The sequence below is a fragment of the Akebia trifoliata genome, chromosome 10 (assembly GCF_017979445.1).
Source record: "Akebia trifoliata isolate Shusen 1 chromosome 10, ASM1797944v1, whole genome shotgun sequence".
NCBI lineage: Eukaryota > Viridiplantae > Streptophyta > Magnoliopsida > Ranunculales > Lardizabalaceae > Akebia > Akebia trifoliata.
In genome coordinates, this window is record NC_141384.1 from 19,414,537 (window position 1) to 19,486,625 (window position 72,089).

Consider the following 72,089-nt stretch of genomic DNA (forward strand, 5'->3'; position numbering starts at 1 on the left):
CACATACTCGAAAAATTCGATCACTATCAAAGGAACAAGCTGTGAGAGATTGGAACATCTCGTTCAAAAGCATCGGACCAACCGGCGTCCCTCCTAGACTTGTTGAATCACGTGAATAAGAGAAAGGTCCATGATATCTCCAATACCCGGAAATAAGAGTTGACTCATCACCATCAAAGTAAGGGTATTAAAATGAATCAACGGTTTCGAGGGATCCGTAAAATGCTCAACCAAGAAAGATCTAGACATCGTCTTCAAGACCAATCCGCCACTCGGAATCCTCAAAAACTTACGATACCCGGCATCTCAAGACCTAATAATATTTCAATTTCCTCAATAGTGAGAGTCATTTCATGCTCTCCAAATCGAAAAGGTTGAGTTCGGAAACCCCACACGTCAACATAGCCTCGATCAAGCCTCATTGCAGCGAGACCTTAGGCAAGGAAAGTGTGAACACCAGCTTGTTAAGATCCCATTAAACCTTCTAAAAAAAATCAAGAAATTAAAAAAAAATCAAAAATCAAAAATCAAAAATACGAAAAAATCAAAAATTCTAAAAAGGTATATATCAAAAGCCTATTTCGAGTTGCAATCAAGTTCGAGTTGTTAAAACACGACTGAGAAATACCCAAATTTCAAAAATCACTAAATCTGCATCAAATCCAAGGTCTCACATTAGTTCCGTGCCATCGAGACCAAGGAATCAATAAGGTAACTCTGTCAGACCCCGTGCTTGAATAACCACTTTTCTACAAAAGTCATCGATTAAATCAGTAATTCAAAATTGTGTTTTACAAATTTTTCGTCTGGCCCGTACAAATAGGGGTTTAGTCTATTCTTTGCAGTTCTTTGCATGCAATTCCTGTAAAGAAGGGCAGCTGTAGACACCCCAATTTGAACGAGCCCTCACTCGAAAGGGCCCAAAAATAGTAATTTTCAAATAAATTTGCCCACGGGCCTCGAAGGTCCGAAGCATTAAAATCTGAAATTTTTGACAAATCAAAGCGCCTAAAACCTCCCAATTAGGTTGTGAGCCCACCAAAAGGACTCGACATGCCCCCATCTACCCCGTTCCACTCAAAACGTCGATTTTTCGACAAAATTGGCCAACGGGCTTTAGGGGGCCCAAATCACTGAAAAATGACATTTTCATTGAACCGAGGCCCCTAAGACCTCCCAATGGTCTAAGGGACCTACAAAAGGGTTGTAACCCATCCCACACGTATTCAACCTCGCCGCTCCACCCTTATATCAAAGAATAACCAAACGTTCGATGAAATTCTCCAACGGGACTAAAAAGCCCGAATCGCCAACACGTGACATTTTAATCGATCTAATAATTTTTTTAAAAATCCTAAAAAGATAAAAAATGAAAAAAATGTGAGACTTGGAATAGTTACCCTTCATCTACCTTCCACCGTTTCATCGCCGAATCCGCAAACACCTTAAAACACTCCAAAGCCCACAAACCCTAAATCCTTTTCTAAATCAATTTCTCACCTTACGCCTAATCTAAAAATCAATCCCACGTCATCTAAAATCTAAAACTAACCTACCTTCTCAAAACTATTTCTAAAATAACCCCAAACAATTCTTAAAATCCAAAACCACTTCCAAAACCCAAGCCCAACTCCTCAAAACCCATAAAATCTTATCCATATCCAATTCAATATCCAACCCACAACCTTAACCCATTATCCATTACCCACATCAACCAATCACCTTCTCAAACATAAAAAGATGACACATGTCATCACCACCCTTCACCTCCCTCATCTAATCACCTACCCCCATCCCCATTCTCTAAACAATCCATCTAACCCATATCACTTCCCTCCAAAATCACCTCAACCCATATCCTACACACCCTAACCTATCATCATTCTCTAACATCATCAACCACCCACATCACAACTCATATCTCTACCTATCATCTTCCTTAAAACACTCCAATAAAATCACCTCAACCCATACTCCCCTCATCATCAACTAACTAACCCATACCTCTCTTTCTAATCAAACAACCACTATCAACCAATCAACCAATCTCATCACTACACTCTCTCATCACATATGTCACATGTCATTTTCCCCTTTATTCTCTCAAAATCCAACCAACCAATCTCTTACACTACCCATCCCTCCAAATCTAAACACCTTACCCCTTCCATCAATCCAATACTCAATCAAACATTAAACACCTAACACCTTACACATCCATTCTCTCTATCAATCATCACTCATCTCACCCCACCAAACATTCTACCCAAATAGATTTGGGTAAGAGACAAACCATTTGGGTTAAAATACAATCCACTTTTCTCATTACACAAATACCCTCAATTTCATTCTAAATTTGATACTTTTCACCCCTAAAACCTATGCCATTATCCCTCCTTTCAAACTTTCACCCCATTATACCTCTAAACCTCCTCCAAACATCTATAAATACCCCTCCCCTCTTTCCAAAAATATTTACCAAGTCTTACTAGAAAAAAAGACATATAATCTCTCAACTCATCTCTCCTACTCTCACTATAACCTTAAAAAATATGTACATACTCTCTCATAGTTTACTAAGGACTCAAGAAGACTAAGAAGAAAGAAAAAGGAGAAGAGAAGTTTCAAGGTGGGTTCAAAATGCATTCCCCCTCTCTCTCTCTCTACCCTCTCCTTCTCCTTCTTCTATTATCCCCCTCCTCTTCATTTTATGATTTAGGATGAATGGACCACAAGGCTAAAGGTCTATAAGGGTCATTTTCATCAATGAAATGACCCCTATGATCAAGCCGAAAATAAATCCCTACTTATGGTACAAATGCACGACACGTGACACTCTTTTTTTTCAATTTTTATTATCAAATGATCGAGTTCTTTGAGGTTACCGTCATTTGACGGGGAGAAAAGGGTGTCTAACACCTTCCCTTTTCTCCAATTGAGTCGCTTACTCGAATCCCAAGGCTTGATTTCCCCTTATCCATCGTGAGTCACTAAAATGTCAAAATGTCATTTTTTTGGAAAATGTACATCGGGTGACCATTCACACCCACTTACAACATGAATGGTGACGACTCCAAACCATAGTAGGTGTGGCCATCATAATGACGAAAACCATGTATCTATAAGGACATGTGACTGTATGGCTCACAATAGGTCAAAGGCTCAAATCGCTCCAACCTGGATGCATCGATATACCTTTCAGAGTCACCTGATCAGACGGTACTGATGTCCCAGTTTGATATACCCTAAAGTACATGATTGGAGTTGTGATTTTTATGAATGACGTCGCATCTTCGAAGAGATTGGGTCACATACTAGTGCCACGTTGACTATATTGAGACATGCAAGCATGCAAAATAGTAAACATGATTGTGATGTGGGGTGTGCCCGGAACCTTTTGCAAATAAATGAGCCTGTGGACCAGATCAGATCATTACTAGGCCACAATCATAGTGAATACAATCATCAAAAGATTATCAAGATCAAAGTCATGGCATGCAAATCAAGAGGAATTAAAATCAACCAATCTATCAAGACCAATCAATTAATTAAAACCAATCAAGATTTCAAAAGGGTATCATCATATCAATAGGGTATCAAAGGGAAATCATGCACCCTAATCTAGCATATAACCTATTCAAACATGAACTCATCGAGTTAACTCATCTTATAGCATTCAATCCTCATATAATATGAAAACAATATCATCATGACATATCAAGGGAATGTATAAGAACAAGCAACAAAATGCATGAAACCAATAAATTCAAATGAGTTGATTCGACTCATTATGTTCAAAATTGAGTATCATGGCAACACATTATGGTAAAATCATACAAAGAGAATTAAAATAAATAGCACAAAACTAGTTCCTCACGTGATATCAGATGAGTTCAACTGAGTTGACTCACCTAAAAAAAATACCCTAACTTTTTTATTAAAAAAAATGAACTAGAACAAAGACTTTTTTTTTATTATTATGGTCCAATCGAGGATCGCTTTGGATGACCCTAAATTAATCAAGATTTTCAAAGGATATGGAATTGAGGATAGAATATTGAATTGTTGAGATGAGGAATGATGAAATTCTTGTTTTAAAAAAAAAAAAAGTTATGATCCAAGGTTTTAAAAATGGGTGGCTGAGAAATTCCATCAAAGTCCCAAACTTAGAATCAAAATTTATGAAGTATATATATATGTTGGAAATTTTTATTTCAAAATTCACTCATTTGGGTGAAATTGTAGGTGCTACCTCTGAGATTCAAAATTGATATTAAAGGCTCCAAACCCGTAGTTTCCTTCAATAGTATCTGATTGGATGCACTTTTATGAAGCAGATTGTTCAGCAATTCAAGATAATCATGCACAACTACACCAACTCCAAACCATCTTTCCTCCTTAATAATGCGAAAGGTCTTGTCCAATGCATCGTCAAAGACCCCAATTTTTTGAATTTCCTACGTTTCACGAGTCAAATACGTAAAAAGTAACAAGGTCTCACCTCACGATCCATCAGTATATCCATAAGACAAGTTATTCTATGAAGCATGGTAAGAATTGCTTCCTATAACCTATTTGGGGAATGTGTATGAAGGGATGTCCAAAGTTGAAGTATATGGTATAAAAGTCTTCCTCTGCCAACAAACTTAAAAGAAGAGAAACGTTTTCTACTTCTCGAAAAAGTATATCAGAGTTCATTAAAGTTGGTTGGAGTTCATTCTTTGGTCCTCGTGCAGCATCAATGGGTGACGAGACATTCACAAGAGTTACCAAGGTAACTCTAACCAACTCTACATCATTACATTCTTCTTTCAAGACACCAACAACCTGAGCGACTGCATGGAAATCGATGCAACCCAACTTAAAATCCATTGGAATCATAGAACCTTCAAAGCTGACAGTAGAAATAGATTGGAAAAAAAACTCTTTAGATTTGATTTAAACTTAAATGTTTTATGGCTGAAATAAATAGAATGCTAGGAACTTTAATAGGTTGCAGAGCAAAGATTTCAAGATTAAACTCATGAACGTGTCATCTTACAGCAACAATGATCCATGCTTCGATTGAACCTTTATGAGAATTTGCCATGATTTTGTCTCTGTCTACATCAGTATTCTTTATATGCTTCATCAATGAGATCTCTGCCATGGTTCCTCTTCTTGCTTCTCTATTTCCATCAATTTCCTTCAATCTTCTTTTCAGCAATTAAACCTCCCCTGTCTTATCATCATTGTCATCAATTGCAACCTTTGTATCAGCTACAACAGAAGTTGCCACGGCATCTTCAGCAGCAAAGGCAAATCCCTCCATAGTGACACCTATTACCTTCTCCACGAACACCCACAATCCTTAAAAGTGCATTAATGTGATTATGTCACTTAGATATATTCACATATTCAGGTGATGGGGCAGTTGCAACGGTGGCATGGACGGTAATATCATCTTTTGAAGTTCGATACCCATTGATGTAACTCTTAGTCAGGAGCTGCTTATCGAGTTTCTTCAAGCCAGACTCAGTTTTTTTTTTATTGTTGTTTTTTTTTACATAGAATAAAATAGATAAAAAAAACAACGCTTTCTCTTTTTTTATAAGCTCCTTCGCCACACACAGTAGCTTTCTTTGAGAAAAAAAACTTGTTTTTTTTTTCTTTTTTTTTTATTAATTGCAAACACTTATTTTGCTGCCTAAAACAAACTCGTACACCCAATTTTTTATTTAACTTTGGAAAAAATCATCAATGAATTGAGAAGGGATCACCATTATATCCTCATTCCATTATTATTTTTTTTTTTTAAACTTGAATTGTTTTGAGTCATCAAAGTTGACCCTTGATTGGACCATAAAAGAAACATACCCAAAATCGAAACAAATGATCTACAATTAAGCTAAAATAATAAAAAATAGATAAAAATTAAAAAAAACCCAATAAATAAATAGAATAAATTAAAAATATAAAAAAACCAGGTCGATTTGGCAATGCGCAAAAAATTGGGATTTTTTCAAGTTTGATCTTCAATAATCCCCAGTGGAGTCGCCACTAAAAACCCCCTCGATCGGCGGGGTGCGCGGATCCGTTTTTGACCTTTGAGGTTTGGGAGTAGCCACCTAGTTATTACGATTTAGGAATCGATCATTGACTCGAAATGGATAAATCAACTAATCTACTAAAATATATTGAGTCCGGAGATCATATTACGAGGTTGGAAGGTGTTAGGCACCAATCCCGCCCTGCAAACGTCGGTCTCTACTAATTTTCAAATAAACTACATTGCTAAAAGACCTAAGTAATAAAAAAAATAATAAGAAATAGATACCTTTCTAAAGACAACGGTCTTGTTCCCTCAGATTTGATAAAATAACTCCTTGTACAGTACTCCTCACTTCGTTCTATCCCCGAATATGATTTTTGATCTCCGAGATAAGGTATCTTTTTCTAAGATTTGAATTCTTTGAATTTATTTATAGATTTCTAGGTGTTTTTAAAGGACTTCTAGGTATTTTTCGAGCTAAAGTTGAGGTATGGGTGTTAGGTAAGGAATTAGGACTTTAAAATTAGGATTTATGGGAGGCTAGGGAAGTTTTTTGACCTACTTTTTTTATGATTTATTTTTGGATACGAAAATAGGGTGTGGAGGCTCCTATTTATAGATTTTTTTAAGTGTTTGTTTAGATAGAATCAGTGTTTAATTATAATTCTTTTAGTTAGAGTTATATTTTAATTAGAATTATTTTAGGTAGAGTTATATTTTAGTTATAATTCTATTAAATAGAGTTATTATTTAATTAAGATTGTTAAATAGAATTATTATTTAATTAGAACTCTATTAGGATTTTGACTTTTGATCTTATTTGATTGACTTTAAGATTACTTGGTTGATTTTTAATATCTTGACTTTAGTCTTACTTGATTGACTTTAATTTTGACTTTAGTCTTACTTGATTGACTATAATATCTTAAATTTAGTCTTACTTGATTGACTTTAATTTTTTGGAGAACCCCTCTCTATTATATCTTTAATTCTTTGGGCCCCCAGATGGCGGTGTCTTTTAATAAATATCTCGACAACTATCAACAATTTTGCCAGAAAGCCTAATTGATCAATTTTTTGATTAAAATTTTTAAATTAATTTTATTAATGTTTCACTTTACATTATTTAATATTTTATTTATTAATTTTATAATTTTATAATTTTTAATTATTAAAATTGTAAAATTATCATTTTACCCTCGAAGAGGACTTTTTGCATTTTAAGTCGTTTTTCAATGTTCTAGGATATTTTGGAATCGGTTTTTCGTAAGGAATTCAATGAAAATATTGGTTTGTGTCATTTATGAAATTTTTTGTGTGGAATGGTCGTGAACTTTATGAGGGGTATTTTTATAATTTTGTCGAATTCTATGAAAATTGGTGAAATAATTTATTTGGTTTCGATTTGTTATTTTATGTGTTTGAATGGGTTTTCCTAAGCGTTACGTAAACTCTAAGATTATTTTGATGTTAGGGGTATTTTGATAATTTGATCATTTTTTAGTGATTTTTATCGTAAAGCTTCTTTTTGTATGCAAGATGATGATTTCTATGTTTCTAAGGTCATATTTTCCTAGCGTAACGTGATTTCTACAATTTTGTCAGTTCGAGATACCTCATCCAGATTTTTGAAACATATGTGGTAATAAAATAAAGTATTTGAATAAACATCTATCATTGGAAACCGTTGCAATTGGATTAACGAGTTGATTAATCAGGTGAATGCAAAAAATGGGGTGTTTACAAGTTCATACTCTCTTTTCTGAAGGTCCCATTGTAATGGAGCTTGATTGAGGTTATGTTGGGGTGTTGGATTCCCGAACTCAACCTCTTTTGATTTGGAGAGCATGAAATGACTCCCACTATCAAGGAGTTTAAAGTGTTGTTGGGTCTCGAGATGTCGAGTATGGTTGTCATTCCGCCCTTACGGGATGGTTATCGAGGTGAAGCTTCCAACTTGTTAGGGATAAACCATAAGTTTTTGAAGATCTCGGATGGTGGATTGATTTTGAAGATGATGTCAAGGTTTTTCTTGGTCGAGCGTCTTACAAATCCCTCAGGCTGTTGGTTAATTTTAATGCCCTCACTTTGATGGTGGTGAGTCAACTCTTATTTTCGGGTGGTGGGGACATTATGGACATTTCCCTTATTCACGTGATTCAGCAAGTCTGAGAGGGACACCGGTTAGCCCCTATGCTTTTGAGTGAGATATTCCAATCTCTCACAGCTTGTAAGTCCAGTCATGATCGAATTTTTCATGGATGCACTCCACTCCTGAAGGTAAATTTCAAACTTAGTATAAATTTACAACTTAAGTCTTTTAGCTTTCAAAAGTTTAGAATGCTCATGTTCTTGTAGCTTTAGTTTATGAACCACATGGCTTCAACCGAAGAGGTTAACCATCAATTTTGTGTTAATTCTGATATCATGCTCATGATGTCAAGGCGAGTTGCTTCCTTGGTCTCGGGTGGTAAAGAGGAATAGTATGCCTTTATTTGCAATCTTGATGAAGAGGAAGTGAGATCGGTTGGTGCATTCCAACCTCGGGGGTCTCCTATGATTGCTTTTGACGGGGTCAGTTTCCACGTCTTGATTGGTCTCCATGGGACGACTCACTATGTATCCCTCCGAGTTCTTTGACAATTTGGTTATGATCAGGGTGTGCTCATCCTTGAGAATTTTGACGAGCTAGTTGGTCCTTTATTAACCGTACTTCTAAGTCGACTCGTGAAAGACTGGAGTTGAGTTGAAGTTTTGAGTCGATCCATCTTTGCAGCACATTTGTTCCCGTCGTACTTGCATTGGATTCGAGAACTTATCTCTTGGAGGCAGTCTGTGTCGATAGTGCTCTGAGCACGTCCTGATCATCGTCAAATTCAGGTTAGTTGGCTCAAGTTCGAGAAGAAAATATAGAAGGAAATTGCTCGACTGACATCCGAACTTGCACGATCGGGGTCTGTGATAGTAGTGAAATGGCTAGGCTTCGAGCCGAAGTTGTTGAGTTGAGAAATAGGCTTGACGAGAGTCTTCATTTTGATGATTTTGCAACATATTTGATGAGTTGTGACGCTTCGGATGTAGAAAGAGTGATGATTAGCCAGGTTGCCTGAATCCGTACTTTGAAGGAACGTCTTGACTCCTTTTTTATTTCTTACTATGATGTTTGACAGGTTGTGTCTTGTATTCCCATTTTTTTGTATTTTCTTATCATTATCTGAATATTGAAAGATTTAATACAAAGAAAATAGATTTTGTACTTACTTAGCCTTAGGTAGATTTATCGTTCTTGAAAATACAAAGTTTTGAATAAGTCCTAAATTTATCGTTATTGGCCAAAATAGTAGTTTTTCTTTTGAAATTTTGTGAAATGTCTTTGTCAAATGAGTATGATAAGTTTAAATTTTGTAAAATCTTTGGTTGTGATGATCTCTGTGTTTTTGCCAATTACAGAGGATATAAGTGTCAATTACTTTTTCGATTCCTTTAGAGTCATCCCCAATGCCCTGGTATCAAAGGACTGTTATCTGTCCGGGCTAAGGGATTGTAAGAAAGATTTTGCCGTTCATAGCTTATACTCTTGCGGGCCAGGAGTTATCTTTTTTTGTCCTTATTGTCCCTAGCGCTAGTTATAGTTTTCACCTGACCTGGTTTCTACATTTTTGCTTATCGACGCTCTTTTTGGGATTTTCATTATCTTAGTGGCTTTGATCTTACCAAAGTCTGATTCTTTTTTTGCTTGATAGTGTCCTATCAAGTTTTCACCATGCTCTTTCAAACTATGCTTGTATTTTTTTGGATTTTACATTACAATTCTGGCTCGGAGTTTCTAGGTCTTTGTGGCTTGGTGACTCAAGTTGACCAGCGAGATCAGCAACTCTACTCTTATAGTAGTACTTTTTCTTGAGTAATCGATCTAGATTCTCCTCTCGAGTTTACTGACGACTTCTCGTGATTCGGTAACTCAAGCTGAGCGGTAAGATCAACTACACTACGCTTCAAGACACTTTTTTTTCGAATATCCGACTTGGATTCCTTTCTCGAGTCTTCCAACGACTAACAAGACTTTGAGGTTCGGACCAAGTTGCAAGGTCATTGGTGTTGTCATTGTGTTGTCCTAAAACATTCCCTTATCAGAAAAGGACTTTTAGTATGACGAAACGTTGGCTTAAGCCAATGGTAGTATTAGGATAAAAAATGTTAAAGTTAGGGGTCTTAGTTTATCTAAAGTGGGCTAGACATGGGGTTCGTCTATTTTTGTTTTGAAAAGGTGATTTATGTCTCCTCCCAACGTCATTTGAATTTGTTTAGGCTGGAGATTTGGGTCGAGCCAAGATCAAGTATTCGAGTTTTTTGACTTTTTTTATTTTTTTATATTTTTAGTCATTCACAGTTTATTCTCATGCGGGCTAGGAATATTTTGATACTTTTTCTTGATTTTCTTTTCTTTTCTTTTCGTTTCGTTTTGTAATTGTTGACTTACCCCAGTCTTAGTTTAAGAAATGAACGTAATAGCTTAAAAGGATTGACTAGGGTTGATAGTTAATTTAAGATAGTAAAGATAGCCTTTCATTATCTTAGGATTAGTTTTTAGGCGTAGTATTTCTTGACAATATCAACATTAATCGATTGAGGGAAGACTTGTCCATCAATTTTTGTAAGGATCAGAGATCCTCTTGTCTTTACCTTCTGCACAATGAATAGTCCCTCGTAGTTTGGTCTAAATTTTTCTCTGGCATCTTCTTGGATTGGTAGGATTTTTTTTCAAAATAATGTCTCTTAGTAAAAAATCTTTAGGTTTGACCTTTCTGTTGTAGGCACGAGCTATTCGTCGCTGATAGATCTATCCATGGAAAATGGCTGCAATGTACTTCTCCTCTATCAGATTCAGTTGATCGAACTGAGTTTGAACCCATTTCATTTCATCCAACTCTATTTCTTTCAAGATTCGGAGGGAGGAGATCTCAACTTTTACAGGCAAGAATACTTTCATTCCGTATATTAATGAGTATGGCGTTACCCCAATTGAAGTTCTGAATGAGGTTCGATAGGCGTGAAGTGTAAAAGACAACATATCGTGTCAATCTTTGTAAGTAACTGCTATCTTTTCGATAATTTTCTTGATATTTTTATTGGCTACTTCAACAACTCTATTCATCTTGGGTCTGTAAGGTACCAAGTTGTGCTGAGTGATTTGAAAGTCCTCGCACATCTTGATCATATCCTTATTTTTGAAGTTTTTTGCATTGTCAATTACTAATCTGCTGAGAAGCCCATACCAGCAGATGATATTGTTCTTGACAAACTTCAGGCTAATGCTTTTGGTGACGTTGGCGAAAGATGCAGCTTCTACCCATTTAGTGAAGTAGTCGATAACAACTAAGATGAAGCGATGCCCGTTTGCAGCTTTGAGCAAGATCTGTCCAATGACGTCCATGCCCCAAAGAGAAAAGGACCAAGGAGTGGTCATATTATGCAGTTCTGAAGGTGGAGCGTTGATCTTATTGGCATAAATCTGACATAGGTAGCATTTGCAAACATGTTGATAGCAATTATTCTCTATTGTTGCTAGTAGTACCCTATCCGCATAATCTTCTTAACTAGCATATGACCATTCATGTGGGGTTCGCAGACTCCGTCATGTACAATCTCTATCAATAGTTTTGCTTCTACTTCTGCCACGTATCGAAGCAAGATTTCATGATGTGATTTCTTATATAGAACCCCGTTGCTTAAGAAGAATTGGCCTGCCAAATTTTGAATGGTCCTTAAATCAATTGGCATTGCATCTGATGGACGGGTTCGATCTTCAAAATATACCTTGATGTCCGAGTACAATGGCTTTTCTTCAGGTTCTTCTACTTCGATGAGTTGACAATAAGTTAGCTCATCTTGAATTTTGATTTTAATAGGGTCGATGACTAGATCTTTTGAAATACTAATCATAGAAGCAAGCGTAACTAATGCATCTGCGAATTGATTCTTAGCTATCGGCATGTATATAAATGAAATCCTATCGAATCTTGAGCTTACTTCTTCGATAGACTCATGGTAAGGGATCAATCTCTGCTCTTGGGTCTTCTATTCTCCAATCGTCTAATAGACTACTAAGCTTGAATCTCTGAACACATCGATTTCATCTACCTTGAGATCTAGTGCTTCGTAGTCTGCCTCATTATTAGATTATTGAAACTTCAATCTTATGGCAATTGGCACATGGGATCCATTTGATTTGATCAAAACTGCCCCTATTCCATTCCCTTTTTTATTTGCTACTCCGTCAAAGTACATCTTCCGGTCTGGTCCTTCGTAATCGTCCTCAATCTTAATGAGTAATATGGTTTCATTGGGAAAATTTGTCTTTAATGGCTCGTAATCAGGCAATGGGTGCTCGGCTAAATGGTTTGCAATGGCTTGCCCTTTGATGGCCTTTTGAGTAACATAGGCGATATCAAACTCAAATAACAGTAATTGTTATTTCACTATGTGACCTGTTAGCATTGATTTCTCGAAAAAGTACTTCAGAGGGTCCATTCTGGCAATAAGCATAGTCGAGTAACTAAGCAAATAGTGACGTAACCTTTGAGATGCCTAAACTAGTATACAGCAAGTTTTCTCAAGCGTTGAATATTTTACTTTGTACTCGGTAAATTTCTTGTTGAGATAGTAGATGACTTGCTCTTTTCGCCCTAATTCATCATGTTACCTTAACACACATCCCATTGACATTTCTTGTACTGAGATATACATCAACAGAGGTCACCCTGGAGTAGAAGGGATTAAGACTGATAGATTGAGCAAATATTGATTGATCTTTTCGAAAGCTTCTTAACAGTCTTGGTTCCACTTCTTTAGCGTATCCTTTCTGAGTAGCTTGAAGACTGGCTCACAGATAGGCGTGAGTTGAGCAATGAACCGGTTAATATACTGTATTCTTCACAGAAAAGCCTGAACATTTCTCTCTGAAACAGGTGCTTTCATCTCGAGGATATATTTGGTTTTTGCCGGATCTATCTCAATACCTCTTCTGTTGACCATAAATCCTAGTAGCTTGCCCGATGTTGCCTCTAATACACATTTTTCTGGATTGAGCCTTAAGCTATACTTTTTTAGCCTGTCGAATAACTTCTTAAGATTTACCAGATGATTTTCTTCTATGCTAGACTTAGCGATCATGTCGTCTACGTGGACCTCCATTTCTTTATGAATCATATCGTAGAATAATGCAATCATTGCCCATTGATAAGTTGCCCCTACATTCTTTAACCCGAATGACATGATTTTGTAATAAAAGTGCCCCATGGTGTGATGAATGCGATTTTTTTCTGGTATTCTTCTGCCATTTTTATATGGTTATAGCTTGAGAAATAGTCCATAAATGAGAACATGTCATGCCCTATTGTACTATGAACTAGAGTGTCGATGTGTGATAGCAGAAAATCATCCTTCGGACTAGTTTTGTTCAGGTCCCGATAATCAACACACATGCGTACCTTTCCTTCTTTCTTGGGTACTAGGACGATGTTAGCTAGCCACTCGAGGTACGTAGAGACTGCAAGAAATCCTACTTCAAACTGCTTCATGACTTTATCCTTGACCTTGAGGGTCTATTTTGGCTTTAGTCTTATCAATTTTTGCTTGATCGACTTGCTCCCAAGAGCGATTGGCAGTTTGTGGACAACAAGATCAGTATCTAACACAGGCATCTGTATGATCATGCAAATACGTCTTGATAGTTCTATAAAAACTTGATGATTTCTTATTTTTGTTGCTGTGTCAATAAGGCTCTGATCTTGACGATTCGTGGGTCCTCTTCGGTATTAAGATTGATTGAATCTGTATCCTCAATGTTTGGTTGAACACATTTTTGTGATGTTCTACTAAGTCTTTGATTTCTTTAGGTGGGTACTCCATTTCGTCCTCAGACTCTTCTTTGATCCCCACGAGGTCAAAGTCGAGTTCAAGATTGAAATCATACTCTTTCCTTTCAAATTCTGTTCTATCTGGGTACTCATTTAATTGAGACAGATCTCTTGAAAACTCTTTTTTTTATTTTTGAAAAATATCTATTTTTTTGCAGTTTTGAATTTTTTTTATTTTTTTATCTTTTGAGATGTTTTTGATTTTTGAGAATTATTTTTTTTTTGTTATTTTTTGGATATTTGAAATAAGAAGAACAATCATGTTAATTTATTAGTAAAGATAGGGAAGCCTCAAAATAGTCTTTCCCTGAGGACAGGGGCTTGTTATGATCCTCGAACAAATTAAATTTGTCTAACGGTATTTTTTTAGGCCTCAGTATCCTCAAGGGTCAATGGGAATTCCTTCCAGTTATTAAAGACTTCCCCTTTTTTGATGGGGCGGATAAGGGAGGAAAGTGATTCTTTTGGTGGTTTGGAGATGACCATGATTTCTGGTTGAATGTTGTCAGAGTTGGGCATAGTCCCACCCAACCTTGATGGGATGATGACTGATGCCCAATCGATGTCAATGGGGAAAAGTGATTCATTTTCTTTGTTTACAGTGGATTCGGTGATTGCAGGTTCTCCCGTTGTTTCTTATAGACTTTCGTTGGAATCCCCATTGAATAAGGCATCAATGCCTTCCATGAGGGAGGATTGGGACTCGACAACTGAGTCTTCTTGAATGTGCTGGGGTTCGAAACTTACTGATCTCGACTTTCTAGCTGGCCTTGTTGGTAGTGGTTCTGATAGACTATCGGGTTTGACTTGTGATTTCGGGAAGCTGATACTGATGTAAAGAACCTTGTCCAGATTCTAAACGTTTGATTCACGATTTTACTTTCTTGCTAGTCAAAGTTCTCTTTTTTTGTCATTCATATCTGATATATCCTATTTCGTCGGTTTGAACCCCAAACCGAAATAAGGAGTGTGTTTCTTTGCTTCGACTAGCGTAATTTTCCCTTTTCCTCTTGGCCCTAGCCTTTGTCTAAGTCGGTAACCTACTTTCTTCAAGACCCAGCCAATCATTAGATTCGTCCTTGATAATTCTATTTTTACTTTCTCTTTCCCTTTCTCGACATGATTAACAATAGCAAATTTATAGGAGTGGTATAATACTTTGTCCTTTGTCATTTTTATGTCTATGAAAGGAACGTCCGGAGCTCTCCCAACATATATCATTCTCTGCCCTATGATAAACTTGACTCTTTGGTGCAAAGAAGATGGCAGTGCCCCCAACAATGTAGATACATGGCTTGTCCAGCAGTAAGTTAAAGGTTGTCAATATTTTCATGACCTCAAATGTTACCTCAAAGGTGCAGGTTCCTATAGGGATTGATAAATCTACCTCTCCCAAATAATCCTTTCTTGAACTATCAAAATCTTGGACAACTTTATTGTTGGGTTTAACATGCGATCAGTCAACGTTGAGTTTTCGAAAGATTTCGAGAGGACAAATTTTGAGAGCTGAGACATTATCAATTAATACCCGAACAACGATCATGCCCTTGCACATGACCATGATATTCAATGGCTCGACGTGCCCTCGCCCCTCTGGTATGAATTCACTCTCTATGAAGATAATAGGGTCGGGGGCTATGATCTAACCTACTGTCTATTCCAACTATGTTGGTGAGGTGGTTCTAGGTACATGCGACTTTCCCAAGACTCTCAACAGTACTTCTTGGTGTTCCTCTGATTTTTATAGGAGACCCAAAATGCTTATCTGAGCTGACTATTTGTTCAGTTGGTCCAATATATTATGTTCACTCTTGTAAATGAGTTTAACGAAGTCTACTGCCTTCTTATCGGACATATTTTCCTCTTTCTTGTCCCCCTCGTCCATCTTGTCATTTTATTTTGCTTTCGTTTTCTCTTCATCCACTGACCCTTTCATTTTTTTCTTCTTTTTTATTCTTATCCCTTTTACTGGTATCCTCTGACACCTCTCTACTTTTTTCATGTGGCCAATGTCAGTCACCATCGCTTTTTCCATCATCTCGACCCCTACTGATGTGGTGATAGTTGTCTCGTAGCTCTAGGAGACTACTTGGATAGAGTTATATGGAAATGGTTTTGGTGAGCGTATGGTTATCGGGGATAGATCGGGTTTTACATTGAGAATGAGAGATGGTGATTGTGATTTGGATATCGTGGTGATGGGAGGAGCTACTTGAGAAGTTGATAGAGTGTAAGGAATGACTAGTGGTGGTCGTGAGGATGAAGTGTAACGTTTATGAAGGGGGGTCAAGTCATATTCGAGGGACTTAGTGATGTATAGGGTATAATGAGAGGTGGTCGGGTAGTAGTATTTTGATAAGTGGGATGGATGGTGAGGTCAGCAAATCTGGGTGGTAGTCAAGGATTTTGAGGTAAGTTTATCATGTACTGGTCGATGGCGCTAACTGTTGTAACTATTGGTATTTTTGGCTTCTTTGTTAGGTGGATCCTAATTTTTGATCCGATAGGAGCTATCAAGGCTGACAGAGTAAAATCCAGTTCTTTGAAAATAACATTTACTACACGTCCATTTTCCCCTCCATTATGGGTAGTTAGAGGATTTTGATTGATGTTTTTCTGCTGAGTGGGATTCGTTGGTTCATCCAGTATGAGTACCTTCTTGTCTATCAAATTATGTACCTAGTGCTTGAGTTGCCAACACTGATCTGTAGAGTTCCCTGGAGCACCCATATGGAATTCACAAAACAAATTAGGATTGTACCCTGGTCCTTTCTCAGCTTTTGAATTTGGTAACCTTTTAGCAAGATACTCTCCCTTGAACAAGATCGGGAATAATTCTGATAATGCCATTGGCAATCTAGTAAATACCCTGTTAACTCTGTTAAGCTGTACTTGTTGACCCTGCCCGTACTATGGTGTATGTTGTGCGACTGGTGGATGGTTTGTTCGAAATGGTTTAAGGTGCGGGGGTCCAAATTGGGGAAGGCATCGGAGGCCAAGAGGTTGACAAAGCTTGTGGTCTCAATGTTGGTGCAAGGATAAAGAGGGGTCGGTTTGGTTGTACATTGTTAACCTATGTTTCTTTTCTCTTTTTTGTCACAGGCACCGATTTTCTCTGTGGAGGTATTCCTGCTAGTGCCCCTAGGCTTGTGAAGTTAAATATCAAACCGGTTCGGATCCCTTCTTCGACTCGATATGCCACTTGTACTAGATTCGAAAAGGTGCCCATAGTATGCCTCACCAGATGAGTATAGATAGCATGCCCTAGTGTTGAGATAAATATGGTGTTCATCTCTTACTCAGTCATCGTAGGCCTTACTTGTGAAGCAGATTCCTACCACCTCTAGGCGTACTCTTTCATCGTTTCTTTCTACTTTCGTGTCATCTTGGCCATGTCATTCCAGTCCAGACCCACATCTGTATTGACCCGATAATTGTGCCAGAACATTCAGCCAAGTCCTGCCAATTCTTGATAAGCGTATGGTCCAATCCCGATAACCATTTGAGGCCCGTCAGACTTCTCTAAAACAACTGCACTAGTAATCTGTCATCTTCACCGTACTGACACATTGACCCCACAATATAACTTAAGGTGTGATAGAGGATACCCCACTCCATTGTATTTTTCAAATTTTGAATATTTAAACTTGGCCAGCAATTGTGCATTAGGATAAAAACAGAGGTCCTTAAACCAAGTTCCATTCATGGTGTTGAAGCCTTTCATTCTTCTTATTTCCTCCTAAAGAGACTCGATTTGTTGTGCCATCTTTTCGTCCGTCGTACTTTTGGCCTTTGTGGCCCTATACTCACACTCGTCATCAAGAATGACCATAGGGGGTGGTCGATTTTGTAAAATATAGAACGGAAGCCCTTGGTATTCTAGAACTGTGGGTGGCATGGTGGTCTGTGGCCCTTATAGGGGTTGGTCGGGTAAATTTTGATTTGATTCTGACGCATTATTTTGCATTGTCTGGGCTTGTATGAAGTTGGCGTCAGTTAACACAGTACTCAACATTTTTTCTTGCCTCTCAGTAGTTTTCAATAAGGCTGTGATCCTCACATCAATATCTAATGTTTCGACCGTTTCAAGTTGTGGTGCTTCGAAGGTACTCATGGTAGCAGTTGAAAATCTGAGAAAATACGAAGGCACCTCTGGCTATTTGTGTTTTTTTCTTTTGACTACCTGTGAGTACAGAAGACCAAGCGTTACTATCTTGTTTATAAAAAGAAAATGCATGATATTTTTATTAAGTTGAATAAGGTTATTTAATATAAAGTAAATGAGTTTTTAAAAAAAATGAGTTTCTTGACGCAGAGCCGACATCAACACAGAGTTGGCATCAGCATGGAGTTGGATTATGTATTTTCAAAAATAATTACATCAGCACGGAGCTGGCATCAGTACGAAGTTGGCATCAACACGGAGTTGACATCAGCACGAAGCTTGCATCAACACGGAGTCGACATCAGCACGGAGCTAGCATCAACACAGATTTGACATAACATTTTGAAAAAAGAATTTCAGCAAGGAGCTGGCATCGATACAGAGTCGGTAAAATATTTTTTTAAAAAAATTTCATCAACACGGAGCTGGCATCGACACGGAACTAGTAAAACATTTGGTAAAAGAAATTACTTCAGTATGGAACTGGCATCGATACGGAGTCGGTATAACATTTAAAAAAAAAGAATTACATCAGCACGGAGCTGGTATCGATACGGAATCGGTAAAGCATTTTAAAAAGAAAATTTCATCAGCACGGAGCTAACATCGACACGGAGTCAGTAAAATATTTTGAAAAGGAAATTATTTTAACACAGAGTTGGCATCGACACAGAGTTGGTATAACATTTTGAAAAAAAAATTATATTAGCACGAAGCTAGCATCGACATGAAGTCGATAAAATATTTTTAAAAAAAGAGAGTTACATCAGCATGGAGCTAGCATCGAAATAGAGTTAGTAAATAATTTTGAAAAAAGAGAATTATATCATCACGGAGCTGGCATCAACACAGAGTTGATAAAATATTTTGAAAAAGTAGATTACTAAAATACATCGAGTTGGAAAAATATATTTTTTGTTAGCTCCCAATTCAGTTCTCTGAAATCAAGATCAGCTAGTCAGATCCCCAGGGAAGAGATGGCACACAGGACACTCTTAAATCACCTTATTTTCTTAAATATACATAGTCTATTCCCCTCGTATTAACAAGACAAGATCGTTTGTAGGCATCGACTTTGATTAAGAATTGCAATTGGTGATTATTTTTTAAACGTATTTTATTGGAAATGATTGAATTAATTTGAGTTGATCGATCGATTGTCGACTTTATTGGATCACATATGGTTCATGGACTTAGTTCGGGTTGAAATTGGATTGTGAACCCAGTTCAAAATGGATATGGGTCGTGGACCAAGTTTGAGTGGATACGGGTCGTGGACCTGGTTCGAGTGGATACGGGTCGTAGACCCGATTTGAGTGGATATGGGTTGTAGACCCGATTTGAGTAGATACGGGTCGTAGACCCAATTTGAGTGGATATGAGTTGTGGACTCGGTGATATAGGTCATGAACCCGGTTTGAATAGATATGGGTGGGGTTACAAAATCAGTTTTATTTGAGAAATTCCACACATTTAATTTTTTTTTAAAATAATTGGCGGGAGTCTTGGGGTATTAGACCCCACTTGCCCTCAGATCTCGATGCCAACTTGATTGGTCGGATGACCCCTCATGGTTGCACAAGGTGTCATTAGCCAGCTTGAGGCCTAAGGACTTAAATTTGATTTGATTTGGCTCATCAACTGGCAATTTGTTCTCTTTTTTTTTTCTTTGAAAACATTGATTAACAAAATTCATTTAGTTTTTTCAAAATTTTGGGATATTTCTTGAAGGTGCCATTAATGCTTGAGTGATGGTAAGGGGACTTCATCAAAAAATGGATTGTGCTCATTCTGTTGGTCTAGATTCATACTGGTCCTTGTTTGAAGCACGGATGGAATTGTCACTGTCTCATCTGTGTTTTGAACACGGTTAAAACGTCCATTATTTTATCCGTGTTTCCAAAACGGATGAGACACATTTTTGTCTATTCGTTTATGGGCACGGACCAGAAAGAAATCCAGTTCCTGGAATTTCACAGAAATTGATTCCTTGGTCCAGGTTGTGAATATCCTTCACTTAGTTGTTATTTTCTCTCATCCCTCACTATTTTTTTTAACATGATGCAACGGGTATTCCTCCATTTTTACCTAAGGGAAGATGAAAAGAAAGCGAAAATAACAACCTATGATCTAAGTGTGTCTCTTTGGGCTTATAACTTGGGCTTCAAGGCCCGACAATAACCTTAAGCAAATACAACTTTGTTTCAGGGATCGATGTGAACTTGAGAACTCATGTCCTAACTCATCTAATTGGGCACATGCATGCAGCTAATATGTGACTTTACGGTTACCCGATCTTCAAACCTTGATGCATACTGAAGTACACATGTCATTGGTTGGTGATCGGATTTGATGTGTTCATCCCTGACATTTGAAATAATGATCTTAAGGATAGAACTACAAAGCATCGGGGCTAGATATATTGAGGGTGGGGTGGCTTGTGTAATGGGCTATGCTCGCAATTGCTTTGTGCATACTTTTCATTCATTTTTTTTCATTGACCCCCTTATAAGTATGTAACGAATAAATAAATATTACAACATGACATTTAAATAAAAAGAAAGAAAACACAAACAACAAACAAACGATGTTAGCTAGTCAAAATAAAATATTTTGTATTATTATTTTTTTTTAAACAGTCGAGTTGACACGAGGGTAGAATCTTGGTCCCTAGTGGAGTCGCCAGCTGTAGATGCGTGACCCTCGATTACGAGTACCAGATATACTAAGGTTTGGAGTCATCACTATTCATATTGTAAGAGGGTGTGAATGGTCACCCGATGTATATTTTAGCAAAAGTGTCATTTTTGACGTTTTACTGACTCTCGATGGATAAAGTACCAATCAATCTTGAGATTGGGGTAAGCAATTTGATTGGAGAAAAGGGGAGGTGTTAGGCACCATTTTCTCCCCACCAAATGGTGGTAACCTCAACTCAACTCGATCATTTTGCTTAAAAATACAAAATAAAGTAAAGTACCACATGTCGATAACTTGTACTTTAAGTAGGGGTTTATTTTTGGCTCGATTATAGGATCATCCTATTGAAAGGGATGATCCTTACAAACCTTTAGCCTTGTGAACTACATGTGCTTTTGAAAAGTGTTGGTGATGGTTATGAATCCATTCTCATGAGTTAAGAAAGACCTAAAAATCAGTTGCCTCAAAACGATTTAAGAGGTTTAAAAATTAATTTTTATTTTGAAAATGGTTACAACCCCTATACTTTCAATCGAACCGAAGTTCGATCTACCAAAGATAGGGGAGGGGGAGCATTACATCTTAGAAGCTTCCTAAATAAAAATTAAAGAGAGGAGGAGGGATAGTAGAAGAGGGATATGGAGAGGGTAGAAAGAGAGGATTAGTGTATTTCTTTGACCCACCTTAAAGCTTCAACTTGTTTCTCTTTTTTCTTCTTCTTAAATTCTTCTTATTTGAGTCCTTAGTAAAATATGATTATGCATCTTACAGTAATGTGAGGAGGTTGAGAGTGAAGTTGAAGAGTGTAGAGAATAAAGATGAGTTGAGAGTAGATTCTTTTTTCTCTCTTTTTTGTGTGAGATTTTGGGGGGTTTGATTCAAGAGATGAGGGGGTATTTATAGGTGCTGGGAGGATACTTTAGGGATATAATGGGGTGAAGTGTTGGCAGAGTAGATAATGACTTATGTTTTGAAGGTGAAGGGTATGAAATTTTGAGTTGAGAGGAGGGTAATTGTGTAATGAAGGTAAATGAGTATTATTTTGATCCATATGATTTAAATCTTATCCAATCCATTTGGGTAGAGTATTTAGTGAAGTAAGATGATGGGTATTTGGTTTAAGAGAATAGGAGTGTAAGGGAGTGATTGTTGATTGAGTGTTAGGTTGGTTGAAGAGGTGAGGTGTTTAAGTTAGGCGAATGGATTGTGTAAGGGGTTGGTTGGTTGGATTTTGGGGAGGGTTAAGAAAATGATGACATGTGTTAAAAGGAGATTGGGGAGTGAGGTGATTAGATGAATTGATTGGTGAGAGTAGGTGTTTGATTGAAGAGGAGGGGTGTGGGTTAGTTTTGTGAGAATAATTTTGTAAGAAATGATAAGGAAAAATGTGGGTTGTGATGTGAGTTGGTAGAGTGTTTAGATAAAGGTGATGGATTAAGGTATAGGAGATATGGGTTGTGATGTGAGTGGTTGGTAGTGTTAGAGAAAGGTGAGGTGAGTAGGTTAGGGAAGGGTATGGGTTGAGGTGATTTGTGGAGAAAGGTGATGTGGGTAGATAGATTGTTAAAGAGAGGTGGTGTAGGTAGATAAATTGTTAAAGAAAGGTGATGTGGGTAGGTAGTTGGATGAGGGAGGTGAGAGGGGGTGATGACATGTGTCATATTTGGTGATCAAGATGATGATTGGTTGATGTGGATAGTGGATTACGGATATGGGTTATGGGTATGAATGTTGATATATGGATAATAATTTGTGGGCTTTAATGTATTAGGCTTGGGTTTTATGAAGGATTTTGAGTTATTTGGAATTGGTTAGGGTCATTTTGGCATGGGTTTTTTAGGGTGGGTAGGTTTTAGGGTCTAGGTGATGTGGGACTAAATTTAAGTTAGGGGGTAAGGTAAGAAAATGCACTTTTGAGAGTTGAGGGTTTGTGGGCTTTTGAGCAGGCTTGGGGTACTTTTAACTTGAGAATGGAGCAATGAAAGGTAGGGGAGGTAGGGGTATCCCAAGTCTCTTTTGAAGTTTATTCATCTTTTTAGTAGTTTTGGAAATCATCAAATTCATCAAAATGTCATGTTTTGATGCATTGGGCCATAGAGGCCTGTTGGTAAATTTTATTGAAAATTTGGCATTTTTTGTTTCGGGAACGGACCGATGTAGGTGGGGGTACACCAATTCTTTTTTGTGGGACCATTGAACCCTTAGGGGGTCTTAGGGATCTCGGTTCGATCAAAATGTCACTTTTCAATGATTTGGGCCTTTGACACCCGTTAACAAATTTTGTTGAAAATTTGTTTTTTTGGGTCCTTTCGAATGGGGGTCCCTTCAAATTTGGGTGTCTACACTACCATCGGTGGTCTAATAAAATCCATATAAATGAATTCTAAGGGTCTAAAAGTACTAATGAACTTATTCTTTTTATGAACTGATCTAATTTGCTATTTGACATGCCTTACAAATTAACTTTTGAGGTTTTCTTAACTTAGGTAATCCTTTAACCAATTCCTTATTGTTAAGTCTAAACAGATCTTTGAGATTTATGTGACTAAACCTTCTATGTCAAATTTCAACATTTTCAATTTTATTCACATTTAAACAAATATTAGAACTATTTTCTGTCACATAAGAATTATCAATAGTTTGAAGTCCTTTCATAATAACAATTCCAATATTAATATTTATAATTTCACATACATTGCTAAAAGACTTAACAACATGATCTTTATTACATATTTGATAAATATTTAAGAGATTATGTTTTAGCCCATCAACACATAGCATATCATCAATTTTAAACATATTTGGACCTTGAATAGTTTCTTTTCCAATAATTTTAGTACAACTACTATCACTAAAAGTTATACTACCATCATTACAATCATTCCAAACACAAAATTGAGATTTATCACCAGTCGTATGTTTAGAGCAACCACTATCAATATACCATTTTGAAGATTCAAAGGTTTTAAATGTAGTTTACACAACAAGACATTTTAAATTCTCTTTTTTAATCATTATTTTATTCATATTATGGTTCATATTTACTAAGAGACAATATTCTTGTATGATTTAATCTTTGAATTTCTTCTTTAATTAATCTTGATTTTCTATTCAATTCTTCTATTTTTCGAAGTAATTCTTTATTTTTTAGAAATTTTTCTCTTTGAATTCGAGATCACTACTTTTCTTTCTACACTCAAATTGCATATGACCTGTAATTCCACAATAATTACAAATAATAATAGTTTTAGATCTCATTACATGATGCGAATGATTAGATGATTTTTTATAAAAATTGATTTGTCTTAGTGGAGATTTTACTTTGACAAATATGATTTTGGATGTTGAACGTAAAGATTTATCTTGAAAATATCCTAAATTACTTTTATCTCTAAATGATTTTCTCATATTAAGTAATTTATCAAGAATTTTAGAACTTTAAGAAAAATTACCAACTTTTTCTTTATTAGCTTCAAGTTTTTTAATTTTAGTTTCAACTTGGATAATTTTTTTCATTCAGAATTTGGTTCCATTTTGAGAGTTCATTGATCTTGGTTTTCTTCTCTTAAAGTAATCTCGCAAAGTCTTAATTTTTCACTAAGTTTATTGCAATCGGATCTTAACTTTAAATTCTCTTTGGTCAAATTTTGAATGTCAGAATTTTCAATTAACAATTTTGAATTCTCATTCATTAATTTTTGTAAATCTAATTTAAGTTCAATTACAATTTTAACTTTCTTAATACTTTCTTTATATAACAAATCATAAGCTTCAAAAATGCAATCAACGTTTTCATCTTCTTCCTCTATTTCTTTTTCAACTAAATTTTGAACAGAATCATTACCAATTATCATTAAGGCTCTTAAAGAACTACATTCTTCATTTTCACTAGAATATTCAGACTCATTAGATGAATTATCAGAATCATTAGCCCAAGTGATTGTCATAACTTTGTTTTTATTTTTTTTACGAGTATTACCACATTCATTAGAGATATGACCAAAACTTTTACAAACATAATATTGAATAACTTTATTCGTCTTTCCTTTTTTATTATCTTTTTCTTAAACTTTTCAATTTTATAAGCAGATTTTGTAAAGACTTTTCTTTGCTTAAAATTTTTTTAACTTTATAAATTTTTTTGAATTGTTTAGTCATTAAGATAACTTCTTCTTTCAAATCTTTTTCAATTTCAAAATCATTTTGTTCTTTAGATAAATTGTTAAAGTTTTAAAAGCAATATTTTTCTTCTTATTAGTAGGATGATAATTTAATTCATAGGTTTGCATAAATCCTACCAATTTTTTTTATATTTATTTGATCATCATTCTTATTTTATTCTATTACAGTAATTTTAGGATAAAAACGTTCAGGAAGTGACCTAAATATTTTTCTAACAATTTTATTATTAAGAACCGATTCTCCTAAACCCCACATAGAAGCGATAATTTCATTTAGCGTAGTATAGAAATCCATAAAAGATTCATTTTCATCAATTTTCATGGTTTCAAATTTTGTAGTTAACATTAGAAGTTTTTTCATGAGTAAATTCTAAGAGATCCTAGACTTATATAGCAAATTCACAAGAAACAATATGATTAAATTCATCAAGATATAAAACACAATGTAAAGCACTTAGATCCTTATAGTTAGCCTTAAACATTTCACGTTCATCAATAGTCTACTCAAGTCTTCTTTTCTTAATAGGAATAGAAATATCATTGACTAAAGTAAGTGTTGTAGATTCACTCCATCCCTCCACCACCGCATTCCAAGCATTTTTATCAAGTGCATTGAGAAAGATTCTCATACGTACTTTCCAATACGCATAGTGAGTTTCATCAAAATATGATGGTCGAGAGAATGAGCCACCTTTCCTTCTCATAACCATACTCATAATACAAAAATCACACTAAGGATGTTAAGCCTTAAGAAAGTGTAACCTCGTTCTGATGCCAATTGAAATTACTAATAAAAACACCTAGAGGGGGGATGAATAGGTATTCTGTCAAATCAAACTTATTTAAAATTTTTAACTAAGCAATAATAATATTAAACAATCAGATTTGTAAAAACAACATAGAGTAATAGAGTTCAAAGAAATTCAAACCATACAAGAGGCACAGATGTATAGTGGTTCGGTGACCTCGGTCCCTACTCCACTCTCGAAAAGTTCAAAGTCTTGAGTTGATGTATTTTTATTCAATGCTTTTAGATTACAATCGCTTACGCAAAAAAAACAAGCACACCGCCATAATACTATGTTAGGAACTTTCACCCAAGCTGTTCTATGACTTCACAATGAGAAATCTCACTAGAAAATAACTAATAAAATAACTTTCTCTTTTTCTAACTCATAATATTACCAAGAAAAATATCAGAGAAAAAGAAAGAAAATATGAAAAAATTAGAGGTTATCTCTCATATTTGAAAATATTTTACTTTTGTTTTTTGCTTGATGAGAAACTCTGAGAGGTTTTTCTATTTATAGAAGAGAATGAGGGACATGGCTTGAATGAAAAACCTTAACAAAGTAAGATAAACTCTGAAGAAGTCAACAAGTTTAAATAAACTAAAAGATTAGATTTATCTCAAAAAATATATTTATTTGAAATAGATTTAAAGAGATCGCAAGACTGCTTCTTAGCACTCGACAGACCAAATAGGTCTAGGTCAACTGAGTGACCAAACTTAAGAGCTTTGAGACTTTAGGGTTCAGTTGATCGAACAATCTTGATTCGTCTGAGTGAACAAATAAAGATATTCTCAAGTTTCGGATTCGGTCGATCAAATATGTTCGGTCGTCCTAAATAGACAAGAATTAGGCTCACGAGTTTCGGGTTCAATCAACCAAATATGTTCGGTCATCCAAGAGAAAAGAAACGAAAGAAAATCAATTACAGGTTCAATCAACTGACTAAGAACACAAGCACACTAACCTAAATTTCTCAATACATTTTTTACAAGTGTTGAACTTGGTCTTGACATTCAGTCTTCTTGATCTTGAATTTGTCCTTCACTCTTCTTGATACCTCCTTTGAGCTTGATCTTCAATATAATTTTACTTGGACGATCTAAATTCAAGCGAAGTATAAAAATATCTTATACCTTGATCGATTATAATGAATAAAAATATACAAGAAAATCAATTTATAGTTTCGTCTTATGTGGTTTAAAAGTTTCGGATTGGGTTGATTATTTGTAAGGATGGTGTCTATGGTGGGGAGATCATCCTCACCAAAAATCAGCCGAATCTAAAACTTCTAAGTCCATCAAAAGTGGTTTACAAATTTTTGGTAAACAATCGATGGTTCACAATTCTAAAACCACTTTTGATGGACTTAGAAGTTTCATATTCGACTGATTTTTGGTGATGATGATCTTCTCACTATAGAAATCATCCTCACAAAAAATCAACTCAATCCAAAATTTCTAAGCCACAAAGGACAAACGTTTTAACAGCTTTTTGTGAACCTCAAATTGTGAGCCGAATGCCACCTTATATATATAAGAATAAATTGTGCTCTAGTTGGGACTATTTCAGATGCAATGCAGAAAAACTTAGGAAAAAACAACTTTAGACATCGGGTAAAAATTAATGTCTAAAAGTCCTAGACTAAAGACATTAGTGCCAGAGACATCAGTTTTTTAACCAATGTCTAAAGTTTTTTTTTTATATACTAGTGATGAAGATGTGTTCATATGGGACTATTTTTATTGGTTTAGGGAGTTAGATATGAATCTTAAAGAGACCCACACCTTAGTTCATAGCTTTTTTGAAAGAAAAGAAAAATACGGTATGCTTATTCTGTCTGCATGAATGTTCCCAATGGAACTTATTAATGGACCTATAAGGAGAAGATTAACTCATAAGAGGGATTACTCTCTTGCTCTTAAGCCATTAGAAAAAAAAAGGAACTAAACTAGGAATTGTATACTTGCTTGGAATTGAAATAACATTCTTAAAATCTAAATGCTCACAAAAAGCTTATTATGGACTTATAGGGGAGATTACCTCACATGGAGGGATTACTCTCTACCACCCAAGCCATTTGAACAAAGAGAAGTAAATGCTACATTGTTAAAACTAAAGTAAACCAAAAAGCAAAGAAAAAGGGAACATTAGAAGGGGGTTTGGTGTAGAAAAGTGCAAATAAAAAGAAAACTCTTCCCACCTTGGTTCCCTTTTCTTCTTTATTCTTTTTTGTTCTTTTTGTTCAAAAGGCCTTCTAAGAGGGGTGAGTAGTTATTTGGACAGAATTTTCGGGTGTGGGAAGGTTCTAAGAAGCAAAATTAACAAAGGTTTTGAATGCCTTGAGTTCTCCCCCAAATGCCTTATATGGGTATCCTATTTATAGGCTTTTGGGAGACTCTTGAGGATAAATTTATCCAAATTCCTTGAGTTACCAATATTCCCAAGAAAATCACAAAGAATGACTTCAATCGCCCTCCATGTCATTGTCCTTTGATTGTCTTTTACATCCCTATGCATCTTAGCAATCAAGATGATTAAGGGATAGGATTGTAAAAGACAACAAGATTCTAAAGAATTTTAGGGGAGGGCTAAAATTGTCCAAGACCTTAGATTTGACTTTGGATCTAGTTCTAGAGAATTAGGCCAAGTGGTATGTAATTTGATGCTTGGTTTTTTGACTTTTTAGTTACTTACCTTGAAAGAGTCTCCAACAACTTGAGGATAGGTCTTTGCACAGAAATTTTAGAGAATTCTCTTGGTTAGGCAAAAGGGTTATGGTCTCTTGAATTTGGTCAATTTACAAAGAATTGCATGAAAGATTTCTTGAATTATAAGCAAGGTTAGAGAGCATAAGAATAAATCACCCTAATTGAGTCTCAACAAGATGAGGTTAGGGAGGTAATTGACCTCATGTGGGACTATGAAGGACTTTGAGTCAAGATTAGGAGAATGGATAGATTACTAGAAAAACCTTGGTGGGGAAATTAGGTGAAAGCTAATGCATGAGTATTGTAGGAATTGTAGAGGATTTTCTTGAGCAATAAGACACTTAGGAAGGGGTTTAGAGGGTCATTTCCTTAAGTAAATCTCGTGCACACATGGGCTTGCAACTACCTAATTGAATTGACTATAGGTGAGTGAAGGTCAAAACAAAACAAACCTGCATGTAGGTAAGTGAAAATCAATGCAAAAATGGCCTATACAATAACCAAATAAAAGTCACTACAATAAATGGCTTGTCCTTTAGATGACCAACGGTCAAGCATACCTATGCTTGGTTGTTAGTAATCAAGGGTAGGCTAAAATTGATATTTTGATTAAGTCTGATGATTCACTTAATTATGCTTGAAGTGGGTCCTATTGAATTGATCAAAATTATCTCGAGTCGTCGTTCCTCACTAAATTCGATCAAGCTCTCGATCTTATTTGTTCAAATTGGGGTTGTCTAAAGTTAGGAAAATATATCTCATCTAGGAATCAAAACCTCATAATAATTTTATTAAGAAAACTTCTATTAACACACCACCTTTTACTACACACCAATCTATATGTAAACAAAGATTTAATTTAAAAAGAATTAGTGTTTTTAAAGTAAAAGTTGGTGTGGCAATAGAATCTCTTTTTATTAATGCACCGAATGCATGGGTGTTATATGTGAGATTTAGTCCTAAGAAGAATGCCTGAGTAAAGAAAAAAAAAATTGCACAGTTATACAAAGATCAAGATGTTTGCTAAGGTTCTGAAATTACATAGTAATCTTGATGAAAAGCATCTATAATTCTGACACACATCCACGTTAGAAATGTCACCTACGATGTACATTTTAATGTTACTTCAGCATTTATCCCAAATAAATAAAAAAAGTCTGATTTCATTAAGAACCATTAAGTGGTCACGAACCGACAATTTTATAAACCTATGGTTCAGCCATCTGAACCATCGATTGATTTTTTTTAATACACAAAAGAAAGGAACTGGTCCTGATGAAATCAAACAAAATCCATCCAATTGGGCAAATTTTTTGTTTAATCATCTGTATGGTTTTTAAAACAGTGATGCCCATTACCCAACTATGTTTTTTATTAAATTCTCAGTTATTTCAATGCAAAACAAAATGCTTATTATTCTTGCACCACAGCTGGCCATCTTCAACATTACATCAGTTGTAAACCAAATCCATATATTTATTTACTTCTGGATCAACAATGAAATTAAAATGGAGTAATAGACAAAATCAGCCAAGATCACAAAATTGTCAGATTAGATTATCCAACAGGAATATATAAGTACCAATTATCTCATATAACCTATCATTAATTACACTTTTATCAGTAGATTTCAACCCACTAATGAAGTAATGAGGGTTGGCCCCAAAGAATTTAAGACAAATATAGATAATACCTTAAAAAATATATATATATATATATATCTTATAGTGGTTAGGATCTCTACATTATCCTCAATACCTTCCTTCTTCATCATGACTCACAACAGACTTTTCCTTGCCTATCAAGAACCAGTAGCGTAGCTGTGGATTGTGCTATTCTACCTTCGCCTACGACCGCGCACGTGGGTTCTACGTATCTACAATCATGACAACTCAGCCATTAGAGCCATATTTAATGATTTTTTATTGCATGGTGAAGCCGTTATCAGTCGTGCATTCAATCCTTTTCAGCTCATTCCATATTAAATCTCGGAACCGGAATCATCCTCCAAGGGCAAATTTAGATCAGGTAGTGCAAAGAAATTCTCTTGAGTCGCAATGTCGTCCTTATTCTCTACTTCAAAGGAACGAGACTGTGAGGATGATAAGCATACTAAGTCAATTGATTGATTGATTGGCAAGATTTTACAAGTACGATCAGATTGATCGCAGAATGCTTCCTTTGACAATTCAATTGTGCTTTTTTGCTTTGCTGATTGGGATTGTAAATCGAACTGCAACACAAAATTCCTCATTAAATTAACTAACTTAATTAGTGGTACAGAACATCAACCAAAATATCAATATCTATGCATATTTTAAGACTACTTATATTCAATTCCCGGCCTCTCTATGTCATGGAGAAGACATTCATGGTTTTCCTGAAATTTCAAGTAATTTTCTAGTTATCAGTTTAATGCAGGAGGAGTTCACTTGTGCCCTTCAAGGTTCTAATCACCTAACTTAATTACTAACCACTCTGCTTGCCTACCAAATGTAAAAAAGAAAAGAGAAATACTAATGGTTTTTATAAGGTCATTCAACAAAACCCAATAGAATTTTTTAAAAGAATGAGGTAATTCAGGAGTTAGATAAATTTGGAAGTTAAAGAAGAAAAAAATCATGTTCTTGCTCATTCATTCATTCATCAAAAAGGACATCTTTTGTATGACTTCTTGCATTTCTTCCAAATTTTGAAAACAAAGGTACACAACAATATTGCATTATATTTTCTTCCAAAAATTATAGGGGACATTTGTCAACCAACAAATAACTCAATCTTACGTCATATATTTATATAGAATTATTTGACTTTTAAATATTTGTCCAAACTTTGACATTACTTTCTTATTTCTAATTCTTATATATACCATCAGTATATCTACTATTGTTATCTAAGAGTCGAAAAATGTTTCTACAATAATAACTGCAAGGATGCTTAAACTTATTTCATGGGTTACCATGTCTAACATATTGCATTCATGCCAAAGTTGATGGTCATATATAGCTATCTCTCTATGCGAGACATTAAAGAAAAAGAAAGAAGTGATCACCTTCATCCTCTTCAAGCTCTTGTTTCTAGCCCTCTGTTCCTCACACACGATACGTAGTGATGCTAATTCCTAATCAACAAATGCATAGAAGCCCCAATTCAGTGATTCCAAACCATCTCAATCTAGAAAAAAGAATTGTGACCAATATAATAGAATCTTACCTTGTTCAAATGCATCCTATCCTTCAAGAGCAAATTCTCTTCTTCTTTAAGTTCAGATAATGTCTGCCAAACAGGTAACAAATTTCCCTTTGTCAAACATATCCTACTCTTAATGATAAAATAAAATCCAAGGAACCAATCATATAGATCTTCTAAAATTGGCCCACCAGGTGATGTTCATAGAAGATGTCATAAGACCCACGAATCAATGGGTCTGTAATGAACAGGAACAGATGGATCATGGTTTCAAATCTCGTCTGAGACTCAGATGACTCATCTTAGTCATCTCAGTATCGTCCATTAACAAGACAGATAGACACAGTGTCTCAATTGTACGGAATCTCAAGAGATAAACAAGATGACTCGGACGATATTTTGAAAATCTCATCCAAGTCAACCAATGTTTTGTATATTTTAACTAAAATAATTATTTTTTTAGAATTTAAATGCATATTTTCTAAATAAAATATGATTGTATGACTAAACATCTTCTAATCTATCCCATTTTATAATAAAAAAATTTATAATTATTTTCATATAAATATAGAGTCGTGATAATCTTACTAAGGCACTTGGCATACTAATCAACTTACCCAACGTAACAAGCTCAGAAACCGTAGATATGCTCTCCTCGGGATACAAAACTGCACCTTTTTATGGGGAACCGTAGTTCTGTATCTTGAGGAGAGCACATCTACAGTTCTCGAGCCTATCACGTCAGATAAGTCGATTGAGTTGCCACGTGGCTAAGTCAGATTATCAATACTCGTATATATATAATTGTAAATCGAGTTAAATGGATTATCTCGTCCAAGACAACTCGGTTGAGATGCCAAACCAAGTTTTGAGACCATGCCATCATAACCATTCAATCTATTACATTCTTTTGAAAGATCAAAAAACAAGTGGCTATTAACATTCAATGGTATAAGTAGGGAACATCAAAATGATGGGTCCTACATTCTTATAAGCTTATTACCTTCTTCTTTCTAGACCTCCTTTTGGTAGTTTCACTTGTACCATTTACCTGAAAATACCATGACCAAATAGAGCATAAAATATAATAATTCAAGTAACCCAAAGTAAGAGTTGAAAGTTAAAAGAAAGAAGAAAACATAAAGAAAAAGAGAAACTACATTAAATTGCAGAAATTTAAGAATAACAATTGAAGGAGAAACTGAAAGTTTTTATTTTTTATTTTTTTTAAATTATCTTTAGAGTCCGACTAGCCTTATTACGTTAGTATGGATTTTCAACCTTATTAGGGGTCCTTGGAGGACTCACCGTGTAACTTCAAAAAACATGATCCCATGCTTCAGGGGTTGTAGAGGACAAATTCTATAACTTTGAAATTGAAAAAAAAAAAAATATATATATATATATATATATATATATATATATATATATATATATATATATATATTCTCCATTGAATTTTATTTTAAATTTTGGATCGAAGTAGAAAAGAATTTTTCTTTCTTGAAACTGAGTTTTTCGATGAAATGTAGAGGGCTGTGTTGTGGTATTGGATTGTTAATGCAGTATTTCATTTGAACAAAACGACGCTTAGTAAGACTCAAAATTAGTAAGGAAAATGTTTCTCTTTTATTTTTTTACATAACCGTACTGAAGGGACCCACAAAGAGACATGGTTCCACCTAATCGCATTTGATTAGATGGTACTTGGAGACATCTCTAATTTAACACCTGGACGTGCTGATATATAGCTAGCTGTTCTCTTCTCTATGGTCAATCACAGATTTACAGTTTTCCAAGCATCAAAAGTTGAAGCCTTTTGTCATCTTTGTTTAACGGTAGATGTCGTCCTACCCACCCTAGCTTCATTCGTACGAGACCCACCAATCCAATTTCTGGACCATTTCGTCCGACCCTTTTATTTATTTTTGAGAGCTGCTATTAGTACTCCAACTTTTACTTATTACACTCCACTTAGAAAAAGAAAAGAAAAAAACACACAAGTCAATGATTGAATTATTGGAAGATTGAAATAATAATTTTAATCAAACTTTTATAGTATTTCAATGGTTTGTTTTAATCTTCAATTAGAGTGTGATAAATAATTTAAGAAATTAAGGTGTAATAAGTAAAAATTGAGGTGTTCCAATAGCAAAACTCTTACTGTTAGAGACTTTTATGGATTGACACCTGTATTGTCAGGTGAGAAATAACGTTTCTCACGTCTTAGTAAGCATTACCTCGTGGTGCACGTGACCCTTCGTAAACTAGTGGTATATGATGGTGCCGTAATTTAGTTAACTAACTACAGTAAATAAGAGGTTCAGATGCTGCGGTGCATTAAATATCAATACACCATAACTGCACGGAATAATTTCCCACCACCAACAACACCACTGCCACCAAACAAAAAAGCGGACCAAACGCCACTCCACACCCGTCTTATAGGTGGGGACCACCAAACCACACACACACACATATACGACATCAAGCCACCAAGACAACAAAGCAAACCGAAAATATTCATCGACCAAAATACCCCTCCTCATGATCTAGGGTTTCCATAGACTGGATGGGTGTTTTGGTCATTTCAAACCTCGCAACCCTAAACCAAAAAAAAAATTAATGATGATGATGAGTTGATGACTTGACGCTTTTACGAGTTTTCCCAGCCATGAGAAAATCAATTGGAAGTTTGACAAGTGTGCCCTGTTTAAAGTACACTTTACGACATTGACAAGGGTATTATGGTCAATTCGATTAAAGATCATAGCTAAGAAACAAACCAGAGTGACAGGTGACCGAAAAAATAGTCGAGAAAAAACGTGACGAGACCTTTCATCTTCTGATCCGAATAATTTCTTTAGTTCACAAGGACATTATCGTAAATTAAAAATAGTGACACCGGAAACTTTGACATGGAAATTTATAAAGGAGAAAAAAAAAAAAAAAAAAGAGAAGACGAATGACCGATGACCAATTGACCAGCTTCCATGCCAGATCTGTTTGAAAGAAAAAGACAAAACAACCCCTGAGATTGACACGACGGCACATCCTTGCGAAAGTTCCTTCCTTTTTGAGGTAGAAGGATATTTCCGTCAACTTAAAAATGGAAAAATTAGTTTTTTTTTTTATAAAGGAAATATGACAGATTATCGGAAAACCGCTTAAGGAATCTGGTAAATACGTGTATTCAAGAGGGGTATTTCGGTAAAAAAAAGAGTCGCCTCCACAACAAGCACTAGCCCTAACCGTCGTTCGATAAAGCACACCACCAACCAACCAACCACTTGAAAACTCCAAATGACTCTCAGGGTAATAAAGTTCATCCACAAGGGTATTTTGGTCCAACCAAAAGAGTTTGACACTGTGACTGGAAACTCCAACAAACAGGAAAAGAAAAAAAAAAAAAAAAGTAACAGCGAGAAGAAGAAACCTTAGATCTCCGTATGCCGTTCGGTCGCTTAATCGGTTGGCTCAACTCCTCTTCTCCGCCGCCGCCGCCGCTCACAGAGGTTCCTCCACTCCACGACAACGGCGTCGTTGGACTCGCTCGTGTCAAATCATCTTCCTTCTTCACCTGAACGATATTGCACCGCAATACTTGTCTCGACCGCGGTTGACGTACCCCCCACTGGAGCCGCGCTTCCATCTTTACCGGCTCCGACTGGTTGAGCCGCATCAGCAGCTCCACCACCATCGAATCATCCGTCATGGCCGCTTGAGTCCACTCGTCTTCTCCCATGTTTCGAGACTAACAGACAAATAGAGAGAGAGAGAGAGTGGTGGCGAAGAAATCGTGTTGGTTTTTCTTTAAATATAAATAAATAATATTTATTTATATATATCCGGATTTCTGGTTTTCTGTGGCGTTGGAGTAGATGCCCACCCTCCTTTTCTCCTTCCATCTCTATGTCCCACCAATCGACACGTGGCACGTCTCATTCGTTCTTTTTTCGTACTTTGGGTTCATTGGCTCTCACTATTTATCCATTTAATTTTAATCTTAAAGTCGTGGAAAGAGCGTGGATGCCCTTCCGCACCGTCGCAATCTAGTACTCCCTTTTGTTACGTAGCTACTCAACTCCCGTGCATATTATACCACCACATCAAATTAGGGCCCACACCACATGTGCGATTTGTGTTTTATCCAAGATCATCTTGCGTGCAGGTGTGCAATTATGTGATGGTAGCTGATTCCATACCAAAATACCAATGATCCGACAGACTTAAATGAGATTTAGGTACATAATGCCTTGGATTAACTGATTAATTTACCGTTAAACTCACTTAATAAAAGGGTTGTTAATGGATTGGATCTCCAATCCAATCCCAAAACCCAATCAATCCTATCCAATCACTCCATATCAAGGATTTGATTGGACTAGACCAATTGGGTTTTGAATATAATTTGATTTGATAATATATTGGATCACTTGTGGACAAAACCCTTTTTTTTTTTTTTTTTTTGTTGGAAGGTATATGGACCAAACTTGTTTCGAAAGTGATAAAATCTAACAATGTGTTAAAAAATATTTTTAACCATGTATATTAATAAAATCATGATAATCTGACTACCTCACGTGGCAAACTCAATTGACTACCCTGACGTGACAAGTTCAGGAACCGTAGATACATGACTGCACTTCCCCATAAAAGGTGTATCTCAAGGGAAATATGTATCCCGAGGAGCACAAATCTACGATTTTCAAACTTGTCATATTAGGTAGTCGATTGAGTATGCCACATGGTGTAGTTAGATTATCACGACTCATATTAATATGGGAAAAGTTGCATGGACAGAAGGGTCTTGTAGAACATGTTAGATTTTAAACATATAAAATCTCATTCACATAACTATTATTCTATAATTCTTAATGGATCAAGAATCATTTATATATCTCAAGAACCTATTCATGTTGTTAAGAATGAAAGTTCGGGGTGCTTACTTTGTGTCATAACTCAAATCATTGATCCAAGATTGTTTTAGAGGTATGCCTTTCGCAATCCACATGCCAATGAATCAAAGTATGCAAATCCCCAATCGAGTTTTTCAATTTTCAAACTCACCATCTCTCTCCTCTCTATTTGGATCAGTTAGAATTTTAGTGATTGATACTACGTTCAGAACCTTAGGTGTATGTTTGTGCATCTCTCATTATTATTGCTATTATGGGTTGTCGATCCACTTAAATAGATTAAGATAGAAGACATAGACATCATCTTTTAGTAAGATTCATATCTATCAAAGTTTCCTACTAAAAATTAAATAGTGTATTTCTATTCTAATGATATTGGGAATCAACTTTTATTATTGGCTTCTTTAATATATAGAATCCTAGTGTAAGTAAAGTTACTAAAACCGTATAGGTCGATGGGCCACACGAAATGGGTTCTAACATTCTCTCACTTGACCCATTAAATCAATTGTGTTAAAGTGGATTTTCTTTTACAAAATAATTTTAAAAAGACTTAATTTAAGATTCTATAAACAAAACATTTTAAACGTGATCACAAATTTTAAAATCTTGTCAATAATCCCAATATTCAATTAGATTCTATAATATCATATTTCGATTAAATACTAATGTGAGTCATGGTGGTTATATATCATCTATAACATACTTCATTTCATGTACAACATTATTAATATCATTTCTAATATATGTCTTTAATTATACTCATGTTATTTGTCTTGTTAAGATATTTTCTGTATTACTTAAATTCAAAACAAAATATCATAACTTAAATGAAAATAGAAAATAATCATAAATAAAACTTTATTTAGTACTAATATTAATGTTAATTATGTAACCACTTCAAAATAATATATTTTAAATACATAAGTGATTTCTTCAAAAAATCCATCATGATAACATGTTTTTTGTAAGTCTTTAGTGATAATTCATTTGTCAATGGATTAATTATCATTTGAGTGGTACTAATATTTTTTACTAACACTAACTGTTTCTGGATTCTTTCTAACCACAAAGTATTTGACTTTCATGTATTTTGCATTGTTTAAATACTTTTCGTTCTTAGAGAAAAATATAATTGCGGTATTATCACAATGTATCTTTAGTAGTCTGACTATAGAGTCAACAACTTCAAGTCTTGAGATAAAATTTCGCAATTACAAAACGTGATCGTGGTACCAAAGCATGCCACAAATTTAGCCTATATAGTTAATGAAACAGTGATGCCCTACTTCACGTTCCTCCACGAGATAGCTCCACCTGCTAGTAGAAATACAAAATTTGATGTAGACTTTCTACTATTATAATATCTAACAAAATTTAAATCTGAGTACCCAATCACCTCTAGATGATTTTATCTCTAGTAAGTGAGTGTATAGTCATTCGTCCTTTGTAGATATCTCATAATCTTCTTTACAACTTTTCAATAGTCTATTCCTGGGTTACTTTGATATCTATCTAATATTCCAATTACAAAATTGATATCTGGTTTGGTATATGTTTGAGTGTATATCAAACTCCCACCAATTGAATGTATGGAATATCATTCATCTGCTCCCTTTCTAAAAATTCCACAAACATTGCATCAAGTTTAAATTATTTCCTTTCTCGATAGGTGTTTCACCGATAGAACAAGACTACATATTATCTCTCCAAGACTCGATTGATATATTCTTTATGAGACAACCTTAATAATCTTTTAGATCAATTTTTAAGGATTTTTATGACAATGGCATATGTTGTCTCACCCATATCAACCATCTTGAAATTCTTAGTAAGTGAGATAATTCTTGGTTTTATACAGCAAACTAAGATTACTACTAGTTAACGGAATATTATCTATGTACAAAACTAATATAATACCATTATGATTGAAGATTCATTGGTAGATATCTTTTCTTTGAGAAATCTTTTTAGAACTACCAATGAATCTTCAATCATAATGGTTAAGCTTTGATGCAGTGGTGAATTAATTTATTCTAATTGTTGTCTACTCTCCTCACTTTGTTGAGCAACATGAGAATCAATAGTTTCTTGAAGATTTTGAGATGGTAGGATATCCACTCTTATTTCCTCCAGAGTTATTTTACGTGATTCTACATTCTCATTGATCTTACCATTTTCTAGGAATTTAGCATTTTCAATTTTAACTATTCTCGTATTATAGTTTGAGTAATAGAATTTTTATCATTTAGATTTTTTTGAATAACTAATGAAATATCCAGAAATGGTTTTGAGATCAAATTTTCTTTCTTGCGAATTGTAAATCCTTACTTTCATTGGACAACCTTAAATATGTAAATGTCCTGTACAAAGTTTCCTACCAGTCCATAATTCGAAAGGAGTTTTAGGAACTATTTTACTTGGAATCCTATTTAAGATATACATAGTGGTCTTTAACGCTTCTCCTAACAAGAATTTTGAAATTATTGAATGATTCAACATACTCTTAACCATATCCATAAATGAATGATTATGCATATCAGCTACACCCTTCTACTGAGGTGTGTCAGGTATTGTGTATTATGCATAAATACTTGGTTTTTCTAAGAGTTTGGCAAAGGGATCAGGATTCTGGCCCGATTCATTAAATCTATCATAATTTTCACCTCCTCTATTTGACTTAACTATTTTAATTTTCCTATCTAACTGTCTTTCTACCTCAGTTATAATATCTAGAGGATATTCACAGATTGAGATTTCTCATGTATTAGATAGACATAATCATATCTAGAAAGGTCATTTATAAAGGTGATGAAGTATTTATCTTTTACTTAGATATGTAGTAGAAAATGATCCACAAAAACATTATTTTCCTTCAAGTCTCAATCTCGTCTTTTCTTGGATGCACATACTACTCAGCTCGTTCACGTTTCACTTATCCTAATTAATGTTGTAATAAATCTTAAAGGGACTGAATTGAGCTGCGAGAGAATTGAAAGTAAATTATACTAGGAATGAATCATCCATGCTCATTCCTAATATCCTGAGTTTCGTAGTCATGCTAATCATGTTAAGATATAGTCTAGAATACCTCGCGTCCCATCGTATTTCATAGTTATCAACTCAACCATCAAAGTGCCAACAAATGATATATCAACAGATTTGAACTTATTTTCCACTCTTCAGATACTCTTATGCATTGTTAATCGGAGGTAGGGATGTCTTGACGTTGTTAGCGATTATCATCCATTTGAATATCAAGCTAAGCCTATTTAATCTTTTCCAAACGAGAAGTAAATCATTTTGTTCTATCATATTATTCTTAGTGAGATCCACGGATTTCACAGAAATGAGTGCTAGGTCAATATCTTGAACACTTAGAGTGAATTGGATGTGCTCATACCATTCCAAAACTTTTGATCCGATAAAAATCGAGAATGTAGAGGACAATGAGCAATGAATCGGAAACTTGGAATTAAATAAGAACAATGTTCTAATAAGTGCCTTGAGTTTTATTTTATAATGATAAACTTATTAATATCACCTAAACTTATTATTTAGGTTAAACTAGGAATATTTATTGTTTACTTATTTTTAGGGTAATAAACTAATTAAATTGCCTTATAAGACTAATATAATTTACATAATGTATTCAGTCAATTTTGTTATCTTTGCGTATCCAATCCTAGTTCTATTAAATTCTTATAAATTATATTACTTTATTTAGATTTCAATTAAATGAAATTCTCCTTTAGACTAATCTCATTTACCTAATTGAGTCTGCAATTATAAATATTATTATTCTTTAATATCACGCCAATGATCAAAATTTAATGTAATTAAATATTTCATATATTTTACTAATTTAGGCTACTTTGACAGCTACAAAATTAATAGAAGTTATGTATATCTAAATTAACCAATAATATTTACTAAACCTTTATGTTACTCTCCAAGAGGTGTCAATATTATAATTTTCTATAAAACTTCTATAAGTATAGGATCACAATTATAGAAATTTAATGAGTAATACATTTTAAAACAATGGAAACATTGTAACATAATCAAAATAACAATAATTGGAAATCAATAAATTAAAAATATTGATAATCCCAAAATTGAAACATTACAAGATTTACAAAGAGTAATGTCAATTGTGAATAAAAAATCTAAAATTTATAGGTTTGATAAAACAAAGTAAAATCAAAATCTTAAATATATGGGTTTGTTAAAACCCAAGCAAAATAAAAAATCTGAATATGTGGGTTTGGAAAAATCCAAGTAAAATAAAAAATCTGAAACATATGGATTTGGAAAAATCTAAGTAAAATTGAAAAATTGAAATCTATGAGTATGATTTTAAAAATCGAAAAAATTTAAAATCTATGAATATGATTTCAAAATCGAAAATCTAAAATCTATGAGTATGATTTCAAAAACCGAAAATATGAAATCTATGAGTATGATATCTAAATGAAAATCTAAAATCTATGAGTATGATATCAAAATTGAAAATCTGTAATCTATGAGTATGATATCAAAAATGAAAATTTGGAATCTTTGAATATGATATCAAAATCAAAAATCTATAATTTATGAGTATAATATCAAAATAAAAATCTGTAATCTATGAATATGATATCAAAATCGAAAATCTGGAATTATGAATATGATATCAAAATTGAAAATTTGTTATGAACATGATATCAAAATTAAAAGTCGTTATGAACATGATATCAAAATTAAAATATGTTATTTGTGAATTATGATATCAAAATCGAAAATCTGTAATTTATTTATATGATATCAAAATCGAAAACTGAAATCTATAGCAATGAACTTAAAAGTCAAAAATTTGAAATCTATAGTGATGAACTCTAAATCGAAAATCTAAAATCTATAGTAATCATCTCAAAATCAAAATCTGAAATCTATAATGATGAACTCAAGGATCGAAAATCTGAAATCTATAGTAATGATCTATAAACCGAAAGTCTAAAATCTATATTATGATTTCAAAAAACCGAAATCTAAAATCTATAGTAATGATCTCAAAATCGAAAATCTGAAATCAATAGTAATCATCTCAAAATCGAAATGTGAAATCTATAGTAATGAACTCAATATCGAAAATCTTAAATCAATAGTAATGAACTCAAAACTAAATATTCTACAAGATTTTAAAGGGAGTCCAAACAAACATGGCAACAATCATGTATGAATAGACTTTAATCCACACTACAAAAAAATTGCGAAATAGGAACAAATATTTAAAACGGCATTAAGCCGTTTCTATTGAAAAACGACATTAAACCGTTTTATCTTTTAAATCCGTTTTAATTGTAACTCTAAAATTCCAAATTCCCGCATTAAACCGTTTTATCTTTTAAATCCGTTTTAATTGTAACTTTAAAATTCCAAATTCCCGTCCCTTCGTTAGGAACGAACTGAAAGGTCTCTCTCTCCCTCTCCCTCTCCTTCTCAATCGCATCTCTGTCGATCGACCTACCTCTCTCTCTCTCTGTCTCGATTTCTCAATCTCATCTCTCTTGATCGACTTCTCTCTCTCTGTTTCTTTTGATCGATCCCTCAATCTCTCTCTGTCTCCCTCGGTCGATCTTATATCCCCCTTTATCTGATCGATCTCTCGAGAGAGAGTTCCTATTTTATCTGATCGATCTTAAAGGAGGGATGTAGAGGTCTCATCAGATGCGATCTAACAATCTGAAGATGGTTTCGACCTGGTACGAACCAATGCGGAGAAGGATTCTGAAAAGTCTAGTTAGGGATCCAAAAATCTCAAGGTGTCCTCGTGGGTGGAAATCACACCTCATTTAGGTTTTGTACTCGCTAATCTCCTTCCGATACGGAGGTAACCTGGTTTGATTGCATCTCTTCTTTTAAAAAATCTGATTTTTCTATGAAAATTCGTAATCTCTACGATCTACAGTTTAGATCGAGGTAACATTCGATCATTCTCCCCCAGCAGATTGAAAGATCTGAAATTTATGAGATTTTGAGTAACATAAAAGAGGAATCATGGCTTTAAAATTCTTAAAATCTCAAATTCTTCATGGATTCATAGCTAGATGTGTTCTCCTTCATGCTTTTCTCTTTTCATCGACTATGGCGATCTTTCTTTTTCTGCAACTTTTATGTGAAATCGGGTCGAATGACCTTTTCATGGTGAATTCTGATAGATCTTATCTCCCCTTCGTCATAATTTCAATATCTTTCAACTTCAGAGATTTATTATTTGTTTGGGGACCTCAACTTAATTTCAGTTTCTTTCAAGTTGTGAACAGTATTTCAATGCTATAGTTGTTGGTTCTGATTCATATAGATATTGTGTCAAATGTTTTAAAAAATATTAAGTAGAATTTTTAATTTGTTTAGCATAAGATATCATACTCCTCATTTATTAAAAGAAAATCAGTAAGAAATTGAGGGAACACTGTGTGTCCTTATCTAAAATTGAGTTTCTCGTTTGCAATAATTGGATAGTTTGAATAATTGATTGTAGTTCTTCTGTTGGTGAATTAGAATCTTTGAAATTTAGATGTCTCTAAACGAACTTTTAATGCATGTCAACAACAAAATACGATTCTTCCATTTTCTTTTATTGTTTAAATCATCATTATCATTATTCGTTTTCTACTTCAGGGATTAAATCAATGAGAACTTGTCCGAATGCATGAAGTGTATATATACAACCAGTAGGAATCTTATATTATATGGGTTAAAATATTAGATCACAAGATTTTCTGAAGTTATTATCTGATAGTTTATATATTTATCGAACAAAAAATCTGGTAATTTATATATGGAGATATATCTAAGATCAAAGGCTTTATTTAAACCAGATGATGTGTAACTATTTGTTTATAAATTATCTTTAGTTAAAAATATGTCTGTTTCTTGTGAACTTAGTAGAATTTTTGACAATTTTGGTGATTTTTGCAGTATAGTTTTTCTTGCTTGTAATGACATAACATGTGATAAGTGGGGAATTTTGGATTACAAGAATGCTTGAAATGGGAATTTGTCAGGGTTGGCTCTAACCCTAAGTTTGCTTAGTAGCTGGTTATCACTGGTAACCTCTTCTCTTTATTTCCTTTTTTTAACAAACTTTTTTTACAATACTCGAATGGAATTATCTATAGAGAGGCATTTCAAGGAAAAATATAACAGGTTTTATGTCTTATAATTTCATTATGGTATCTTTTCTTACTGTTTGTAACTAATGTTTAATCACAACTCTTGTTACGAGGGTTGGAAAGTCTGATAGAAAACAAAATAGGTTTTATGTCTTATAATTTCATTATGGTATCTATTCTTATTGTTTGTAACTAATACACCTGTCCCTATCGGTCAAGTAGTTCTTTTACCACTTGAAGCATGGTTACCTAATTAGTCTGTTTTGCATTATGACATGATAAAACTTGCAGGAAATACCTACATTTGCATTAATACATGTGGGTGTTACATGCCAGGACAGGTATGGTTTCAGATTTTAGCAACCCTGAAAAAGAGGGACATGGACTCGATGCTACTATAATAGATTAGAACAAAGTAATTTTTTTATACAATAATAGAGATAATAGTTGACTCTACGATGGGATATCTTATGTATAGGTAATCAATATCTTGCAATAGGGAAAAAAGTAAAAGAAGAGTATTGCACTAGAGTCCATGGAGTGTCAGAGACAACACTTGTCTAACATGGGCAGTTCACTTTCGTTTAAAAGAACCCATGCAACGTAGGAATGGATACTATTACCCTTTAGATTGATGCTGTTTCAAGATTCGACCATCTGGCCTGAAGTGAAATTACATGAATTGGGACAAGGTATAAGGTTATGTAGTGAACAAGACAAAAATGTAGATTGTAAACTTTCTTTCCTTGACTTTAATCTAAATGAGATCTTCTTAGTTACGTTCTACTGGAATGGAATCATGTAAGAGATATAGCTTCAAACATCTTGTGCGAATTCCAGTAGAAGAATGAGTATGGATGGGCACAACAATGAACAAAGTCAAACTTGAATACCACTTCAGTCACAAATCATCGCTTAGTAGCTTATAAATTTGGTAGATAATTCTTTTTTCTATTTCAATGTAGCTAATGCGATTTATTATTGGTTGTTCACTTGATCTGACATCCTTATTACAGCAAACAGAAAATGCTAATAGATAATCCACTTATAATTTTCAAATCTTACTTGGTTCAAGAAATCAATTATATATACATGTTGGATATTATATTCATTTCTTCTACTAAGATACCAATAATGGCTACAAATATGTCAGGTGGAAACAATGATTCTTGGAGAGGTCCAAGACTTGCCAAAGGGATTGGAGCAGGAAAATAGAATCATACAAACCATCTTGAGACAGATTTTATTTGCTTTGGATGGACTTCATTCAACGGGGATTTTTCATAGAGACATCAAACCACAAAACATTATTTTCTTCAAAGGTAAGGGTAGAACTCACACCATTAGTTGTGAATTTTGCAGATATCTCTCATCCTCAAGTTGAATATCTATTTCCATCTAATTTAATATGTAAATAGGATCTCGTACATTCAAATCAACTTGACGAGTTTTAAAACCATGGTACATATATAGTGGCAGGTTAGTGAATAGTTTTGTACATGCAACGGCCTAGTTAAGATGGGCAACAATGAAGGTGTGACACTTCACCTGCCTCTAATAAGTTTTCTATGTCCACCAAAACTTCTAACCTATGTAGGACAAAACATGTTGGGCAAAATGTCGGGCAAATTCTAGGGTGCCGAACATTTCCCTATATATATAGGGTCCCGTTCAACAGCCAACAATTTGCCCAACATGCTTTGTCCTACATGGGTTTTAAGTTTTGGAATGGGCTGATTTTTGGTGACGATGATCTCAATGGTGAGGAGATCATCCTCACCAAAATCAGCCCATTCCAAAACTTCTAACCCCATCACAAAAAGTATCTCTTTACTACATAATAAAAGACCCTTTAACAAATATTTTAAATTACAAATAGGCGCTTTTGATACATGTGCAATTGCATAAGCCACCTCCTAGTTTAGTTTAACGAGGGAGGAACCACCTTTCTTGAATGTGTCAACACATACTCACAATGGGACCACCTTCCTCGCAATGGAAAAGTTTGAATCTGTGAAAATGATCTTTGTGCATGTGAGGGCAATGAAAAATGAGTTGTCTCGAAGTTCACTTCCTATAGTCTTAGTAAAACTTTGAGGTTTACTATGGCGTCAAGTCACATGTATCTGCAATTTTTCAATTCCTTCCATTTCTAGCCTATATCTAGCCCCTTGATTTGTCTGTTTATGGTACTGTGGATGCAGCTATCTGCTTAAGATTCCTTGCCCATCCTTTTTCTTCCTGAAGTTGTATAACCTATGTGTCAAAGTCATTCATTAAGGTGCAATGACATGGTCTAAGCACCATGTCATTTGTGGGCCACTCTATTCGTGAGAACCTTTGATATTATTATTCTTATCAAGCACCACTTTTCTTCTAAACATCCTTGCTTATGTTCTATGATCCATCAATTCCTCCTATAAGATGAGACTCTATTGTGAATAAGCCATTATAAACTGTAAGCAAGGATTAAAATTTCGCCGTGGTGAGTCTGACTTGGTTGAGCGGTCTTATTCACACCGAAGTGTTGCCTCATTGTTTTGGATCTTATCTTGTTTAACTATTTAGACTGTTATCAGGGCTTACAATTGTGGTTTGGGTGAGTTTGACAATGTTTTGTATCATGGGATTTTTGGCAATCAAAATGTTTGTAAACGTAACTGTCCAACTTAGTTCATATAAATTTGACTGACTTGTTTTATGTTTTGGTATTGTTTGAGTTGCACTTGAGGTCAGCTCTTTATTCTTTAACCTATTGGCTTGGTTGACACTTGAATTTGTAACTCCATATAGTCTTTATCCTATTGTGTATCCCTAGCCAAGTTATATTATAAAACTCCACTCTGTAAAACTAGAGAAGTTAAGCTATTTGGACCCCACGATTTAATTATATTTATCTATATAATATAAATAAGTTGGATTCTTACTTTTGTGGGGGAAACGCACATATTGGGACATGAATTTTATTAAAAGTTGGAAATGTCTCCCTCGATCATTCTTAGTATTATATTAAGATGTTTTGTTTGGTTGGTTTGAACTAAATGCTGTACTACTTTTGGAAAAAAGAAAGATTTTTATTGAGGCACCTCTGCTGCTTTTTTTGATCATGTAGTGGGTCACAGCTAGGCAAGACACTTGAGGTATTTCTTATGTCCATAAATACTTAAAATATTTATATGCATGAGTTTCCCCTTTAGATTTTTGACTGAAATCATAGAACGGTCATAATATGATTCAAGGTTTGTTGTACATGCTAGGCCTTGAGGTATCAACGCTTTTGAGTCACTTAGCTTAGGTATGTACAAAATATTTATGTGCATATATTTTTTGGCCTTTAGGTAACTACAAGATTCTTATACACACAAATTGATCTTTGGACATTTGGAAGTCTACCAAATCTGAAGGTGCACATAATTTCTTTTATTGTATTGTTTGGTTTTTTTAATAGTAGTCAAATTAGATCTATGGATGCATAAAAGGAGTTAGATATTTAATATGTTTTACTTGATAAACCTTGTCTTAGTTCTCTGATAATTTTTATTGTACCAACGAGTTTCCTCCTACTCTTGATCAAAAGGAGTAAAGAATATGAAAGGTACCTCCAAATATCAAGGCCACTTCCAAAACATTTTGTTTGGGTTACACCATGAACTAGCTCAGTATGAGGCTGTTAAGGGTCCAGTTTGCCATCTTGATAGGCAAGTATTCACTTTATTTTGTGTGTGTGTGTGTGTGTGTGAAGTCACTGATGTCTAGTTTAGTATTTTATAGTGTATCATGTTACAAAAAAGCAAATCAAGGATATCAACTTGTCCCAAGATGATCGTGCATACTAAACTTTAGACCCAATTTGAGCTATATACTCCACAACAATATCTATCTACACACGATCCCAACATATGCTTTAGAATGCTAAAACCCAGAGAACATCTTTAGCTTATGAGGTCTAATAGTCATCTCAGATGGTATATACTCCCTACTTTACTACTTCTACCAAAGCATACTAATCTTTTTCCATAGAATTAACACACAGTGTTGTTTAAGGTTTTCTCCAAGGCCAGCCTTAAATAATGGCAGCTAGAAAGCTTTTCCATAGTTAGTCTTTTATTCACTGCAGCTCATTACATGCTATGAATAAGAAGGTGTGAATTAAATACAATACTAGATAGTCCCTTATAAATTTAACAGATGCTTAACTCGAGCTGGTTTAAGCCCCCATCTACATCAAACTTTTACTTGTAGTGGATTTTCTAAAAGTATAAAAATATTGAAAGATACATATATGCTACTAGAGAAAAGGTTTACAGTCCCTGATAACTCATACCCTTTTTTTTATTTTTTATTCTAGATTATTTTATGCTTCTCATTTTATTTTATTTTATAATAATAAAATATAAGAATCAAGTTCCTGTTAGAAATCAAGAACTCCCCACAGCATGTTTGTCATCTAGAAACTATAGAATCAAGTTGTTACTGTTAGTTTTTAAGTAATTGTAAACAAGTTTAGTTCCATTTGTTGCCTATAATTGGGAAGGAAAACTTGACATTCAAACCCTCCGATGCCTTTAAAAGTGTTTGCACCAATCATATTCAATGAGGCAGATGCATTGAGTACAACCACAAATAAAGAAGACAACACTAAAGGACCCACCAAATACATTGTGATCCTAACTGCTTCTCAGTTTCTCTGCTTCTCATAGGGAAGCCATGATTAATATAATTTAGTTAGAGTAATTTACACTTTTTAATGGTTGTCTTGTTCTTTGCCTTATCAGTTATTGTGATGAGCAATAGCATTAATTCGTTTCATGTTCATATCAGAGCTAAGAAGAAGAAGAAGAAGAGTAAGTGTTAATGGCATTTCATCCGCTCTTAAACCTCTAGATCTAAATGAGGATATGTAAGACAAGTCTTAGCTAATGCTCAAACCGAGGTAACTCTTCTTCTCTCTTCTCCAATCCTCAATAGTTGATGATTCCATGTTTCAATTTCATTTCTAATTAATTTATATGTTTTTTTTTTAACTTCTTGACGGCAATTTTTATAGATCTTTGATACCTCTGTTGGCATAGCAGGTGAATAAAATTTACTTTTCAACTCAGAATTTAGAAAAAAAAATAATACTTTTATAACCAAATTTTATGAAAGTTTATAGAGAAATTATTAATCATTTATAAACATTTGCTTTATCTCCTAACCTCTGGTCGTGTTGAAAACTTGTCATAGGAAAGACTCTTGTGGATAACTATTGAAATCCCAAAATAGCGCTTTGCGAGTGCTTGGAATTTGTAATGTATATATGGTAATGTAGGGAAGAAGTGATGGTTAGATTTCTTGTTTTGGGGGGGTGATTCTATTTTGTAATTTTGATGGTGAAGTATTTAATAAATTTTAAATTATAATTAATTGTAACTCTTTTTATGTGTAAATGAATGTGATAAAGAACCTCAATGTTCTTTATTTGTGTCCATTTTAACTGCGGTCCATGGTGGCGTAGAAAAAAAAAAGTTTTAATTAAATTTTTTTTAAAGTTTAGATATCGATTTATGACCACTTTTGACATCGGTTTGTAACCGATGTCTAAGTCCCAGACCTAGCGCATTATTCTTATAGACATTGGATTTTAAATCGATGTCTAAGGTGTTAATTTTTTTTTACTAGTGCTTTCAGAGTTGAAACGGATTTAAGCCGTTCCAAATTCTGAGATCTGGAACGGCTTTTAACAGTTCCAAATCCTGAGATATAGAACGGCTTCTAGCCGTTTAAACTCATTAACGACGCCTCGATTAAAAACGGTCTGCAAACCGTTTCATACTAGCTTAGGAACGGTTATAAACCATTCCTAATTTCCACATTTGTTGTAGTGCCAAGATATAAATATTCAAGAAACGATGGCTCTAATACCACATGTTAGATTTTAAACATACAAAATCTCATTCACATAACTATTATTCTATAATTTTCAATGGATCAAGAATTATTCATATATCTCAATAACCTATTCATATTCCTAAGAATCAAAATTTAGGGTATTTACCTTGTGCCATAAGTCAAATCATTGATTGAAGATTTGTGATGGAGCTGTGACTTTCGTAATCCATGTGCCAATGAATCAAAGTGTGCAAATCCCGAACGAGTTCTTCAATTTCCAGACTCACATTCTCTCTCCTTTCTATTTGGATTGATTAGTGTTCTAGTGATTAATGGAGATCACTATGTTCAGTGCCCTATGTGTATGTTTGTGCGTCTCTTAGTATTATTGCTATTATGGGTGTCGATCCACTTAAATAAATGGAGATAGAGGGCCTAGACATCTTCTTTTAGTAAGATTCCTATCCATCAAGGTTTCCTACTAAAATTTAAAGAGTGTATTTCTATTTTTAATGATATCAGGAATCAACCATTATTATTGACATTTTTTCTTATGAGTAGCATTTTATTCATAAAAACAGAACTAGGCTTGTCGAGATGACTAGCCTAACAACACCTTACAAAAAGAAAACTCTACTCACGAGAGATACAATGAATCCCATCCCAATTGTAGATAAAATCCTCAAAAAATAGCCCCCTACATTCCTTATAAACTTTGGACCAACAAAACATTAGATCCAAAATGGAAATAATCGTATCTGTGCCATCTTTATGTTTCCCTTCAAAATTACGGCTATTTCTCTCTAGCCACACCCCCTAACAAATTGTGAATGGAGTAATATTCCACAGCAGCTTCCTCGTGCCACCCAAGGAATACCCAATCTTCGACCAACATGTGAAAAGATCCCTTATTGTTTTAGGTAAGCAAGTTAAGATTCCATACAACCTAAAAAATACGCCCAAATACCATGTGTAAATTTACAATAAAGGAGAAGCTGATCCTCCTCGTGCCACCTAAGGAATACCCAATCGTCGACCAACACGTGAAAAGATCCCTTATTATTTTAGGTAAGCAAGTTAAGATTCCATACAACCTAAAAAAATGCGCCCAAATACTGTGTGTAAATTTGTAATGAAGGAGAAGGTGATCCTCCTCGTGCCACCCAAAGAATATCCAATTGTCGACCAACACGTGAAAAGATCCCTTATTGTTTTAGGTAAGCAAGTTAAGATTCCATACAACCTAAAAAAACACACCCAAATACCGTGTGTAAATTTGCAATGAAGGAGAAGGTGATCCGTGGATTCTCCATTGTCCATGCATAGGACACAACAACATGCCCCATACCACCCGCGTCGCATAAAAAGATCCATCGTTTGGATCCTTCCTAAAGACGCCATCTATGTGAAGAAAGTAACTTTACTTGGCACCTTAGGGCCCCAAATTGAGATCGAAGGAAAGGTACTACCTCTATTGTTACACAAAAAATGGTAAAAAGAGCTAACTGAAAACCTACAATCCTTACTTACCATCCACACTCTTTCGTCCTCCTTACCCATACGTAAATCGATATGCAAAGCTTCATCAATTAATCTACCAACTTCTACCAATTCCAGGTTGTCAAGACTTCTTCGAAACCCAAAATCCCAAGCCCCTTCTTCCCCTATAGCTCGTTTGAATGATGGGATTAGATACCTTTTTTTTGAGGATGTGGAATATAAGGAAGGAAATACCTCTATGAGGGGCTAATTGTTGCACCAAATATCCTCCCAAAACCTTACTCGATTCCCTTGTCCCACTTTGACTTTGATTCTTGACTTCAACAGAGGAATGATTTTCATGATACCTTTCCACATCCCACAACCAGTAAGATGTCTAGTTGGTCCGTTCTCCCAACTCGATCGCCCAGCTTCGTATTTTCCTTCTATGACTTGCCTCTACAAACTATTAACGTCAAACCTGAACTTCCATAACCACTTCCCCCTTAGTGCCAAATTCATTATCTCAAGTCTCCTAACCCCAAGTCCACCCATTTTCTTATCTGAGCAAACCTGTTTCCAACTTACTAAATGAATATTTGATATCGAAAAATGAATATTTGAGTGAATGAATTCAAAAAATGAATGATGTGTTTGAAAACATAAAAAGTTCAATAATCAAAAAATGAAAAAATGGGATGAAACGATAAAATGTAAGAGTCACACCGGAGGGATGATGTCTGCATTTTACATTGTAATGTTGTGTGTAGGTTGGTGAACGGATATCCAGGAATAATTATATTGGTCGTATGTTTATTTACTTTCTGTAGTACAAGACACAAGTTATGTTATGTTTTGTTATTTATTTTAAGTCGTGTGACCACAGTTGCATGGTAGGAAACTGGATATCCATTTTCAACTCTATAATGTTAATTTCTTATTTATTTTCAAAGAAAATTTCTTATTTATTTTTAAAAAATAAAATATATATATATATATATATATATATATATATATATATATATTGTGAACTATTAAAGAGCTTGTGAATACCTGAAGGGATAGTCTGTCGAATCATCCGGAGTGATATACTATCCTGGAATGTACGGTAGGGACAACCAAACTCATACGTGGTATGGGATGCGTATGAGAGTAGAGTCGCAACTAGAATCTAGATTTATTCCTCTCTATCTTTACTAGTGAACGTGTAATGTAAAGGTGATTGTATACGAATGGATTGTATATTTGAGAATCACATGCACGCTTGATAGGCATAGATGAAAATAATTAGTCAGTGATCAGTAACAATCTAAAGTAGTCGAACGTTCTAACACATAAAAAAGAGACCCATTGCTTATGGTCACGTCAAACGGTCAACTTGAGCAGGATAAATGATTTCGGAAGTGTGGTAAACAGCGACCAACCATAAAATCAGGAATTAATACTTTATTATGAAACATCATGTCCCGACTAGGAGCATCTAGTCGTGAATCCCAACTCTTTAATTTTACTACTCTACCATTGTGTATTATGTATCTGTTGCCTCATTTTGACATATAAAATGAAATGCATGTTTAATATTTCCATTTAGTCAATTAGATTTGTATAAAAAGAAAATATTTTAGTGAGTATTGTTGATGATGTAATGTGAGTTTTAAAATGTTTAGTTGCTCATCCTTGCCTATATGTACCAGTTAATCGTAGTTTCTTATGCAAAACTTTGCATATGTTAAAATAATTTAGTATGTTTATTCATTCATGTTAGGAGAGGTTATTGACATAAATTGTTTGTTTCCCTACTAGGTAACCATTGTTACTCACCATTTCTTTCTTCATTTTTTTTAGTTTTAGATCCGAAGCTTGACGAGACAAGCATAAAGCATGAGTGAAGATTATCTGGTAGGTCAGATAGACGACTAGAGTTCTTTTCATGATAAGCATTAGACCATACCTAGCGGTGTCAGGATTGTCCAGATAGTAATATAGATTTTGGTTTTGAGCGTTAGGAATTTTGTTAGAATGAGGAATGTTCGTATAATCCTGTATATAAATTTCTTCTTTCACACTCTGATTTGTCATACATTATTAGATGTATATAGGCTTCCGGTATTATTCTATTTTGTATGTATATATGTAGGATATAGTGTATGTCGTTTATCAGGTGCAAGTTTTTAGCACCTTGGAATGTTAACATAAACAGAGGAGACCATGCCGAAATTTTGAGGCACCACTTAGTGCCTCGAGATCCGACATGGGACTTTGTGTTAGCGTTTGGCGGGGCGTCACAAATTTTCTTGGTAATTCACCAATTTTTAATGTTAGTAAATCAATTTACTACTTTTTATGGGACTTTTTCTCACCCAAAAATATTTCAACTTTTTCTTTATCTTTTAGGATTTTACAATGATATACATTTGAGACTTTTTTTTCATTGTTGTAAACAAGCATCGTGAAATAAAAAATCATGACATTTTTCTTTTGCACTTATGACAATGTCCAACGATCTGTGGGCATAACAAGAAATATAGGGTTTTGTAACTACAATATTTACCGTGCTTTACTTTGCGAATCTTGGTAGTATTTATAGAAATCCTCATAGCATTTTGAGGATGCTTGATTGACAAAAAATTAAAACATCGTAATTTTTTTAAAATATATATAGTAGATGGGGTTATATGGATCGAAAGACCATGTTTCTTTATGGACCACATGTCAATGTGGCACCCAAATACACCATCGGGTGCACATGTAGAGTACAAAATTTTATGAACTCTCAAAAAAATAAAATTGAAAAAAGAGATTTTTTCACCATTGGATTTAAATTTTAAATGCTGGAGTTCAATGATAGTCCATTTTTAAAACTTAAGATATGACGCTAAAAAATACTTTTTTGGGGGGAATTTTTATTTTCAAGCCCAATTTAGACCACAAACAAGAGGTTAAGTTGTCACTTGGACCAACGAGGCAGTCAACATGGCACAAATGTGGACCTCTTCCCATGCTCTACATGGTCTCTTGGTCCATGCAACATTTTCCTTTTCCCTATATATATCTGTAGCCAACACGAAGCCAATGCATTTTTCCTATATGACTTAAAAAGTTTTAGACTAGGATGATTTTTTCTGTGAGGATGATCCATAGGGCGACAAGATCACCCTCACAAAAAACTAGCCCAATCTGAAATTTGTAACCCCATAAAAAATGGTTAAGAATTGTAAACCATCAATTTTTTATCGAAAATTTGCAAACCTCTTTTGATGGATTTAGAAGTTTCAAATTAGGCTGACTTTTAGTGAGGATGATTTCCTCACCATAAAGATCAGCCTCACAAAAAATTAGCTCAATTCAAAACTTTGAAGACATATAGGACAAATGTGTTGACTGCCTAACATTTGTATTCGAAAGCCCCTACGCCCCATCATAGAACCATAGATCAAATGCCTTGGGAAACACAAGAAAATGATTTATGATTCTACATATCCCAAGGCAAATGATCTACGATTATGTGATGAAGGTGTTTGTCAGAAGAGGGCGTCATATTATCATGACTCATACATGTATATAACCAAGAGACCCACCCACTTCTAAGTGGAATTACGTATCCACTCTTTATTTCATTACATGAAATTTTATGTATGGGTGTCAATGGGTCGGTTCCTAAAGAACTTAGAACCATAACCATTATTTTAGTTCGGTTCAGGTTTTTGTTGGTTCTAGGTTCAGTTTCAAAATAAATAAAACTAGAACAGCCAAAAATCATGTGTGCCCATCGATTCAGATTCTCTCAAAATTCAAATGACAAAAAAGTATTTCAAATCATTATAAAAAAAATTTCCTTTCAAAAAATTAACATATTATCAATGAAATTGTTAATTTAGTTATAACTTGTTATACTTAAGATACAAATTAATGTATTTTTTCAAAAATATAAATTTATCTTTGTTAAAAGTAATAAATTTTTAGAAGAGTAACTCATTTTAATTTTCAATCAATAATTTATATGAAAAATTGAAGAATTTTATATAACATGCATTTATTGAAATAAAAAATACCTTAAATCATCTATAGTATGAAAAGAAATGACAGAATAAATAGGTTCCAGGACTTGCGGGTACCCATTGGATATAAGTTAAAGGTTTCGGTTCCTATCAGTTCGATTCCATTTTAGACCCAGCTTTAATCAGTTCCAATAAAAAGGGATCCGGAACCGGGGTATTCGATTTTGATTCTGATTCGGTTTCAGTAAAATGTGTACCCATTGACACCCCTAATTTTATCCATAAAAAATTGGAAATAGTTATTAAAACATTCTATATTGTGATGTAAAATCATCATATACTTAGATGGTGGATTTTACTAAGACAACTTTAACTTTTTTTTATATACTATGAGTGGAGTTCATTGAGATTGATAGATCTCGAGGCGAATATATGTGTGGAAAATAAGCATCTAATAATTTTTTTTCCCTTATCATGAGTATCCCCACCCTTTGGGTGAAACTAATCCCATGATCACACGCACCACCCCCTCAGAAAGTCCTATGTGTAACTAATTGAGTCGATGGTCAACGGGAACCTGGAGGGTGACCCTAAGGAATTAATTTATAAAGCATCTAATATGGTCAAGCCATGCTTTAACAATATGTCATATGTGTATATTTTTGTCCCGCTTATTTCAATATGTTTGGTCTTAACTTGGTTCGATAAAATTGAACCACACATATTTGATGTGGATCCCACATAATCATAGAGAAAGTGCTACTAGATTTCAAAACAGCTCTACTATGTAAAATGACTAATGATAATTTGACGCATTTTTTTCAGACGGCCCCCATACTCTCCCTGACCTAGCAGTTACAGAACCATAAATCTTTTTTCTTAGCTCGAAGCAAAGGATCTATGCTTTTGTGATGGGGGCGTGCAAGGGGCATCTGAAAAAAAGAGCGTCAAATTAGCATGACTCATGTTTACCAATTATTACCATGCATTCAATTTCATTAGTTACATGTAATATTTAATTGAAAACATTGCATAAAATTTCAGTTACTCAGAATTTTGATTTTTTAATATTTATGATTTTTTTAACTATGTTTTATAATTTTTTAAAAACCTGTTTTGAGCCAAGATGAAATTTGACCTCTGACCAAATGAAGAGTTCGTGGGAAATTTTTAAGAAAGATAGGACTAGTTGAATGTGAACTTATTGGTCCAAGAGGGGTAGGAGAAATGAATGGTTTAGCTATTGGGATTGATTAATCGATATATATAAATTAATGATGAGAAGATCATCCTCACAAAAAATTAGCTCAATCTGAAACTTCTAAACCATATTTTGAAAAATAATTGTTTTTTACATATGTTTTTACTTAAATCCATTGATTTGCCCCCATATATATATAGGGAAGCGTTCGGCGCAGAACATTTTGACAAACATTTTGGCAAAAAATTTTAAGCCATCGGATATAACGCAAATGAACGGATCAGATTCAATTTAACTATCGATCAGTTTAACTTATAAAATTATAAGTTAATTATAGCACTGCCCCTCATTTTCATAGTAATTAGTGCGATGTCCCTCTCCTCTTTAAAACCGATCGAATGAAATAACTCTCTGTTATTTCTGTCGAACCCTCTCTCCATCGTCTCTCTCGTGTTCAAACCCTCGCTCTCTCTCTCTCTCGCGAACTCTTTCATTTTCTCTCGGTCTCGGTCTCGTTCTCGGTTTCGGTCTCGTTCTCGTTCTCGCTCTCATTCTCACTCTCACTCTCTCATTCTCTCTCGGTCTCGCTCTTACTCTCTCATTCTCTTTAGCACGAACGACGAAGACTCCATCTCCCTCGCAGACAAGTACTCTCTATCTCTCATTGTATTAATTTGAGTTCCGATTTGACGAAGCCAAAAATTTCAAAATTATTTAGGGTTTTTTTATTCTGATTTGAGAATATTTCATCTGTGAAATATTTCATATAAAAAGTTATAAGGATTTGTTGTTGTGTTTCTTAATTTTAATCTCGTGAGCAGGGCTAGTATAAAAAATTCCAGTTTTTTTATTCTGATTTGAGAATTTTTTATTCCGATTTCTCATTCTAATTGTATATTTGTGATTTGTATATTCCGATTTCTCATTCACTTTGGTAAATTAATTCTACGAATCTTTGTACCGGTACGAATCACTTATTATTGAGAGATTAGGGTTTTGATTGTTATTTGGGGTTTATTTGATGCATCTGTTCTCACAGTGATCCATGTCGTTTGTTAATGCATTTGATATACATTGATTTCTTTATCAATTTGGGGATCTATATTTTCTTGGTTGACTCTATTGATGATTTACATGTATTATCTGAACTAAAACTCTTAAATTTATGATTTTGATGTTTTTTGACCCTTAATCGTGCAAAATTATGGTGTTTATTATTTTTTTAATTTATATATTTGATTTTGAAAAGTTGGATTACTTTTCCTATTTCAAGGTTTGTAAGAAATAGATGAAGCAAAGCTAGGTATGATGAAACCAGTGTTCAATTGAACATTCTTCAATTGTATATTACAACTGATTTTTTTCACAAATTCAATGAACTTTCCCTCAACATTTTTATAAGAATGTGACTTGTTGAATGGCCTTGCACCGTGTCATAAAAATATCAAAAAAAATTAATATGCTTCCAAATCATAAATGATTTCGAATATTTGGAATCATAGAGCAGGTACATGGAATTCCTCCCAATTGATCACTTTATAAACCAGTCCACTGGAATACAAGCACTGAGGCCCACTTAACTTTATAGGTTAAAAAAAGAAAGTAAATTCTAGTGATAGATCAAAAGCCAAAAAAAAAAACCAAAAAAGTTGATATATTCTTTCCTACATTATATATAGAGCCTCAATGCCTTCATCTTCCTCAACCATCCCAACAATACTTCATTAATCTTCAATGCGTAGAGAGATCAGGGATCTTTTGGCAATTGGTAGGACTCTACCTATTAAAATCACTTATGGGACAAGTGAAGTTAACAATGGATGTGGGTTTAGACCCTCCGTTGTTGTGAACCAACCAAGAGTTGAGATTGGAGGTGAAGGCCTAACAACCTTCTACACATTGGTAAGGTTTCAGTTCAGATCCTCTTCGACCATGTGCCCGAATATACTTGTGATTTTGATAATTTGATCTGAATTTATTATTACTTCACAGAGAATTACAATTCTCACATGGATATATAGTTGAGACTTTTTGAGTTGAAGATATATGAGTTGAAGATATATATAGCAGCTCTTATATATCTTCCCTATTGTAATTATTGTTTGTGTTGAACCATATGTTATTGTCGTTTTTTAACTGTTATAGGAATAATTATAAGAATTCTTAAAATTTTGTGAAACCACTCACAATTTGTTTTGTCAGGTTTGCTATCAAAATGGGCAAATTTTATGTTGTCTTTGTAGGGAGAAAGACCGGTATATTTTTCACTTGGGAAGAATGTCACCAGTTTGTGGATGGATATCCGTCAGCTTGTCACAAATCATTTTCATCTTACGAGGAAGCCAAAAGACACTTTATCAAAGATAGGCGTAATCATGATATAGTTGAAGAAACATTTCATGAAGTAGAGGATCAATTCCATGACTTGAAGCAAGAATTCGATGAAGTGAAGCATGTGGAGTTGAAGAAAAAATCCAATGTATTCAATAGATTGCATGTAATTTGTATAGTTATTTTCATATTGTCTTTATTCATGGGTTTGTATTTTCTTTGAACTTAGTAGTTTTTAAAGGAATAATTGATTTTGGATCTTGATGAGTGAATATATATTGTATTACCTTTATCCTATTTTATTTAAGTTTGACTTGATCTTGTTAAGCTCTTTTCTATTTTTAAACTTGATTAGAAAATCTATTTTAAGCCAAAGGTAAGGCAGAAATGAGTTGAACCACTGAATATGGTAACAATGTTACCTTCACCATCACTTTGCTACCCATAGAAAGCCAGTGGGATATGTGACCATCTATTTGAATAGTTTTCATGAATGGCTTTTTAGCCTTTGGGTACTTTGTACGAGATATGATAAATTAAGATGAAAATGAATTTTGGTAACAATAGTTGGACAAATGGTTCAGTAGTGGTGCCACAAAAGTTGTTGGGGGGCTGAGGGCTTAATGCATATTGCAACCACACAAAAAAAAAAAAAAAACATGAAGACATGAGTAGTAAGCTTTTCAATACAAATAGAGATTAAAGCAAGAGTTGGATTCAAAGCTACAAGGTGTTAAAAATTACAAATTGGCTGGCTTATTATACACCTGATTATAATAGCAACTGTAGGGAATAAGTAACTTTGCTTCTTTCTGCAATATAGCCAAGGGAGTGATTTGGAAGATTCACAAGTATGACCTAATGGGAATTGTTGGAACTAATATTGAGGTGAGGTTAGTTATACAATATATGAATATTTAGAGTCGGGGTGAACTTTTCTAATGGATTGATAACAACTTAGTCATGTCGTGGCTGTAATGAGTTTCAGTTCCTCCTAAAGACTCGCACTTTGCTTGATTCCAACATATGTGAGGGATACATTTTCAATCACATATGAGGATTACATTTCATCCCAACTGGGATTCAGTTTGTAAAGATATTGTTACTTTGCTAAATTTTAATCATATTTGAGGATACAATATGTTCAACAAATTTTTTTTTTTTTTTTGTTGAGAAAATGGAGTGAGAAAGAAGCATATCTAAATTCTTTTTATTGGAGAACTCTAACTATTTTGCAAACCGAGCTACAATGATGTTTGCAATCCACACAACAAAACTACATACTAAGAGATTAGGTAGGGAAAAAGCATATATACCGATAGCCATGTCTATCATTCCTGTAACCATAGAACTGGATTTTTGAAGCTCATGTCAAAGGGGTATATACATACATATAAGTTGTATTTATAGTGTTTACAAGATTATTCTTCGATGGCATAATTATAAGGCTTGCAGCACCGAGTCCTAGATAGGTAGCAAAGTATCACTCCATAAGTTTAACATACCAAAGGAGGATTATTACAAGAGTCTAAAAGTGGTCTTGCTCCATCTGATTCAAATGGTAGGTATCTTCATGAGTCTTATGTACTTCAATTTTATACTTCTCCTCCTTGCTTCCCCTCTTTACCTTGAGAAGTATGTCAAACTTGGTAGTTTCTTCAATCACCTGGCACAACAAGAGCAACATAATAAAATATTAATACCCCTAAGTGATAGATAATTACGTTAAAAAACATACAGGGTTTGTCGGTGTGAAAAAGATCGTAACAGAATAAATGATGTAAAAAAAAAACTCATACGAAAGTAGCAGAAAATGTTGACCTCGGCCTTAGCAAGAAGGATCTCTAGCAGTTCATAAGGGGCCAATGAGTTAGACCTCTGTTGGATAGTCTTCACAGCATGATTTGCAACATCTTGGACTATAGGATCATGTGCGGGCACTTCTCGCCACCTTGGTCCGTGACCCTCCAAAATGTATCTATGAAGCTCCCTTCAGAAATATTTTCTTCATGGAAGCCAAGGAGAATGGAATTACGTTCCATTGACAACTAGCGTTGAATTAAGTAATCGAGCAACAACAACATCATTACAAACCTGTTACCAAGCATAATAACTCAACATTTATTAAGAGAAGGCGTAGAAAGTTGGATCTTCATCTTTAAGAAATCTATTTATATAGATAACAATGTAGTTATAGCCAGTAAGCAACAAATAGAAACGAAAGTCACGTTAAATAATATATGTAGTAAGAATTAATTATATTGTAAAAATACAAAAAAATATTTATATATTATTTTATGGCTTCGGGTTAGGGGGCAGGGTCGGAACCAAGATTTTCTTGTAGTGGGGGCAAACTACAGTTGCCTAATAAGGTTGAAGAGTATGAAGATAGGTGCTTTTAAGGTGAAAATTCATCCACCAAAATTCCTATAGATAATTATAAAAAAAAAATAGCACTATAGAGGATCTACTTCTTTTTTAAATCTTATGTTATTTAGATAAATTTAATTACTTAATTCTTTGTTTTATTTAATAAATATAATTTAATTAGGAAAAAAAGTCAATCCAACTAAATTGAACCTCGGTAGGACCATTTGGGGACCAATCTGTAAACTATGATATAAAAAGGGTATCCTTAAATGTTTCCAACAATTTTACATCCATCCATTCGAGCTGAAATCTTTCTTCTGTTTCTGCCATCCAATTCAATCATAGATTCACAGTAGAGGCTCTTAAAGTTTATATTCTTATCGTCAATAATGCTTACTAGCTTACATAAATAGTAGGAACAATTCATTGTAAGTAATTTTAAATCTTTAATTTTAATTCCTAAGTCATTTACTTGATGTGCCAAGAATTGTAGCCTTATATTGTTCTTCCACTTAGTTGAAGAATCGAAACTAAGTCAATCCCATTACCTTTGAATAGTGAGCTTGTTAACACTGACAGACAACAATCATTATCCATGATAAGTAGCCTACCTCCAAGAGCAAATAAGTATAGATTTAATGCAATATCAAGGTTCAATGATTTCAAACATTGAATATCATCATTATCTTAAATACTCTAAGAGATGAAGTACTTGTCCAAGTGTCTAACTCAATGGAGATGCCTCATGATCGCTTTCCATGTCTTGACTCAATTCTCGAATATCATCATAACTTATTAAAAAGGAAAATTATAAATAAGAATGTACAAAAAAAATAAATGTTTTAAAGTGATAGTTTTTCTTACAAAGATAATTTCACTTACCTTAGGTTGTAAAACATGTATGTTTTTTATATGGATTTATAGGACATTCGTTTGTCGTGTCCGAATGCTTTACATGATGCACACTTTCGTTTCTTCTTTTGTTGGCTCAACTCGATACTACTTTTTAATCTACCTGTACATTCAACCTTTCCTTTGCCCTTCTCATCTTTCTTCCTACCCTTTGTTTGTGAGACATTCGGGTCCAAAAGTAACAACTATGATGCATTAACTACAGCTGGAGATGCATCAACTACAACTTCATGTTCTAACATTTCATTGCATTGAATTTCAGAAAGTTTTTTGGATAGTTCATTTAAGGTATTCGTGAAAATTTCGTATCTCTTCATTGAAGTTGTTGCAAAACTAGCTAATGTAGTAGCTTGTTGACACATATTACTAAATCTCAATGCAATTGGCGGTTCTTTCCCATCAATCATTACTTTTGAATCCATCACCCTAAATTTGTTTGCCCCTTTCCTCCATCTTCCAAGAATGAAGTCTGACGGTATACTATCAATGTCTAAACGAAAAAACACCTTTATAAAATGTCGACATATTATTTCAACAAACTCAAATTTCTTACATTCACATGCACCCTCGTAAGTATCCAAATTTAACTTTAACACAAACTCTTCGGACTTACCAAACTTAGTTGTTATCTAATACGTATGAAATTTATCATCGATTCCCATTTCTTCAATTTTAAGTCGATTCACTTGGAGCCATTCTTCCCTGAGTTTCTCAAACATATTTTTAGTATACACTGTCGCAACATGTTTGAGAAGTAACTCGTCATTCTTCACACATCGAAACTTGTGTTTTGATTTAAAATCTTCATCGGTCTCATTTGAAACAAGTTTTTTCAATGCTTCCTCATACTTGACTACAAATTCTCTTAGATTTATCTTCCATTTAACTGAAAGCGCCCTCGATCCGCGGGATGCGCGGATCCGCTTTTGACCCTTGAGGTTTGGGAGTCGCCACCTAGTTATTGTGGTCTAGGAACCAAACTGACTCTAACATGGATAAAAAGAACTAATCTACCATAAAAAATCTGAATTCGGGGATCATGTTACGGGGTTGGAAGGTGTTAGGCACCAACCCCGCCCGGCCAAAGCCGGTCTCTACTAACTTCTCAAATATATCACATTGCTAAAAACCTAGATAAAAATAAAAATTTCATACCTTTCCGATAGCAAGGATTTTGCTCCCTCAGATCTGACAAAAAGAGCTCCTTGTACTGGACTCCTTTGCTTCGTTCTGTCTCCGGATTTGACTTCGAATCTCCTAGATCAAGGTATCTCCTTGTTTCTGAATCTGAACTCTTCAAGTTTGTTACGGATTTAGGGGTGTTTTTAGAGGGATTTTAGGGATTTTCTAGACTAAAATTGAAGGGGGGATGTTAGGTAAGGAATTGGGGCTCCAAAACCAAGGTTTATGGGGGGCTAGGGGAGCTTCTAGACCTACTTCTCTTAGGGTTTATGATTTGATACGAAAATAGGGTGTGAGCACCTCTATTTATAGATTTTTTTTAGGGTTGATTTGGATAGAGTTAGTATTTAATTAGAGTTCTTTTAATTAGAATTGTGTTTTAGTTAGAATTGTTTTAGGTAGAATTGTGTTTTAATTAGAATTGTTTTAGGTAGAATTGTTTTTAAGTTAGAACTCTATTAGATAGAGTTATTAATCAATTATAATTCTATTATGACTTTTGGTCTTATTTGATTGACTTTTAATGTTTTGACTTTAGTCTTAATTGATTGACTTTTAATATCTTGACTTTAGTCTTGCTTAATTGACTTTAATTTTGACTTCAGTCTCACTTGATTGACTTTAATACCTTGACTTCAGTCTTGCTTGATTTACTTTTAATTTTTGGAGAACCCCCCTCTAAAATATCTTTAATTCTTTGGACCCCCAAATGGAGGGGTCCTTAAAGAAATATCCCACGAACCCTCAACAATTTTACCCGAAAGTCCGATTGATCGATTTTTTAGGTTCAAAATTTTAAATTAATTTCATTAATGTTTTACTTTAATTATTTAATATTTTATTTATTAATTTCGAATTTTTTAATTATGAAAATTGTGAAATTATCGTTTTGCCCCCGGAGAGGACTTTTCACGTTTCAAGTCGGTTTTTAATGTTCTAGGATGTTTTAGAATCGGTTTTTCGTAAGGAATTCAATGAGAATGTTGGTTTGTGTCATTTATGAAAATTTTTATGTGAAATGATTGTGAACTTTATGAGGGGCATTTTCGTAATTTTGTCAAATTCTGTTAAAATTGGTGAAATGATTTATTTGGTTCTGATTTGTTATTTTATGTAATCGAGAGAGTTTTCCTAAGCGTAACGTAAGCTCTAGGGTTGTTTTGAGGTTAGGGGTATTTTGGTAATTTGATAATTTTTTAGTGATTTTTATCGTGAAGCTTCTTTTTGGTCTGCAAGATGATGATTTCTATGTTTCTGGGGTCGTATTTTCCTAGCGTAGCGTGATTTCTAAGATTTTGTCAGTTCGAGATACCTCATCCGGATTTCTGAAACATATCTGGTAACAAAATAAAGCAATAGAATACACATCCATCATTGGGAATCATTGCAATCGGATTGACGAGTTGATTAATCAGGTGAGTGCAAAAATGGGGTGTCTACAGATGCCCCTCTTTGGCAGAGGGTTGAAGCAAACTAGATAGCAAATCTATTTTGGTAGATAGTGCGATATCTGAATGCCAAAGCTAGTGACAGTTTATTTTGCAGCCTGATTTAGCAATTCGTCAGGGTGTTCGGATCCTTGAGGGTAAAGCTCTCCCCGAATTAGAAGATTGTCAGGTCATCGAACGAGAACTCTCACTGACAGTGTCAGATCCTTGAATTTTAAAGAATTCTCCCTGACTAAAAAGAACAAATGTGCAAGTTTGTGCACTGTGTGAAACTGAGTATAATTTTAGCATAATTTGAGTATAAACTGAGCATAATTTGAATATAAACTGAGCATAATTTGAATATAATCTGAGCATAAACTGAGCATAATTCTGAGAAAACCCTCGGCGGCATCTGAGCATAGTTCTGAGAAAATCCTCGGCGGTATCTGAGCATAGTTCCGAGAAAACCCTCGGCGGCATCTGAGCATAGTTCCGAGAAAACCCTCGGCGGTATCTGAGCATAATTCCAAGAAAACCCTCGACGGCATCTGAGCATAGTTCCGAGAAAACCTTCGGCGGTATCTGAGCATAGTTCCGAGAAAACCCTCGGTGGCATCTTAGCATAGTTCCGAGAAAACCCTCGGCGGTATCTGAGCATAGTTTCGAGAAAACCCTCGGCGGTATCTGAGCATAATTCTGAGAAAACCCTCGGCAGCATCTGAGCATAGTTCCGAGAAAACCCTCGGCGGTATCTGAGCATAATTCTGAGAAAACCCTCGGTGGCATCTGAGTATAGTTTCGAGAAAAACCTCGGCGGCATCTGAGCAAAATCCAAGATAACCCTTGGCGGCAACTGAGCAAAATCCAAGATAAGCCTTGGCGGAAACTGAGCAAAATCCAAGATAACCCTTGGCGGCAACTGAGCAAAATCCAAGATAACCCTTGGCGGAAACTGAGCAAAACTGACAGAGGAATGAATGAATTTTGGGAAAGAATGACGAATTTGGAGAAAACTGATTGAATCGGAGAACGAATAAATCTGGAAGATAATGAATCTGGAAGAGAAATGATCGATTCCAAGAATGATTGGATCTGAAAAGAATCTGAAGAACGAAAGAATGCCATATCTCCTATGTGAGATCCAAAATGCTTTTGTTTGAACCTCAAGGATTTATCAAAAAGTTTTATGAATTTAAAACATGAGTTTTTATTTCTTTTGAACCTCAAAAGTTTTTCGAAAAAACTGTTATCAAGAGGGTAACCTTAAGTTTGGGGTTCCTATTATTTTTTAGGATTAACATTGCTCGAAGACAAAATGCCCCTAGTTTGACAATGTACGTGGCATTGAAGATAATTGAACACATCATGCAAAAATTAAAAAAATGCCCCTAGTATAAGGGGGAAAAGTTACAAAGAAGAAAGAAAATGCCCCTTGTATGAAGGTTTGAAATAATTGATTACCACAAGCGCAATAAAGACTCAACTTTTTAAATTTGATTAATTTTATTGGAGGTTTTGAGTCAGGCTCAAGAGTACAAAATTATTTCCTTTCGAGATTCATCATAGAATTCACCCTTATCTCCCTTGGTTCACTTGGGGGAGTAAACATTTTCAGATCGATCGTAGACAAGATACTTGTGGCTTCTGAGTCTATGCCTGGTTTAAGCTAAGTATTGACCTTGGTTATTCGGACTTCTGATGCTTCAGCTTGGACTGCTCTCAACTTGGAATTTTCTTCTATTTTTCTTTGTTGCTCTAACTTTTGCCTAGATCGCCTTTTCAGGTTTTCAATCTAGCGAGCTTGCTCTAACTTTTGCCTAGATCGCCTTTTCAGGTTTTCGATCTAGCGTGCTCTTCTCTTGTTGCCAAATTTGTCTTTTCAGATTTTCAACCTTGCGAGCTTGCCTTAATTTTTGCCTAAGTCGCCCTTTTCGGGTTTTCAACTTAGCAAGCTTCATCATTTTTTTATCTTTTTCTTCTCCTCTGAACTTCTGGAGTTGCTGTTTGATCATGCTTTGCTATCTTCCTTGACTATTCGCACGGTACTTAGGAGGACTTTTATATGTAGGCTTAGGACTGGGTATAAAAAGAAAGGATTTTGATGTTCAAAAACCCAAATGCCCCTTGTGTGGCATTTCCTTTTAAATTATTTTTTTTTCTTGAATTTTCTTTCCCACTTTGAATGATATTTCTTTTCTTTTGAATTTTTTTCTTGATTTTTTTATATTATGTGGGAAATACATTTTTTTTTATTTTGATGTGGTCGGGCCTGAAGTAACTTCTCAGGTTGCCTACGTACCCCATAATTTTTGGGATCAGACCAAAACGTAGTTCGAAACTTCCCTCCCCTAGGTTAGGTGATTAGGTTGCAAAGGGCTGAGAAAGGAGATAATGAACTGGGTAGCAAGGAAATTGATTCGGCCAAAGATGGCCTCCTTAAATGTAGTACCGTTTGATTTGGTCAAGGTTGGTTGGTTCTGGTAACTCGATTCCATCATGATCTTGAAGTCTGACAGCTTTTCCTGGTAATATTTCTTTGACAATGAACGGACCTCTCCAATTTGGTTTGAACTTTCCCCTGGGATCAAAAATAGGTGCCCTGTTATCTTTGAGTACTAAATCCCCGACTTGTAAATGACGAGCCTTGATTTTCTTGTAAAACGCACGGGCGACTCTTCTTTGATAAGTTTGCACGTGATACAATGCTCTCAGTCGTTTTTCCTGGATCAAATTCAACTCTTCATACCGTTGGCGAACCCAGTCTGCTTCTGACAACTGACTTTCTAACAGAATCTTGAGAGATGGAATCTCCATTTCAACTGGCAAGACTGCTTCCATGCCATACACTAAGGAGTAAGGAGTAGCTCCAATGCAGGATCGAACTGAAGTTCGATATGCCCATAAGGCAAACGGTAGTTTTTCTGACCAATCTCGATGTGATTGACACATTTTCCTGAGGATAGTCTTAATATTTTTATTAGCTGCTTCGATTGCTCCGTTAGTCTGAGGTCGGTAAGGAGATGATTTATGGTGTGAGATTTTGAACTTTGAACACAATTTGATAACCTCAGCTTTGAAGTGCGACCCGTTATCGGAGATCAACTCTGAAGGTACCCCGTATCGACTGATGATGTTCGTTTGAATAAACTTTGCAACTCGAGACGCAGTAAGGACAGCATAAGATGCAGCTTCAACCCATTTGGTAAAATAATCGATGGTAACCAGGATGTATTCGTGCCCGTTTGATGCCTTAGGCGATATTTTACCAATAATGTCAATTCCCCAGACTGAGAATGGCCATGGTGAAGTCAGACCCACTAATTGAGATGGCGACATATGTATCAAGTTCGCATGTATTTGGCATTTATGACAGGTTTTGACCATGTGATGACAATCTGTTTCCATCGTGGGCCAATAGTATCCTTGTCTCATAATCCTCTTAGCTAACATTTTCCCACTCATGTGAGGGCCACATTCTCCTGAATGTAGTTCAATCATTATCTGTTCAGCTTGATCTTCATCAACACACGACAAGTGAATCCCATCATAAGACCTTTTGTATAAGCTTCCTACGCACAGGATAAATTGAGATGCTAATCTTAGTAGGGTCTGTCGTTCTTTCCTCGATGCTTCTTCCGGGAATTCTTGTTTCTCCAACACTTTCTTTATGTCTGTGTACCATGACTTTCCATCAGGTAGTCGAGTAGCAATGTTGATCTGATGGCAGTACGCGGGTTTGTCTTTGACTTCAACAGTGATCGGTCTCAATTCCATGCCAGGGGGCAAATGGATCATTGAAGATAAAGTTGCTGAGGAGTCAGCAAATCTGTTATCCTCCCTTGACAAGTGCTGGAATAGGATAGCTTTAAACTTACTGACTAAGTTTAGCAAATACTCATGATAGGGTTTCAACTTTTCATCCCTAGTCTTCCATTCTTCCAATGACTGATGTATGACCAAGGCTGAATCCCCGAAAACTTCAATTTCTGTAATACCTAAGTTCAAAGCAGCTTCGAGCCCCGCGATGCACGCCTCATATTCAGCCGTGTTATTAGTGTTCGAAAAAGCTAACTTAATAGCGATAGGAATATGGCACCCTTCTGGAGATAACAAGACTGCCCCTATTCCATACCCATTTTGATTGGCCGCTCCATCAAAGTATAACTGCCATGTTTGGTTCTGCGGTTCTTCTTTAACGTGCAAGATGTTCTCATCTGGGAATTGATCGACAGGCCTTATTCCTTCTACTACAGGGTGATCGGCCAAGTATTCTGCTATAGCTCTCCCCTTGATGGATTTCTGCGTAACATGCGTGATGTCAAATTCTGATAGCAACAATAACCATCGCGCGGTTCTCCCTGTTAACGCCAGTTTCTCAAAAAGATACTTGAGAGGATCCATCCGAGATAATAGGATAATTGAATGAGACAGCATATAATGCCGGAGTCTCTGAGTAGCCCATACCAGTGCTAAGCAAGTTTTCTCCAAGGATGAATATTTTCGTTCATATTCTAACATCTTCTTGCTGATGTAGTAGATGGCCCTCTCTTTGCGAGTATCTTTGTCATACTGTGCAAGCATGCATCCCATAGCTTCTTCTGTGACTGACAGATAAAGAAGAAGTGGTTCACCCGGTGTAGGTGGGACCAAAATAGGTGGGTTTGAAAGATACTCCTTGACTTGGTCGAAAGCCTTTTGACATTGCTCATTCCAAACTGTTGGCTCATTCTTCTTGAGAAGCTTGAAAATAGGTTCGCAGACATTGGTGAGTTGAGCGATGAACCTGCTAACATACTGGATTCTGCCCAGAAAACCTCGAATCTGCTTTTCAGTCTCGGGCGGTGGCATCTCTTGGATAGCTTTAATCTTTACAGGGTCTACTTCGATCCCTCTCTGACTGACTACAAACCCCAATAACTTTCCAGAAGTTACTCCAAATACACATTTCTGTGGGTTGAGGCGGAGTTGGTACTTTTGAATCCTTGTGAGAAAATTTTCTAACGCAGTAACATGCCCTAGTCGTTCTTTGGATTTGACTATCATATCATCTACATAGACTTCGACCTCTTTGTGTATCATGTCATGTAGTAAAGTCGTGGCTGCTCTTTGATAGGTAGCTCCAGCGTTCTTCAAACCAAAAGGCATGACCTTGTAGCAGAAGGTCCCCCACTGTGTGATGAACGACGTCTTTTGCATATCTCGAGGATCCATCTTTATCTGATTGTACCCTGAAAATCCATCCATGAAGGACAACAACGCGTGTCCTGCTGTACTGTCTACTAGAACATCTATGTGTGGTAAAGGGAAACTATCTTTTGGGCTTGCTTTGTTTAAGTCCCTAAAATTCACACACATTCTAACTTTTCCATCATTTTTCGGTATCGGAACGACATTAGCAATCCACTCAGGGTATTCTACTACTTCCAAAAATCCAGCGTTAATCTGCTTCGTAACTTCTTCTTTGATTTTCAAAGTCCATTCCGGCTTCATACGTCGAAGTTTCTGTTTGATTGGTCGAGCATCAGGATACAACGGAATCCGATGTTGGACAATGTCTGTGCTTACCCCCGGCATATCCTCGTAAGACCACGCGAATACGTCTTTGAACTTTCTGAGTAAATCTACTATCCCTTTGCGTTCATCAGGAGATAAAGTGACCCCTATACGAATTTCTTGAGGACTTTCTTTTGTTCCGAGGTTAATAACCTCTACTTCCTCTATTAGAGGTTGAGCCTGACGTTCCTCTTCTTGTTTAAGTAATTTGATTATTTCAAGGGGAGGTTCTTCGTCAGAAGATTCTCCCTCCGAAGCCAGATTATTAGTTGAATTATTATTGCGCTCGGGGTAATCAAAAATTTCTTTCATTTCATTAAAAAGAGATGGGGTAACAGGACTCATTGCAGACTTGACAGACTCATTCGACTCAGTAGGAAAAACAGACTCCCTAGAAGCAATAGACTCAGCAGAAATAAATGACTCAACTAGAATAAATGACTCAACTAGCATGTCAGACTGAACAGGACTAATGGGACCGACAGACCCAGCCTTGACATGCAACACAGGACTGATTACATGATAATTTGACAGAACCCCAACAACGGGTTTGATTACAGACTGAGGATTTGGGATCCCTTTCTCAACCGACAACACTAAAACACTATGGTCTTCAATGAATAGCCTATCGATGTTGAGGGAGTCTAGATCGAGCTGCCAGTCTTCAACTTTCTTCTCCTTAACCTCTATGCTTGCTTCCTTTTCGGGCCATTCCATGCCAAAGAAGATTTCAAACCCCGGCAGACGAGTACCTGTGATGTGATCAATGAACGGCTCTGGGAACCCACAGTAGCGGAAGTCTTCTCCTTCTTTCACAAAGTAACCATTGAGGGTCTTTCGATATGGCTTCATTTTAATGAGATCTGTGGTGCGCCTTTGCCTTTTAGCAATGGCCTTATCCCATTTTGTTTTCCAGTATTGGGCCCAATCTTCCTTAGTAGGCTTATATCCTAGTCCGAATGTGCCGATGGCCTCTTTAATCATTGGTGCCTCTTTAATACCTTGCTGCTTGCGACCTAAGCCCATACCAGGGAAGAATCTCATTTTCTTGAATATATTGGCCATGCAGCAATTAGATGTATTTTCCATTGGAAAATACTATTTCATGGCTTGATCCCATTGGACTGAGCATATCTTTTCAAATTCGAACCCACTGAGCTCTACTCCCTGTTGTTCTGGTTGAATCTCGAGCAACGGCTCATCCTTAGTCTCAGTATTATTTATGATCCCTACAATTTCAGCATCTCCATGAAGAGTAATTACTAGCCCATCCTTGATAAATTTGACCTTCTGGTGTAGTGTAGAAGGGATGGCTTTGATCTGGTGTAACCATGGTCTCCCTAACAGTAAATTGAAAGAAGACTGGATATCAATAACCTGAAATTCCACAGGAAATTTAGCTATGCCTGTGGACAGTCGAAGGTGCAAAATTCCCAGTACATCCCTCTTGGTGTTATCATAGGCTCTAACACCTTGATTAGTAGGTTTGAGATCTTCAGCCTTAAACCCGAGGCAAGTAGCCGTTTTCAGCGGGCAAACGTTTAGTGCACTCCCATTATCAATCAAAACCAAAGGTATCCTCATTCCGTTACAGTCAACTGTAATGTGCAACGGCTTAGTATGGCTTGCCCCTTCTTTTGGGAGATCTGAGTCCGAGAAGGATAGGATATTCTCCACGTAAGTTGCCCCCACTATACTGGCCAGCTGATCTGGAGAAGTTTCAAGGAAAACTTGGGCTGTGTTAAGTGCTTTGAGAACAGCCTCCCTATGAGCAGTGGAAGCCATGGGTAGACCCCATACTGAGATATTGGCCCCTGATTTTTTCAACTGTTTGATCACGGAGTTATCCTCTTCGATGCTTTCCTTAGTGGGATCTTCTCCTTCTTTTCTTGCCAGGGCTGCAGGATTTTCAACACAGAGTTCTTGTGGCTTAAAAACTCTTTCCCCTCGAGTCATATGTCTAACTTCATCACAAGAAAGGGGGAAAGGCTCATCTTCC

General features: G+C 35.1%; 1 protein-coding gene and 1 long non-coding RNA gene across 9 annotated transcripts; one reads left to right on the plus strand and one right to left on the minus strand.

The window, feature by feature from the left end:
* Positions 1–30,034: 30,034 nt before the first annotated feature.
* On the minus strand, positions 30,035–35,642 carry LOC147393224 (uncharacterized). The gene is made up of 5 exons (XM_086456788.1): positions 35,124–35,642; positions 32,691–32,738; positions 31,712–31,774; positions 31,551–31,619; positions 30,035–30,731 (listed from the first exon to the last, which is right to left on the minus strand). The coding sequence occupies exons 1-5, from the start codon at positions 35,430–35,432 to the stop codon at positions 30,480–30,482; spliced, it is 741 nt and encodes a 246-aa protein (XP_086312914.1). The 5' UTR covers positions 35,433–35,642; the 3' UTR covers positions 30,035–30,479.
* A 6,200-nt stretch (positions 35,643–41,842) lies between these two features.
* Positions 41,843–49,560, plus strand: LOC147393225 (uncharacterized). 8 transcript variants are annotated; one of them, XR_015182272.1, is made up of 6 exons: positions 41,843–43,699; positions 44,917–46,903; positions 47,021–47,167; positions 48,585–48,696; positions 48,811–48,838; positions 48,990–49,560. It is a non-coding gene; the product is annotated as an uncharacterized LOC147393225 (long non-coding RNA). The 8 variants fall into 8 exon arrangements; XR_015182273.1 differs by having other exon boundaries at positions 44,917–45,085; positions 45,237–47,167; XR_015182276.1 differs by having other exon boundaries at positions 47,021–47,058; positions 48,990–49,559.
* Positions 49,561–72,089: the final 22,529 nt, after the last annotated feature.

Coding starts and splice junctions, on each gene's coding strand:
- LOC147393224 (XM_086456788.1), bottom strand. CDS start 35,432: ATGGGAGAAGACGAGTGGACTCAAGCGGCCATGACGGATGATTCGATG. Junction 32,739..35,123: donor ACGGCATACGGAGATCTAAG/GTTTCTTCTTCT, acceptor TGGTATTTTCAG/GTAAATGGTACAAGTGAAAC. Junction 30,732..31,550: donor AGAGCTTGAAGAGGATGAAG/GTGATCACTTCT, acceptor TTTGTGTTGCAG/TTCGATTTACAATCCCAATC.